At 38.6% G+C, this 72,089-nt stretch overlaps 5 protein-coding genes across 10 annotated transcripts in view; 3 read left to right on the top strand and 2 right to left on the bottom strand.

The window, feature by feature from the left end:
- RB195_008071 (uncharacterized protein) overlaps positions 1 to 1,757 on the top strand; it is a gene marked incomplete at both ends in the record, with an annotated part of 5,749 nt that extends 3,992 nt beyond the window's left edge. The window contains 2 exons of one of the 2 annotated variants that reach the window (XM_064182066.1): positions 945 to 1,035; positions 1,684 to 1,757. In XM_064182066.1, the coding sequence (XP_064038803.1) occupies positions 945 to 1,035; positions 1,684 to 1,757 (165 nt within the window). Of the gene's footprint in view, positions 1 to 944; positions 1,137 to 1,683 lie in introns of those variants that run through there. The other variant, XM_064182065.1, reaches the window with a different exon arrangement.
- Positions 1,758 to 11,729: 9,972 nt separating this feature from the next.
- On the bottom strand, positions 11,730 to 12,089 carry RB195_008070 (uncharacterized protein; the record flags this gene model as incomplete). The annotated part of the gene is made up of 1 exon (XM_064182061.1): positions 11,730 to 12,089. The coding sequence occupies one exon, from the start codon at positions 12,087 to 12,089 to the stop codon at positions 11,730 to 11,732; it is 360 nt and encodes a 119-aa protein (XP_064038802.1).
- Positions 12,090 to 31,705: 19,616 nt separating this feature from the next.
- RB195_008069 (uncharacterized protein) lies at positions 31,706 to 39,089 on the top strand (the record flags this gene model as incomplete). Of its 2 annotated transcripts, none has more annotated exons than XM_013443252.2 (14): positions 31,706 to 31,833; positions 31,904 to 32,060; positions 34,090 to 34,199; positions 34,269 to 34,372; positions 34,505 to 34,656; positions 34,721 to 34,871; positions 35,644 to 35,711; positions 35,772 to 35,891; positions 36,010 to 36,121; positions 36,747 to 36,841; positions 37,401 to 37,451; positions 37,835 to 37,963; positions 38,028 to 38,099; positions 38,973 to 39,089. In XM_013443252.2, the coding sequence occupies 14 exons, from the start codon at positions 31,706 to 31,708 to the stop codon at positions 39,087 to 39,089; spliced, it is 1,566 nt and encodes a 521-aa protein (XP_013298706.2). The 2 variants fall into 2 exon arrangements, with proteins under 2 accessions (XP_013298706.2, XP_064038801.1); XM_064182060.1 differs by having other exon boundaries at positions 37,829 to 37,963.
- A 668-nt stretch (positions 39,090 to 39,757) lies between these two features.
- RB195_008068 (uncharacterized protein) lies at positions 39,758 to 49,570 on the bottom strand (the record flags this gene model as incomplete). 2 transcript variants are annotated; one of them, XM_064182058.1, is made up of 22 exons in its annotated part: positions 39,758 to 39,847; positions 40,032 to 40,118; positions 40,197 to 40,359; positions 40,477 to 40,575; positions 40,631 to 40,687; positions 41,521 to 41,710; positions 41,767 to 41,870; positions 41,959 to 42,100; positions 42,629 to 42,829; positions 42,911 to 43,034; positions 43,106 to 43,207; positions 43,372 to 43,489; positions 43,543 to 43,729; positions 43,919 to 44,054; positions 44,142 to 44,333; positions 44,390 to 44,523; positions 44,579 to 44,702; positions 48,118 to 48,332; positions 48,436 to 48,568; positions 48,872 to 48,923; positions 49,271 to 49,425; positions 49,490 to 49,570. In XM_064182058.1, 22 exons carry the CDS (start codon positions 49,568 to 49,570, stop codon positions 39,758 to 39,760), a joined length of 2,886 nt encoding a protein of 961 aa, XP_064038799.1. The 2 variants fall into 2 exon arrangements, with proteins under 2 accessions (XP_064038799.1, XP_064038800.1); XM_064182059.1 differs by having other exon boundaries at positions 41,521 to 41,701.
- Positions 49,571 to 50,395: 825 nt separating this feature from the next.
- RB195_008067 (uncharacterized protein) lies at positions 50,396 to 60,966 on the top strand (the record flags this gene model as incomplete). Of its 3 annotated transcripts, XM_064182057.1 has the most annotated exons (12): positions 50,396 to 50,893; positions 51,894 to 52,766; positions 57,704 to 57,758; positions 57,918 to 58,105; positions 58,162 to 58,332; positions 58,417 to 58,513; positions 58,595 to 58,724; positions 58,783 to 58,887; positions 59,452 to 59,567; positions 59,648 to 59,822; positions 59,898 to 60,057; positions 60,784 to 60,966. In XM_064182057.1, 12 exons carry the CDS (start codon positions 50,396 to 50,398, stop codon positions 60,964 to 60,966), a joined length of 2,751 nt encoding a protein of 916 aa, XP_064038797.1. The 3 variants fall into 3 exon arrangements, with proteins under 3 accessions (XP_064038797.1, XP_013298710.2, XP_064038798.1); XM_064182056.1 differs by lacking the exons at positions 50,396 to 50,893; positions 51,894 to 52,766; positions 57,704 to 57,758 and having other exon boundaries at positions 57,920 to 58,105; XM_013443256.2 differs by lacking the exons at positions 57,704 to 57,758; positions 57,918 to 58,105; positions 58,162 to 58,332; ... (5 more) ...; positions 59,898 to 60,057; positions 60,784 to 60,966 and having other exon boundaries at positions 51,894 to 52,796.
- Between the last annotated feature and the right edge of the window lie 11,123 nt (positions 60,967 to 72,089).

The raw sequence follows: 72,089 nt of genomic DNA, 5'->3' as shown, positions 1-72,089 counted from the left end.
TTTACTTACATATCATTGTCAAATTGTCAACTCAGATCGTTATCGCTACCAGTTATTTCTAGCCCCACTATGCCTCGATCGTCGTATACGGTGTCACCCTGCTTTCTCTGCGACCAGACTTCATCTTTCATAGAAAAGTGGTCATTGAATTGTTATCTGAATCTCCACTCAGTTGGAGCTCTTTGTTACTCCAATCTGCGAGTGGTAAATTAGTAATTGTGTTCACAGAGGCCTTTAGTAGATGGTTGAAATGAATCGAACGAGTGCTTCATTTCGTAAACATCTCACATTGCTTGCAGATGCACCTGTAGACAAAGTAACACTGGAGAAGCAAATAAAACACAACATATAATTATAAACCGAGAGGAACTGCTTACCTTTCCCATAACTTCCATCTTCCAATTCAGGGTTGAAAATGGCGATGGACCATTTTAGGAAAGATGAGCTTTGACTTCTAATCGTAAAATTTCAGATTCAATAATTCATATTAATCAGATTAATTGATTAAAACAGTAACAACAAACCGGATTTTGTTTGAAGTTTCCGCTCTGCTGGTTTTGCTTGAATTGACTTAGGCTAGAATCCGCAATCGCAAATCCGTTCATGGTTAGTTTCTAGGGTTCTCACACCGAAAATTCTCTGTGAGAGACGATCCCGTTTTGCAAATAGCATCGCTATGAACGTTATGGCTTGATTAGCATTACTAATTACGTGATTTATTTGTTTTCAATGAACTATCTTACTGAACGATCCTTCGTAATGCTGAGATTTAGTGTTCTCAGTGAATGTGCTAAGATGAGCCAACATCATTAATCATTTTTCGTAGTACTTTCTTTGTTACCAGCGAATATTGTGCAATATTTGACCTAAACTGAGGACGATTTTTGCATGGATAACAACTACATATTTAATCCCTTCTGTTATTAGAGCTATAAATTTTGTAGCGACTTACGACAATGAACTCACAAGTGGATGCGAACACGGCAAAGCTTGGAACTGAGGGGACTCGTCTTGCACACCACGCCTACAAATGTGGTTTCGATTGTGCTTTAATTTTTATTGCCCTCTTTATTTTTTGGTCTTTTATTTGTATGGTTGTCGTTATGAAGATATTCCCTAAAAGAGTAATATCCTGATACTTTCTACTTTGAGAAATTCTCATCAGATATGTATGTGGTATTATCTCATTCTTTAATCAGATCGGTATCCCTTTCTGTGATAAAAAATATCTTCCAAGTGCTTAATTTTTCTACTGTTCTGAACTATTTCGTTAGTGTTTTATTGCTAGCGTCTTCACCGCATAGCAGTGCACTTTGTGACACTTATCGGATCCTTGCAGCATCGACACATCCGTTCTTAAACGTGTATTAACTTCGTGAACATCGAGTGCTTTCCTGCTTATCCTTCAGACTATGACATTCCTGTTCGTCTCCTTTTCGTTGTGATAATTTACCGTTTTCTCCCTGATGTGAACTTCTCGCTTTTTTAAAAATTCTAAATCGTGTTTTGTTTGCTGAGCACTACAATGCGATATGTGGCGTAACGCTAGGATTCTTGAAATATAAGGACGAATTTATTTATCACTGGTTCTACTTGACTTGAATAAAGCATAATAGTGTATAAATTTGAAGAAATTTCTTATGGTTACTTCGCTAGCATAGGTGCGCGCCGGACCCTTCTCAGGTGAAGAGGGTCTAGCTCATGGTGCAGGTGCAGCTCAAGTGACGAAGATCCATTCGTCAACTGTCCAAAAGTAAAGTGGGCCGAAGCACCGGCTTCGATTATCGCGACTGTGAAAGCATAGTGGATCTCGAAGACGACGTATTTCTATCTTTGATAGATGTCGACCTTCTTTTGTTCTATCCTTCTCATTGTTTTATTCGCTTATTTTTTTGAAATCTCCACGACGAATTTCGAATTCGGTATTTGGTCATATATAGTTTTATCTCTACTATTTATTTTCCACGCATGAGTTTTTCTTATGCATACAATGTATGGATGTCACCGCGAAACCGGAGATTACATCCACAAAATGGGTCTTGTCGCTCGACAAGATGCAATATCTGAAGGCTTATGAGACAAAATTTCCAGGTAGTAATTTGTTAGTGGAACATTTCGAAAGTTCGTATTTCTGTCCTCCCGAAGTGCCATCGTGTAGCTGACATTCTCATTTGAGAAAAAAAAACACTTCATATTTCATATTCATATTACCAGAAACATAAAAACGAAAAGATACGTACGCGTAAGGTAGCATACTCTTATGAGGTTTTCGCCTGTACGTTGATTCGGGAAGTTGCAAGTATCACGCGGAAAGTGCGGATCGAACACATAAATCCAGGAATCTGAGGTCCCACCTAGGGACGCTACAACTCCTTACACGTTTAGGAGCGACCAAATGAAACTGCGTGAACTTCTGACAAAATTATGCAAAAAAATGAACTTTTACACTCATGTGAATATAGAATTCATCTTAAAGCCTGAAAAGGATAAGGCGTCTGTCGTATCAATCCTAGCATTCTTAAGTGGTCAATTCGGACGGGATAGCTTATTTTCAACGTGGTGTGTCTTTAAGCGTTCGATTCCCCACAAAGTCCCGCAGATAAATATTTAGAGCTTCAAATTAACTTTGTTAATGATTTCTTCATATGATCCACACACAAAAAAGCCTATGTCGCCTCGGATACCGTAAAATGTCAAACTATATGAGTATAGTTGAAGCAGCATCTACAGAACCATTATACCGTCAGATTTGATGAAAGTAAGATTTGAATGCGGTTTCTATCAACGGAGCGCGCTTTTCATGATCTAATTTCGTATTTTCTATCCTAGCTAAGTTGAGCATCGGACCATGCTATGGGATGACTATGGGATGCGCCATCGGGTTTTACTGCAATTCGTAATAGTTGAGGTTTGGGAAAGCTTATTGCCCTGCACAATGACTTGCGGTGACCACCCGACGATTAAGTTAGTGTTTTATCCTCTCAGACAAGTCTGGTACTCATAAAAGATGAAGGGCAGGGTTGGTATTGCTGCTGTTTCGAACCATCGACCGTGCGGCTTCCACGGACCTCTTTCCGACTGCGCTCCACCCGCTCCAGAATGCATCTTATGTGATTTAAACTTCGTCAATTGCCTAAGGTGCTTTTGAACCTTCAGATTTTTTGAACTCATAGGGATTATTCCGTTTTTAAGCTGTGATGCTTAAAAATTACGTCTTGAACTTTTCTGCAGGAGAGAAACAATACCAATAGAATATGGAAATTTCTACAAACACATTTTAATCATTTATGCAAGAATACCAGTAGCGGCACATGACGCAAAATGGCATATGGCGGAATATACCGGTTGCATCGATTATATTCTTAGTACACGAATATGTAGTGCTTGAAGCCTCAAAGTTAATTCAGTAAGAGTCTGACACATGAATGTTACCTCAAAGTGTGGTGCCACTAAGCTTGCCGAACGAACTACTATCCAGCAACATAGAAATCACGTTTGCATACAACTTTATGGACAGTGATTTGAAAAACAAATAAATTTTGCAGAAACGTGAACAGAAGAAAGGAGACTGAAAACGCTCTTCATGAATTCTTATTTTATTACAAAAGCTTTTGAGGAAATTTTAGACAAATGGCTATATGCTAAATCCATGCGAAAATGTGCACTTTCAATGCTTTCTTTCCAGCGTTTTATTGTGATGTCCCGGATGTGCGCAGTACCATGTGTGCTCAATACGCAATCAACTCCAGCTCCGCCTTTCGTTCTTTGCAGCTCTTCCGCTGCATCCAACAACGAAATAGCTCAATGTCTTTAGTCTCTTCTTTTTTTCTTAGAACAAAACATATCTGGATTACTGTACTTCTCGTGGTCCCTCAGCAGTTCAGTTAAAGTGTAACATTTAGAACAGCGTTAACAGCGTAGTGGATTCTATCTGTTCATCTACAAATGGATTGAGAGAAGAAGTTATAGAATTCCATTTCTCGAGATGCAAATTTTTAAGTACATCTACTCACAAGAGATTAAAGAAAAGCTTCATGTTAGCTGAATTACAAACGGGACTTTTCTTAACTTTCCTTAACGGTTCCTTAACGATTCCCTCCTGCCTTATTTGTCTTTAGATGAAAATGCTAACTCTACGATAAACTTATAGCTGAGATTGGGTAGAAAAAGTGAATGTTTCGACAGACTATGCAGAGAATTCCTTGACTCTATTGTCTTCATTTTGAATTTTGAAAACGCATGAAATGGATATACTTTTACTTGGATGCATGTCGTCTTTTTTTGGCGAACTTAATTTAGTGAAACTTCTCTTATCCTTTTTCCATTCTTTTCAATTCACTGGCGCGCAAATATTGTGTGCTGAAATAGACAGGAGGACTAGACCTTACCCGATGCCTCGTTTGAACAGTTCTTTGTTATCCATACTAGAATTTCATGAGCAAATTTTTAGTTTTACTTTATTTTTCGCTTGGTGGTTTTCACTTCTCTGACAAAGCTAATAATGAAGCGAAACTTATTGCTGTCAATTATCCGGAGACATCATACTTTCGGGGATCTAACTTTCAGTTTCAGGCGTTTTTCATTTCCAGCCAATCGCGTCAGTTCTCAGTTCTTCTGTTTACATCTGAATGTCACACATGGGATTTTTATCCTCTAGATATTGAGACCATGCGGATATTCTGCCTCATTTTTGAACAATTCTGACAGATTCTCATGGACAGAAATCCTTGTGAACCTAGAGACATTAGAGCCAGATCAATCTGATAAAATTGACGGAAAATTTTTGTTGCAATACATATGCAACATTTGTAAAAAAAAAAGACTTGTCAACATTTGTTTTTCTCGAGAAAAACACTCCTCTTTTCCCTTTTGTCGGATTTTGTAGTAGTTATCCAGTGGTCGATATTTATCTTTCTTATTTTTCTGCAATTCCTATTATCTAGTTATCATTTATCTCATTTGGCGTATGTAACGTAGTCGGTAAGAGTTCTCGCTGCAGCTGCACAATTGCACGATTGATTGTTCGTGACCGCCGTAGTGCCAACTAACCCTATCGTCCTTCCAGGGTTGGTGAATCAGTATTAGATTTGTCTGAGGAAAAAACACTTACTTGATACATCGGTCTATTTTCTACTACCTACATCTACTAGGGATCTTGCCGTTAATTGACAAAGTGAAAAAGTATGACAAATTTACTGTAAGTTTGGAATTCTGACTCGCGACACTTTGGCTTCTTGTGTATCTAAAGCGAGAGTATTCGTTCTTTCTTAGTAGGATAGAGAGCGAAAAGGTGAGGATAACACATAACTGTGGTTGAATAAAAAAATTGTTCTGTGGAGAAACCATCTGCTGAATTATCCCTGAGGAGCGGTATTTTTCAATCGACAACAAATCATATCAATATGAACGACCGAAGGCGTCACCCTGATTGTGCAACTTCACCAAACATCCCAAATTTTTCACATGACCGTGTTTATTTACTTTAAAATAGCTAATTTTTTCGACTTACAATTAGAATGGTGCCGATTTTTCCAAAAACATTCTGATTCAGAATAAGTGTGTTTCTTCTTCTTTTTCTGATGTACCATTGGTGTATACAAGTGGATAAATAAAGAAATAAATAAATGGACAAATAATTATTCTCTTGTTCACTAACGTATTAGTTTTTTCCCTAAATTTGCTTCTATTTTTTGAATTTCGTCGTTCACTGAGTGGAGCTTTGTAGATACTGTTTGGATCGCTGGATTGAATTAGAGATTATGAGCTTCTGACATGGATCCTGATGTTTTGCGAAACGATTCCACTTCTATATTTTTCTTTGATGACGCTGTGGCTAGCATTCCAAATTACCTGAGCTTCTGAGACATTGACTGGGCAGACAAAGACTCTAGAATGTTCCTAGTCCTTCAGTGCATTTTTCACTTGCTTCATAAAGAGCGAAACATATGTACATTTAAAATGATCTTCAATATCTGTTGGCTGGCTTATCCACGCCGAACAGTGAAATACATATAGGACACGGTTCAACTACAATTTCACTAAGCTTCTCTAACTTCTGTAGAAATTAATTTCTGCTTTTTCACAGTGGAGACGAATCGGACATCGCTATACGTCCAACATTTATCATTTCATTCATTTATCATTAATCATTTACCATTTTTCTTATTCAAAGAGCCATTAGTGATGATCTATACTCCGCCTTTTTTTCTGCAAAACTACTATAAACGAGGCCTTCTAAAGCCTGGAATATACTCTCCTCATTACTCTCTTCATCTCTTTTCTCATTTTCCATAATTCTTTTCCTTCTTGCTTAACTTTTCAATGTCCATCCTGTCAAAAATGCACTTGTCAGTGATCGTCGGTGGCAAAACACTTCTGTAAAGAGTGCGTAAACCGTATTATTTGTGAGACCACTCAGTAGTACCTATACTATTTCTCATCTTCATCTGACTGTAATACTTCTTCCACTCAGGCGTGAATCGTTAATTAGGTAGCTGGAAGTTTTTCATAACAAGTTTTAAAACGCAACATTTGCTAATAAGCAAAAAATACAGCGATATTAATAACAATCCTTACCTAGACTTGGCACATTAAAGCAGCGTATTACGAACTTGAGATAGTGTGGAAATCTGATGAAACATATAGAGTTTAGGACGTAAGTTAAGAGTAGGAGCATGGACCCATTCAATTTCCTCAACTCGTCCTAAAAAAACGACGTGAGAATGACATTTGTTCTTACAAGGTACGTTAGAACGCTCCACTGCACACGCTCCGATCCCCTCAGCCTACTCATTGATTTTACTTGAACAGGTTGCTGAGGAGACCTCATCGATCTCCGATCGCTCGCATCTGGGTGCGGCGTGTGCCCAATGGTGACGCATTCCAACTTAGCTCGTAAGAACGAAAGCTATTTCCCACGCCGTTTTTTAAGGACGAATGGGTGGAATTAAGCGTGGCACGGTCGTATTCGTAATCTTTAATCCTTAACTCTATATTTTCCACCAGGTTTCCAGTCTACGTTATTTCCGTGATAAGCTGTCTTTAAACCCAGAAAAACCCAGAAAAACACCCAGAAAAATGTTTGAATTTCTTACTAATTATTCCTACAGTACTGCGTTTATTGAGAACTTCCAATAATCTCTTTCGGATTCCTATTGTCTATATTCAAGGACGCTACTATGCTAGAACTTGCCTTTCTGGCTTTTATTGGTGCTATCTCAATGGAATCAATGGTCATTAAGTGCAAAGTCTAAGTCTCACCTTACGTTCGTTCCTTCTTTGTTTCGTTAATAACTCCTCTGACTGCATCGCGACCTTGTTCACTGATGAGGATTTATTCTACTGGAATGTCTTCAGTGTTCAGAAATTCTATGAAAATCAGGCATTTAAAGTTCTATGAAGGAAAAGTTAGATGAGAGGTGTTTTCCTTTTTTAGTGGGAGAATTTGTGCAGATTTGTACCTAATAACATCTTAGATAACGCTGAACTTTTTTTTTACCTGCGCGAGTTTAAATTTAAAAAAAAACGCCATTACTTATGCATTAACCTAGCGATGCTCATTAAATGGTTCAAGTATGTACACAGAAACCAACCGGCTGCAACAATTATGAGACAGGGATTATCACATTTTAGATGAAACTCTTCCATATATTCTACTTCTTCCAAGCGAGCCAACAATCGCCATTACTGGAGTAATTCGCCTCCAGAGTCTTGTGTTTTTTCTACCGTCCTTTTTCATTTGCGCGCATCTGCGATCCTATTTTGGAATCCATAGCAAAATCAAAGACACTACTTTGTAGAGAAAGAAATGCTCTTTCGAATGTTACAATTTACCAATTACAACGCTAAACGTTTTTCTTTGAGCGAGTTTAAATTTAGAAAAAAACGGCAGAATTGGTGTGAACTGTATAGGATACACATTATCCGCAAAGCTAATCCATCTTCTGTTCATTTTTTGATGAGAATAGTTTTTCAGAATTTTCTATATGAGAAACACTAGAAGCTTTGCAGAGAATGTTCGATTTATTCTGAAAAATGTGTGTGAAACATGAATTCTTATGCACGCGAATTTCTGTTGGCAACTAAACGTTGACTATTTTTGGCATCGAAGTTTCACATTAGAATGGGGGGGAACTAGACAGAAGAAAGGATTGTTTGTCAATTTTTAATGTGTTTATGTATTTGAAGTATGAACGACGGAAAATGAGATATTTTCAAAAACACTCCATTATGTATACATTTCTCGAATTGAAAGCATTCACAGACGTTTTCGAGATGGAACCTTTTTTCTCTCTTAGAGCGGCTCCAGGACGTAGTTTGCAAATGTCATGATTAAGGACCACGTTGAAAGTTCCGGAATTTGAGAGAGTACACTCTAAGCTTTCAGTATGCGCGACGTCGACTAGAACCCATCCGACAAAAGTGGCTCGCGTGCTAGTTTGCGGGAAATTTTAGATTTTGTGAGAGGCGCAAAGATTCGGTAGGACGTGTTTTCGCGGACATTAAGCACACTGATGGGTTTGAATGCTCCTAACGTCTCAAATTCCTGGATTCATGGAGTCACTTTGCGTCTTTATCCTATAGTCTATGTTTACAGTGATACTTCTGAACTGCAGACTGCAGAGCAGCAGAGAGCACGAAATTGTAGGTGTTGTGATCTCTCTACGAATAGATAGGTTAGGAGTGCTAGTTTACCTCACCTTGTCGCACCACATCTCTGTACGATACCCCAGACAAGATACGTCTGAGCGAACACGCCGCGATATACGGTATACGTGCCGCGTCTTGGAGTGCGCGGACAATCAGGTGAGCTGGTGACGGCGTCCCTCTTGAAGAGGTGCGTATATCACGTTATTAGGTGCATCATAGGGGTACCGGTGCGACAGGCCACTTTTTCGGATAATTAAGGAGAATTGGGCATCGTTGCGCTCATGATTGTGAATAGCCCTATCCCTAGGATAACCATAACAACCTCAAATTCGTGGTATGCAGGGAGTGTTACGGAGTCTTTATAGTTGGCTACATCCGAGAAGTTACCGAGAATTAGATAAAATAAATTCTCCCAACGGCACTGACCAACGCTTTATGTGTTGCTTTTTTTTAGACAAAGGATAAGGGATGAAATGTCTGGCATTAGTTAATCCGCTGGGGATGCGCCACCGCATTCACTTCAATTCATGATCATTCGAGGTTTACGAACGCGTGTCTAGCCTATACAATGACTTGTGGGGGCGAGCCGATGTGTCAAGTCAGTGTTTTTATCCTCCCAGACAAGTCTAGTTCCAATTGATCCCGAAGTGATGAAAGGCTTGCTTGCGAGTAGGACGGCTTCGAACCATCGATCAATCGTGCAGACACAGCGAAACATCTTACCGACTGCGTTTTTATCAACACGCTCTCCCTACTTGTTCTTCCAGTACATCTCATCGTTAATAACTCATTACTCATGTAGACTATTTTACAACTGAAGTTCTTTTGTTTGTTTCTGATGTCATACATTTCCGTTCCTGTTGGATTTCGAGAAGATAACACAAAAGTCGTTTTTCTTTGCTTAACAAGCGCAGAAATTTATTACTTTAGAAAGGAGGAGGTTCGTTAGCGATTCATGTGGTGAAGAGAAGATACGCCCAGTAGGCGAAAGCTCTTTGAACAAAGCGTTAGCGACTAGAGTCTTTGTGGAATGGAGATTTGTAGAATGAGAGAAAGGGAGAAAAAAAAGAAAGAAGCAAAAGCGTAGCCGTATAGTGCACTGCACTTACCTAACGCGCATATCCACACCTATCTCAATTCAAGCTTCCCGTAGTTTTGCGCGATTATCGCGTTCTCTGACAGCGCCAGTCGTTTCAATTAGCCAAAAAAGCCGTCGAATTGCCCGTAAATAGTTAACGATATGGAAACGACGATGGGACGCGTAGCTGAGTTCCGCCTGTTCACCACACTTCCTCTAAAGCTTTGGATGGCATCGCTTTGTGGTCCCTTTTCGGCGAGAATCCTTCAAGTGCCCTATTTTTAGCTTTCACATAATGATTTTTGTGTATTTCACTTTCTTTGCCTCATTGATGTATATTAGCGTTTGTCACCACCTTCCTATAACTCTTAGTTGAAATGCGCAATTTTTTCCATTACGCCAATTTTAGTATCTTTGTGTCATCGATTAAGAATCGTCATCTCCAAACAAGAGCGTCTAGTATCAATTTCCTTTGGGGCTTTGAAGACGGCGAAAAAGCCGAGACATTGGACTAGAAAAGGTTCTGTCTGTAAATTTTGTAGGCACACTAATAAAACCATAAATGGAAGTATATCGAAGCTTGAAAAGTTTGAATTACAAATAATACAATGATGGTTTTCTGTGATTACTTTGGAAGGTCGGGCAAGATGTTGATGTTCTCCGCTTGTTGTCCGCCGGTACACCATATCTACTTCCAAATAAAGTTCTTCGTTATGGCACACCATCGGGCGGAAATAATAACAGAACTCATCCGCTAGTTCAAAAGGTTGTTTGTCCACCCTAATTCCAGCTCCGTTGAAGGTCTCGAGGAGACCAACATCTGCTTGCATTTATCAAGGCGAAGTCGCAGTCCGTATGCTGCAGTTAATTCCCATATGAGGTTAACAACATGCTGTAACTTCGCACTGCGTGACGCGATTATCACTACATCGCCGGCATACTCGACGTCCATTAAGGGACGTGCAGAGGGGCTAAAACGACATTGCTCTAACACTGTTTAACTGTTCTTTGCATTATTATCGATGACAAAGTTGAACAGAAAGGGTCTCACCATGGCCCCTTGTTTCATTGCTTTTTTCACTTCAAACGGTTCATTGATTCATGTCATCAAGTAGACGAAAGAACTTTGGTGGTACTCCTCTGGTGCGCAGCGCGTTAAGAAGGCGGTTTCGCAGAGGAGTATCGCAGAAAGCGGCTCCGAAGTAAAGAAAAGCGAACTATAGAGGCTTTGAATACCGCTACTACACTTCAATCACCCTCTTCACAATAAACACCTGATCAATCGTCGATCGACCGGACGAAATCCTGCTTGTTCGTCCTGGGTGTTAGATGCAATGTTAGATTACCCGATCAGAGATGATCGGCTCCAAAACATTGTGCATTAGACGTAGCAGTAATATTCCTCAGTAATTCCAATTCAATTTGGATTTCGTGACGGATAACTTTTGGGGAGAGGAATTATAATAGCGTGTCTCACCGAGTCAGGAATCCTCTCGTCAATCCATATTGGACGGAATCTTCGTCACCTCACGAATCTCACAAGGAGAAAGAGAGCTCAGAATTTGTGCGCTAATTCCATCGACTCCGCCAGATTTCTCATTCTTCATTTTTTGAATACAGGTCAGAATCAATATTGGACGGACAATCTTGGTCATCTCATGAGTTTCAGGAGGAGGAAAAGACTTCAGCACTTCTGCGCTAATTCCACCCTCCGACACCGTCGGTGTTTTTTCGCTGACCGTATATGTCTGTCTTTGGGCGTGCACGAGTTCAGGAACTTACGGTCACCAACGGTGATTAGCAGACGGTGTCGGAGGGTGGTCGGCGCAGCGAAGTGTTGAAATGTTCCCTTCAGATGGACAGGGTTGCCTCACCTACAGCGACTCAGTTGGCTGTGTTGAGAACAACTCTTCATCTTGCCACTATACTGTCTTAGTATTGTATAGGCTTTTCTCGGGTTCTTACCATATCTCGTCTTTCCAAAGTTCTTTTCTCTTGACGTCTATTCGTCCTCACGAACACGTTCCAGCTGGCGACGCAACCGCCTTCTCAGACGCCTATACTGGATAAATCCACCAAGTGCAGTGTTAGTGCAGGCTACAGATACAGAATTGTACATGGATCTTGCCTCCGCAGATGCATGGGCGAACTTCTTTCTCGCTGCTAAAACTGGGAGCGTTTTCTTTGCAGCGTCCTGAGTGCATTTAGTGAAAGAGTCAGCGTCATCCGCTCTCTTCTTGGTACATAATCCAATATTTATCAATACTCGTTGGCGGAACTTCTTTCTGCATTCGTTGTCTTTCAGAATGCCAAGTCGAGCATAGGTTAATGTCGAACTCCTTCTTTTCTGGAACTGCTTCATCGAGCTGAGAAGAACTGGGCGGTGGTCGGAATCGAATGCGACGTTCCAGACAGCTCTACGTTTTCGGATGTCTGACAAAAGGATGTCCTTCGTAAGAACGTAGCTGAGTTCAAGCTTAAAAGTCCGTTATCTGTCCCGAAGGTTTATCAGATGATTCTTGTTATCTGATGTTTGTTTCGTGTTTTAGAACCATTTTCCAAGCACATCGAATTGTTATTCAGAACCCGTCTTCGCATTTGCATCGATTCCGACAAGAACCACGTGCTGGCTGGGTATTTTGGAAGTCCACGTACTGATCATCATAAAACGCGTCCTTGCTGTAGTCAGCGGTTTCGGTAGGTGCATGAACACTTAAGATCCAGAGTTTGAGTTCTGTGATCCCGCAATCATACAAATGCACATCGACGATGTTGATCCGAACTCCTCCACCAAGTTGTAGTAATCGTTCCTCATATCTATTGCGCAGCCTCCTACTTTGCTCTCATCAGTATCCCCGCAATAGATGGTGCAATTGTCTACACTGATGATAGGGCGATCCTTGATGCGTATTTCCTGCAATGCAGATATCGCGGAAGTCTTAATAGAACACAAATGCTTGATTGATTTTAATGAAAGCGGGGCCACCTCGAGCAAGTAATAATCAGACTTGTATACGCGGCCCCGAACTCCTTCATATATTGGTTCAACCAACTCTTGCTAGTTCCCCTCAACTCAATGAATTCGCCATACTTCTACTTTTTCCCTGCAATCCGATTTCACAAACGAGAACGGCGCAATTTAACTTTGTGCATGCTATTCAGTATTTTCTTCGTAGATCCACTCAATAGTAATAGGAAGCAAACTCGTGACCTGTGCGAGGGACATTATGCACTTGGCGCCATCGTTGAATTTAAATGAGCCAACTCCGAGTTCCTCATTCAAATTGGACTTCTATCACATGCTCATGATTGGGTATGAAGTAGATGGTTTCCGTTCAAAAAGTGTGTGACCACGCATAAAATTCTCAAATCGATATCGAATAACTTCATATTCACTCATGAGTAATTTATTTTGATTTACAGATGTTGTTCATGGAAACTGCAACGTTTTCTACAATTATAACATTTTAACTATTTCGAGGATATTTACTGTTAGTAAAAAAAATTCGGTGTAGTGTAGCGGTTAGAGGTTCCACTTCCTGCACTATCGATCGGAGGTTCGAATCGCCCTAGTGCTCATTTAGCCTTTCATCCCTCCGGGGTCGATAAATTGGTACCAGACTTGTCTGGGAGCATAAAAACACTGACTTGACACATCGGCTAGTCATTGTATAGGCCAGTTACACGTTCGTAAACCTCAAACGATTCTGAATTGAAGTGAATCGTGGGGGGAGCATCCCAAGCGGATTGATTAACGCCAGAAACTTTATCCTTTATTCTTTATTCTGGACGACTACGAACTCTAAGTATATCTTCATGCTAATCTTTGTTGAATTAATTATTAAGAGGAAAGTCCTATTGTGAGCTATTCTACCATAATTATTAACCAAAAAAAACTATAGTGATCCCTCAATCTTTTATTCATGGTTCACACTCAGGAGGTCAGAGGCATTTGGGCCGAACTAGATAAAAAAGCATCACTAGCAGTAGCTAAACGAAATAGGCCGAACTAGATTTAAAAAAAAGCATCACTAGCAGTAGCTAAACGTCTCCGTTGTCAGAATCGAATTGCACTGCATACGGCACACGCCTACATGCTCTATTTTGTTTGTTGTTTGGTTGTTGTTTGTTCTTCTTACCCCTCGACAAAAGCGCGATTTTCTGCGCATCTGGCGTTATCCATGTTTTCATTTTCCTGGTCCGTGTTGTATGTATGTACTATTATTCGGAGATAACAAATCCATTAAATATCAAATACAAAAAACACTTCAAAAGATTTGAAAACCACTAAAAATAACCGCTAGAAAAATGCCGAGCTCACCGATTCAACCTCGCTCTCCCACGTCACCAAAAAAAACGCGGTGAACTCCGCTGTCGTCGTCGAAGGGGTAATGAATGTTTGAATATCTTTTTTTTCTGTGAAATATGATTAAAATAGAAACATTCCACTTCCGTGTACAAAAATGAAGACTTGTTTCATGTCTGAATAGAATTTTAAATTAAAATTCAAAGTTCCCCATTGAACTTGGCAGCAACCTAATTACTGACTGCACTTCAAATACTGAACCGTGTACTACATACATAATTTCTTTCCAATCTATTTACACTTCCTGACGGCTAACAAATACGTTTTCAAAAGGAAAAGAGAGCTAAAACGAAGCTGGGGGCATCTAAATCATTTATTTATGATTAATTTTATTAATGAATGATTATTTGGTTAATGAACACAGTTAATTTCTAAAAAAATATGTATTCTTGTAATAATTTTCAAAGAACTCTCGGCGGAGGAGGTCATTCGTTCTTGATTACGGGAACAAGGAATCTTGAAAATTGGTGCACATGAGTAAGGTTTTTTAATTTTTAAGAAAACAAAAGAAAGGAATTTAGGTGAAGTTTTCTATTTCCCTTCAAATCCTTTCCTTTCTGATTTGTCTTATCTACGCGATACTGTCATGCCTTCCCAAATTGACGGCTATTCTTTAAGTTTTTGCAATTTTTTTTATAGCTCAGCCGTGTTGTAATTACCTTGAATCTTGGATAATGCCCATTACAAAGAGCTGTCGAGGTACATCCTGAAAAAATATTTTTTGAATTATAATTAAAACTTTTTCATTCATCGATATATACATAACTAACATCTCTTAAGTTCAAGTTCATGGAATGACAGAGAAAAGGAAAGTCTAGGTTTTGATAGCTATTGGTGTCAACAACGTTCAGTTACACTTATTTTATTTTGAAAGGATTTTGAAAAGACGCTTGTTTTATTCTGAAAGGATTTTGAAAATACACTTGTTTTATTTCCAAAGGATTTTAAAAGGACACTTAATTTATTTTGAAAGGATTACCCCTTTGTTTTACATTTTTTTCTTAATTTGATTTTTTAAAATAAACTCTCTACAAGTCATGCAATTTGTGGCAATGAAATTCGGATTTTTTCCTCAAGCCTTTCGTTGAAGAATAAAGAATATTAAACTTGATGGCGTTTTTTTTTTGTTGATTTCTACTGAACTAGTACAGTGTTTTCCCACTTTTTAATATTTTATTACGGAGAATATGCAAATTGTGTGTATAAATCGAGCATTTCTGCTTATTTTTCCAGTAATCCATTCGAAATCAGTGCATTTCGACGTTCATTCATTGACTAAACACTGAAACATTACTTATGATGCACGTTCACGTACGCATACCATCTATCTTTAATATTTATTTATTTTATTTGTAGTATTTATTTATTATTTCAATATTTGATGTTTTATTAATATTTTTTACTATTATTTACTGAAGTTTTGCTGATATTTTGAATTATTTGTATTTCATATCGTTCTTATATTATTGTTATTGTTGTTATTGTTTGTTGTTTTATATTATTGCATCGCATATTTATTGTTATACGGTACATTTTCACTAATTATGCTACCAGTAATTTTTGTTTGCTTTTTTTTTCTTAGTTTCATCCCAACAAGCCTTTACATTTGAGCAAGTCTTTTAACTCCTCACTAATTCCTCACAGCTGTCGTTCCCTTTCACGAAACTAAACTGAACGTAATAGGAATCTTCTAAAAATATGATCCTTCTTCGTTTCAGACATTTAGTGAACTTGAAAATGCTTTTGAACCAAAGCAATTTCGATCTCATAGCTTGTGTTTATGACATTTTCCGGTGAAATATTTCCCTTTCTACACGTGAACGTTTAGTTAACTCGTTACTGAACTCGAAAGTTGAAGAAAAAACATGTAAAGTTCGACTAACGGGAGTTTTACTTCTTCGTCAAAAGCGGAGAAATTAGGGACTGATGACCATAGAAGACACGGCGGGATAATTTTCCGGTCATCAAGGATAGAAGGGTAAAAATGTTCGGCGTTGATTAATCCGTTTGGGACGAAACATTTGGGTTCCGCTTCGGTTCGAGATCGTGAGTGCTCTTTGGCACAGAAATTCTCCAAGAAAATTGTTTTGTTACTAATCCTCAACATTCTCTTCCTTGTTGTTCTACTTAGCGTCTTACCATATTATACCTCATCTAATTCAATTTACGCAGAACAATGGGTAGTGTCGCGGCTAACAGAGAGGAGGAAGTCACTAAGGAACGTCGAACGTGGAACTTATTGCGGGGATCTATTGATGCATCTGTTATTTATTTATTTATTGTCTTTGTCGTCTCAGACGAGTTTGCTGACACCTTATCAACAATTAAGAACGAATCTTAAACTCACTGGTGGCTATGAAAAAACTAGCCGGTACTTGTGTACAAATTTGGTTTTTGAACTTCTGAAGCTAATGTTGAAGGCAGTATTATGGTTAACATGATTCCCACGATACAGGGGTTGTACAAAATGGACTCAGTCTTCCTGAAACATTTCTAGACTTCGAAACTAGTGAAAACTTTATAGGTCAGGACATTTTTGAACTTTTAAAGCTGACCTGTCACGAAACTAGAGTCGTTTGGAAATCTGTAGGAAAATATAGAGTTCGGAGTGTAGATTACGAGTGTAGTCCTACTCAATTCCGCTTAATCTTCCTAAAAACTGGAGTGGGAAACTGTATTGTTTCTACGAGGTATATGAAAATGCTCCACACAACGCGTCGCATCCATGAGCGAGCGGTGGAAGATCAACGAGGCTTCCTCACCAGCCTATTCAAGTAAAACAAATGAATAGGCTGCTTGGAGATTCGGGCGTGTGCAAGAAGGCACATTCTCACTTAACTCATAGGGAAAAACACCGCTTCCACGCTGTTTTTAAGGACGATTGGGGGGAATTGAGTGGGGCCACGCTCGTATTCGTAATCTACACCCCGAACTCTATATTTTACCACAGGTCTCCCAATTACGTCATTTTCGTGCTACGCTCCTGCTTCTAAGGCACAAACAATGACTTGCGCCTTATCAACATGAATCTTGAAGCTGTTAACGTCTTGTTCATAGATCTGTTGAGTAATTTTTGCCAGACATAGGATATTACATCATTTATGTGCGCAAAACACATTTCAGCTGTGATGCGGGAAGAATGCTGTTGACTCGATACGAAGTAGCTGAATTGTTCAATCAGATGTGAGCAGTCACACGATTTATTCGCTGTTCAAGCTAATATTTCTAAATTATACACACGAAAAAATATACGAAGATTTATCTTTTTGTTAAGCAGTATAAATGGCTCTATAGTGTGTTTATAAGCAAAAAATACCGTTTTTTTGTTAATTTTTCAGCTTGTGGAATTTAAAGCATTTTCTTAAGGATAGATGTATATGTCACAGTGTGTTTCATGTCGCTTTAATCCGCACTTTTTGCTTTATATTTTTCAAAATATTACCAGAATTAAATTCTATTGCACTTTCATTTTGGATTATAAAGTTGATGCTAGAGGAAGAATTGAGCTGTTTTTATATTAGAGTATTATTACTACTATTGTTACTATTGTCATTATTATTAGTTTTATATTTATTGTTATCATTGTTATTATTATATTTCTACCTTTTCTATTTCTTTCTCTTTATCTAATTATGTGTCATTTTCATATAATTTTTTCTTATTATTATTACTATTGAGTGGAGCTTCTAACACATTTGATCCGGGCACCGTCTAATATACACATTCTAATATTAACGATGGTACGGAAAAATTCAAGGAAAACAAAGAAAATCACATGATGAAATAAAACATACATAATAAACAAACTTATTCATAAATAAACAAATAATAATAGGAAATATTGAAAAATAAAGGAAACAAAAATTAGCAAATTAGAGTCTTGTACTTGATGTGCATGGCTTCCGGTCATCCAACCGGGTTCCCAGTGAGTACAATTGAAAATAGTAATTAGGTTTATTCGCTTCACACCGTATCAACAGATGCGTAAGGAACCAGTGTGGATTATTCAACAGCTGTTCGATCCTTGAAGGAAATTAAAAAAAGGGAAAAAATCAGAAAAATTAATGTGAAGCCTTAGGAGGAGACTGAAATTTTTGGGAAGTCGTTAACATTTCCAAACCGACTTGTATGAGTATTCAAAAAATTTTTCGACCTAGCCTCAAATGTTTATTCGATCGTTTGAGAAGTTTATTTTAAAATCTGTTTTAAAATCTTAATACATTCGATACTTCCATTTTTCTTACAGTATTCTCTTCATCTCTACTAAAACTTCCTCTTGATCTCATTAAAGTAGAACAAGAGCCTGGCATGGCAGAAACTGGCATTCGTTAGTAAAACAAAAAGAACATAGAAGTAGAGAATACAAGTTAATTTCTGTTTAAATGAAGTTAAGTTCCTCGGAAATTCTCGAAGGAATTCTTAAATACCTTTGCACCACGTCACAGCAGTGCAAAACAAAACATTTTCTGGCATCGCATTCCTTCGATACCCATAAGGTTTCATCAGAACGCGCTTGTCTGGCGCAGTTCTTGTGTCCTTATTCGGTCTTCGACTCCACTTGAGAATTTTAGGATTTTGTGGAGGGCGTTGTTCAAATTTTAACACTATTTTTTTCCAACTAAAACTAAGAGGTTTACTTAGGTGCGCAATAGGTTGTTTAAAAATTTCCTAGCAATGCGTTTGTCTTCGCATATTTTTTTAAAGGATAAGATTTTCCCCATGGTTGTGTAATCACTTAAAAGAGTTCACATATATATTATTAATAAACGGTTGTTTTTTTTCTAGATATTGAAGGTTATATTTGGAATTATCGACCAAAAATAAAGTAGTAATAGTAAATAATAAGAGAAAAATAATAAACACTACTTTAATACTCACACTTATTTTAATAAGTTGCTTAGTACGTGGTTACTTAGTTACTTGGTCAGTTATTTTTTTAACCTTAGTTTGAAGTAAGGTCATGTTGTAATTCAGAGCGGTAAATGTTAATGAAACCATAAATTTAAATCTAAACTTTCAATTTAAATTTTAAATTTTTCAATTATACAATTTTTTAAATTTTAACCAACTTAAAAAGTATCAAAATAGAATTATTATTCAATTGAATTTTAAATTCATTAGTTTCTTCAGCTGTGCTGATGTGCCTCAAAAAATATTCCAAAACACCAAAATACCTATACCATCAACCATATTCATCTTTATCCACACGCTTTTCTGCCTCAACACATAGCCTTATTTTTTCCCCCACTTTCGTCACTCCTCTCTTTTGTTTTCTCATCCATTGTCCCTTCACAACCGAATGTCACTGGGGGATATAAGCAGTGGGAACGAGGTTGCCCCTCAGGTGCTGAATTTTCAAAATTCTTTGAAGGGCTTCGCGAGATTATTCTTATGATAATATACTCTATTGAATATTCATGTGGTAAGTAGCAAATGTTCAAACGTTTCAGCTCATTTATAAGTGCGACTTTTTCTGGTATAAACTTGCGAGCAGCTTTTCACTTAAAACTACCGCATTTGGATGCAAACTTGAAGAGCAAAGTGAAGAAAAAAAAAAGAATGAAGGAAAATGATCAGTGTAAGAAAAGTTGAAGTTCTTGTGGATCACTTGCTTCTACCATTCGTAATGTATTTGAAGGTGGTGTGTAAATATTTCAAATTAGCAATCAACGACACAATTTAGAGGTTTTTATTAGATTCGGGCAGGAAATAGTCAAATTCGACAGGCTGAAACTGATAGAGAGACCACTGATTATTTGGAAGGAGTAGCTCTTGAAAGCTGAAGCTCTCGCTTTTCTCTCTCTTTCTCTCTCTCTCTGACGTACACACTTAGACTTCCTTGATACTTAGGAATTGCTCGAATCCCTCCTCAAGTTGTCGAAGCAGTTCTCGACAAACTAAAGAATCCAGCGGGTGAAGTAAACGTTCCTTCCGCTCATTATCATTGTGCTGCGTTCTATGGACTTCCGCCTTCGATAAGCTCTATAATTCTTCATGTACACGTTTCCAAAATTTGAAAGAGCGAAAATAGTGAGAAAGTGTACGGAATTTCCACGTTGACACGTTCTTTTACAGTGAGAAAATGCGATTTTGAACTTGACAAATGTGCTGCACTAGCAAATTAACAAATGATGCTAATAAATGATAGATTTTGCTTCAATGTCAGTTCCCGGTTTCATCCTGTTGATCATGGTGCCTTTCTGAACGTCTGTGAGTGTTTCCGTTCACCTGTCCCAATTAATACCTCTTCGGAATATTTTATTAAGTATCTCTTCACTCTTACAGTACTGCTATAACTGGGACAAAATACATGAAGCTCGTTGCAGTTACGTAAGCGGCTGCGCTCGAAACGGTGTGGTGAAGCGTAGCGGTTGGGATCGAAAGGGAACCCCTGCCGGCACTACTCATCGCTGCAGTTCGTGATGATCCCACCAAGATAGCTCGGCGAAGTATTCATAATCCGTGATATGTTGATTGTGTTTGGTGGGAAAAGAACCCCAGGAATTTCTTTGAGGAGTCACGTGTAAAATATTTGAGGAGAGGTTCCGTATTTTCTGCTAGAAAAGAATTTTCTTTATATGTCCGTGGTACTACAGCGATAAACGAGCAATGTCGGTCATTGAACAAGAACTTTAAAAGGCTTGTTGTCGATGAGGAATATTAGGGAGTTGAACGTGAGTCAGTTGCCTAATCGTATATCTACTAGTTTAGTGAAGAAAAAGGTGACACGACAGACTTTTACGTTGATGCGTTTTTTTGTCTTAGTTAAAGCCACAACGTAAATTCGAATACTTACTTTACTTAATAGGGGGTTGGTGCTATCGCCTGACGCGGTTGCCCGCAATTTCACCGAACAAAGCAGTTTTTAAACATTATTTTTTGAATGCATATTTTTCGTTCTTTCTTTTTGAGAATATCTTCATTCTTTGTAAGATTCCTAAGATTAAGGATGTTTTGCATATTTTAATAGATACGAACTATTTGTAAAAGCTTGAATTCGTTCCCATTCAGATTCTGAATCTCAGCAACTTTTTCCACTTTTAGTTGGTATATCTACAACAATTCACTATAAATGCTCCCTTTTTCATAGCATTTATCATTGAATTCCTTGTGGCCCGTCGTCATTGAACACAACTCTCCTCAATCCTTCTCGATGTACCCGAAGAGCTCGCGCAGAATCCTTCCATTCGTGGCTGTTTCATATTGTCGCTGCGAGACTTGACGTACCGTGAGTTACCTGTCGACACCGAGTGATCCGAGTATCTCAGGTCGACGATGTCTGGCAGTTCAGCGTAACGGAATGGAGAGTTGTTACCAAAGCACCCTCTGAGTAGTTGACCTATTTGAATTCGACATCTTTTTTCAATGGGCAAATTTCGCCATGTAACTGTGCAAATTAGACAACGCGTACATGCCCAAATTCGAAAAGTAACACTTATTTTCATTGATATTGAAATTTCTTTGTCTCACAGGGCCCCTCTGCTATTTGCCTGGATTTGCATTCCGTGGGCTTTTAATTATTCTAAGCTCTTACGTCAATACCTTAACAAATTCTGTGATTTTTCTGACGAACACGTTCATTCACCTCATTGCCTCATTGTATAAATATTCATTCATCTCATAAATAATAATAATTGCAGTCGAGATAGTCGATATTATGGATAAATAAACTTTAGAAGAGGTCTATGGGAAGTTCTTCAGAAAGATAGAGAAGATGACAAGAGATGGCAGGGAACTAAAGAGAGTATATTTTGTAAAATATTTTCTTATCTTAATTATTAATAATTAGAGGAAATCCAGTGCTTTGACGTTGAAATGCAAGTAAACAATGTTGCAATGTAATTGTATCATGCGTATTCGATTTCGATTATGCCTGTAGAATTGCCATGGGCATAAGTCTGCGGGCATAGCGCACAGCTTATTGGACCACATTGTACTAATAAAAGATGTTCTTGCATTTAGAGTGTTTTTGTTTCTGGCTTCGAGCAGAATTCTTTTGTTTCACTGCAGCAAGCAGAATAGAACAGCAATTCTTTCAAGCAGCAGCAGAAGTGATTTCTTTTTGAAAAGACAATTGCATGAAAGAATAGAAGAATATGCAGAACACTTAGCACTGTGTTAAACGGGTGGTTTTTCTATTTTTCTCCTTATTTTGTGTTCATTTTTTATAACTTCGCTCTCTTAATGCTGTTCATGTTAAAAATTTAAACCTGAAAAGAACGAAATTACAAATTTCCGACTAACCTTTTTTTCTCTCGGTTGCAAATTAATGATTAAATTAATTACAGCTGATTTAATTACAGCATAGACCTAAGCTGGTAGCATAGGAAGTGAAAATACTGGGAAATCTTCGCTTCTTAAAGTCAATCGTAACCCCGTGCTAAAGGTGAAGGCAACTATAATGCTTCGAAACCGTTCAAGCCCAACTCAACCTCAACTCTAGGGAATCGATCAGTTTTTCCCGTTTATTTCCACCACTGTTTATTTGTCCTCCGAATTTCCCTGGAATGAATCCATATCTCATTAGTTATTATTAATGTCGAGCAAGATTTGGATTAGTCTGGAACGGAAAGAGAAGTGAAAATGAATTCGGGTCACTATCGAAATCCGAATAGGTGCTGAACACCGATCCTTCTGGACTAATAAAATTAAGGAACTCATAAGAAGCAGAAGTTGTGATTCTTGAATTCCTCAATTGAAGAATGATTGAATTTTTTGCTTTGCACATGCGCATTTCATACTTTTATGAACTTGTCTTTTAACTAAAAAAAGAGATAATCCATGCCCAGGTGATGTTTGACTTCTTCAACGAATGTGAATTAGGGCTAGAAGTTGTGAAGCATTTTTTTAATGCTAGCAGCTCCTCATGAAAAATTTTGATTTTTATATTGCTTGGTTCTTTACTCTTATTTTTCTGCCTATATGCTAAGAAACTCCAGCTAATATTAATGGGGATGCATTTTGAAAGCATTTGTTTTTTTAAGAAAAAACATTTTTTTTGAAAGCATCTTTTTAAGGTTCATGATATTCCGCATATCTTAATGGAGGCGTGCTATTTGTGAAACTTTGGATTCGTGCTCGTTTGAGTTCTAATTCTCAGCAACTTTTTCTCCTTTTCAATCTGGATATTCACAAGGATTAGGATTAGGATTACAACCTCCTCTTTATTTTATGAAGAGCCTTGCAACCTCATTTGGTTTATCTCATTGCGAACAGTACTTCATTGCAGTACTCGCTTTCAACTCTCTCTCTTTCTCTTTCCTCTTCTTTTGCTCTCGTTCTACCTGTGTAAGCCTCTACTCCGACCATTAGAATACGGTAGCACTAATCCATAGCCACCACTTCTTACCACTTGAGTAATTCTTTCGCATCGCTGGCTGGAGAGATCAGCTTGAACACGAAATAGATTTTTTTCGATTTTTTGAATTTTTCTGGATGGTTGCGAGCTCAGTTGTTAGGAATAAGCTTTCATCTGTAGTCTATAATCTTTTTTCGAGGATAATGTTCAAAATGTATTCTTAGAAGAGTTAACGGATTGTTTTTTTTTTGAGACTTTAGAAGAGAATCAAGCATCTGGGAATAAGCGCACGTGAAAACTGCTGATACAGTAAGATATATCCTATTTCTGTGCTGAAAAATGGTTGCTCAATCAATTTACTCAAAGCTGACAATAAAAAAAGGTAGCCTGAACTTTAAGGTCACAGTTTCATTGTTTTCTTTTGAACTGGGGCGTATTTTCGAGAAAAAAAAGAAGAAAAGATTCGCTAACACAAGCGCTATTCAAAGGATAAAGGACAAAGAATAAGCGACAAAGTATAAAGTGCTTGGCGCCGATCAATCCCTTTTGGTATTCAAAAACACATTCGGGTTCAATTCAGAATCCATAGAGGTTTGTACCGGTCGTTGAATAACCTGTGGATTACAACACGATGTAAGAGATATCCTTATCCTTCCACAGAACCAATTAGAGGACCAGAAGCTTTGTTAGCTATGAATGTTTTCTTATAGAATCATCAACACTACAAACGTTTAAATATTTATTTAATTATTACCCTTTGTGGTGGTGTGCCAAAAAAGATGTGACAAGAACAATTACAGAACATATACAATGAACAGTTATGAGATGACAAGATAAAATGAAAAAAAAATAGTGAAATGACAAAAAAGGGTGTAACCAGCTAGGGATCAGTTACCGAATATCGAATTCGCCCAATAATTATGTAATTAATTAATAGTACTTGTTACGTTGCAAAAAGTATCACCTTTACCTGTTTTTACCTCATCGCGACACCCTCTCCATATACTAGTTAAGATGCACATTTTTACCTGGTTTATTACCGTTAGAGTTCTGCATCTAATTTTAGTCAGTATGCTTCGGGATTTTCTCTTCAGGAATCACACAATCTGCATAATATTTCGTCTGAGTCAGAATTTTCAGTCTCTTTTTCTAAATAATCGCTGCATTCGAGTCATTCATGTTTTCATTTATTCAAAATATGCGTTGATTCGTATGAGTTGACTCAATCGCAAGCGTTGTGTGGTTTCTTCTAGGGTTGCTGCTGTCCTACGCTTTCAGGCGATTGCGCTCTCGATCTTCCTAGGTATTGATCGAAGGCGGGGCAATAGATATGATCGACGCACTCACGATCAATAGCTATTGAAAGCGTAATTGCCACTGCTAAAACATGGAAAAGTATAATGTAAAAATAATGCTGCTGCACTACACGCACCCCTCAAAAATAATATTATAAATAGTAGTAAATAAACAATATAGTAATGATAAGTAAATAGTTATATATAATATATAGTGAATAAATGTAATATAACAATAATAAATAGATAATAATATAATAACAATAAGCAATATAAGAGTGTAGTATAAGAAATATAACGGAAACCTTAAGAATACATTTCTCTCCTCCCTTTTCCTTTGTGTTTTCCTCTGCAAAACTTGTTTATTTGCTTCGTCGTCGTGTCACCTCGTCCCGAAATGTTCGCTTTGTTTTGATTTCTCTTCTTTTGCTTTTTTTGCTTTTCTTTCTCCTGTAAATTTTGCTGGAGTGAAGACATCGCATGTTTACGAGTACTGCCGTAAACAAGGTTTTACAGAACGCATATTTACTCATTCTTCATAGATAGTGGTTTAGGTGAAGTTAAAACCCAAAAAAGCAGCAGCAATTATCCGCGCACCGACCAACCGTCGCACAACGATTATCTTTCGCACACATTAACTCTTGCATTTAAACAAATCCCCTTCCCCCGTGTCCGAGCAGCTTCATCAAATGAGGGTTTTTTTTGTTAGGGGGAGGAGGATCGTGGAGGACCAATGTGACGAATGTCATCATCATGGTCGAAGCGCTCCACTTCCTGTTGCTTGTTTTTAATTGTTTATTCCAGTTCCAGTTAGCTCCAATTCTCTGACAATCACTTCTGTTCCCAACTGAACTGTCCTCTGTAAAAGATTTTTTCGTGTTAATGGAACTAGGATTTGGATACAGTTTTTACTATTTATTTCTTCCATTCTTCTTCTTCTATTTATTATTCTTTTATTTATTTATATTTGTTGATAGCTCATTAAACTTTTCAGAAAATTGTACATCGCTTCTTCTTCTTGTTCTTGTATAGTGTAGCCCCTGCAACTATGGCAACCATTTTTGTAAATTTGCTAAAAGCTTGTTTTAAACATTAGCTTGCTTGAGGTTTCCATTCTCAACAATGCTTAATTCAACAATTAATTAACAATTTTACAATAATATTTTTTTAAACTAACGATAGATATTTAATAATTTATTATTAATTACTTTTGGTTTTTGAACGTTTTTTTTTCTTCCACCTAAATTACTCTTTTATTCTAATTTTCCAACTCTAAAAGTAATAACTCTAAAGTTGTACTCCGTTTATAATCGGTTCGTCACTCATGTCACAATTGATGTGATCTTCACAAAATCCGAGTCATCGTACTACCCGGCCTAGATTTTGACATCTGTATTTCTTGTATCATATACTTCGCATGGATGCTTTTCTTCCTTGCGCAAAAGTTGGCGCTTAAAAGTGTAAGATTAGGATGTGGTAGCTTCTGTCTCTCTTAAGACTCAAAAAACCTATTAAACTGATGGTTTTGCTGAAATTCTTGTGAACAAAACTGATGATTTTAGCCGCTGTGAAAGATTTCCCGTTGGAAAATGATGGTTAATTTTTGTGTTCTCCATCAGCCAAAATTAACAGCTACAATATATACAAGCAATGCACATTAACATTTCAGTCCATGGAGACTGAAATGCTGCATTTTCGTTTTTTTTTTCTGCATCTATCGTCTTAACAACGAGAAAAAAGTGGCCTGCAGTCTTTTGGAGGAAGCATGGCACAATTCTCAGCGTCGAGTTTTTTAACCCGTCTGGAATTGAAAGCATTTAAAGAAGTTGCTACGTTAATCACGGATGGATAGTTTGAATTTATTCGCACTTTATGGATACCTCTGATATTGTTAACAAGGATCCATAGAAATATCAATTTGAGTTCATTTTTGTATTGCACGCTAGTCAACTTAAGATCTAGATTTTTCCGCTAGTCACTTTCAAATTTAGATTTTTCCTAAGTTCTAACTGAAATGCGACCGGCCATAATGGTATAGCAGAAGATCGTGTCGTATTGAGAGGTGCATTGTGAGAGGGAGGGTCATCAGCATGTGCTACGGTTGCACTAGTAGATGTGGCACGTTATAAGGAGTCTCGTATGAAAATTTGACCGACAAGGTTGTACCTCATGTCGTTTATTCAAGGCATTTGGAGGAATTGAATTAATCGCATGTTTTTTGTGGAGAGACCACAACTCGTTTCCTATTTCTCGAATACAAGTGACTCCTTACGGCACACGTTGTCCTTTGTCTAGTAAACTACTCTCTAGGTAAAATTCTTTCAAAATCTAAAAGATTTCCTAAATGCGATTCCTTTGCGTCGATTCTAAAATTCTAACCTTTGCGACGTTAAGTTGTATTTTTTTGAATTACGCTTGGAAAATAATACACTTCTGTTTACTTTTTCACTAATAGTATCGTAAGTTTTTTTCTGAACTAGAAAAACACTAGAAAACTTTTTTGGATCTCTACAACATGAGAACAAAAAGGAGTACTGTATGGGAGAAAAATTGCAGATTATTTGTGTTGTACTCCAAGGAGTAATGCTATGGGCAGCGATGAGTTGAATTTTTGTAATTATTGAAACAAGAAAGACTAAGTGAATAAGAACATTTACGGATCCTATCTATTTATCCTCTATTCCCCTGTTCGACTGTCAAATTGATAGATTGAGATCAAAATAGATCAATTATCAAAGTAGATCAAAGGATTTGTAGGATTTCCTGGATGTGGTCACCGTAGCGCTCTTCAATTCAAGTGAAATTTTAACGTTGAATTATTCTGGACGGAAACAAGTTAACAAATAAATTGGCCGCTCAGTGCGAATATTAATAATCTACCACTCGTTAAGCGATGGTCGTTCAAAACCTGAAACTATATTCTGGCCTTTAATTAATTAATTATAATCTTTACTAACTTAAATTGTACTCTATTCTTCTTATTATATTCCATGCATGAGTAGTATTATTTCGAAGTGGAAGGGTGAACATAGCGTAGTCGGTGAGAGATTCCGCCCTGACCGGACGATCGACCTATGGCTGGAAACTATCCGTAAACCAACCGAGTATTTTAACTGTCCGGAGCCGATAGATTGGTATTGGTTTTGTTTGGGAGGTTAAAAACACTGACTTGATACACTGTCTGGGCCCATCGGATCATTGTATAGGCTGTATTCGCGTTCATAACCTGCAAACGATTTTGGATACAAATCGAAAGCATGTCGGTGGATCTCAAGTCGACTGATTCACACCAGTACTTCACACTTTATCCTTAAAACAAAATCACATGGAGTCTGTTCACATTTCATCAGGATCTACTCAAGACTCAAGAATCATAAATAAATAAATTTCCTTTGCACAACCTTTGTATGTGCTTCCTCTATCTACGTCAGCAAATACAAGATTTCGAAGGAAACTTTCTCCCACACTTTTTCTTCCTCTATTCATTATTTCCTTTTTTCAATCTAATCACTGCTCAGAAAGACTGTAACTTTCCCAAGATTATGTTCATTTCATTCAGATTCATTAACATATAGGATTATTATGTCGACGGGAATTCTAAGCCTAAGTTCAATCATTTTATCCTTTTCCTGATTAGTTCCGCGCCAGTGTTTTCGCCGCTGTCGGCTTGATTTTGTAACTGGAAAGAAACCAAAACTACGGAAGAAATTGAAAATTCCGACTACTCGCAGCTTGGATTACTTAAAACTTGCTTTAAACTCTAATTAATGACTAATTCGTTGAAATCTCTCGCTTGACTGATCGAACAAAACAATAATACCCTCATAACTCAAAACTCGAAAGTGAGTTTTCAGATGAGAAATTATCATTTTTTACAGTTCAACTTTACAAATTACAATCTTTCACCTCGTAGATAATTTTTGATTGTGCTTATTCAACTCAAAAACATCGGGAACAAAATCTTGCTTTGTTTCAACAATCGTTTTTTTCTCTCTAGAAATCTTTGCTTATCGCATCCGCTATTTGATCTATCCAGTGTAAAATTGTAATGTGTTCTGGGTACTTGAATTATTTCATTTCTCCTTGCTCTTCCAATTCCGTCCTCGTGGATAATCCCACGTGTAGTCGCCATCGAATGTGTTCGACCGAATGAAAGCGACGCACTTTTAGCACAGCGGAAGCTCTTTCTCCGTTTGACGCACATTCCTTTTCATCTATTCCATTTTTGCCATTCCATCTTGTACGGTACGGCACCCACTCTCCGGCCTTTAACCGCGCACGGTAAATGTTTAGAGAAGACCGAGCAGAATTTTTCTTTCTTTCATTTTCAGAATTTTCAGGATTTTTTTTCAATTTCAGAATGTTATCTATACAGAAAAGTCAGAATTGGATCCATGTATCTTCACACGACTGCATCAAACTGAAGCTTCGATCTTGAGGAAGTCTAGAAGAAAAATTATATTTTTTTGTCATGTTATATGATATTATATATTATTAGTTTTATTTTTCCAAAAAAAAGAACCTTTAAAGGATCTTAATGGGAATTTCTGCAACGATCTATGTATGTTTTTTTTTAAAAATAGCAGCCCATATTTTTGCAATTCAAACTAATTTTTTCGATGAAATTTAAAATTCATTCAAAATTCCTTTAACTTCAAGTTTTCTAAAATTTTCTTCTAAACTGGACCCATGTGATAATTTTATTTTCCTCCTGCACCCATCAGTAAATCAGATGTATCTTTTTAAATATTATCAAGATTGGAATATTTTTAATTAGTCTGATAGGAATTTTACAACTAACGTCTTACGTAGATTTTCTGATTAGATATAATTTAATTTTGAGCTTAATTCTTCACTAGAGTACGCCATACGCACGCCGCACGCAAAACATATTTTACTTCTATATACGTAGCTATCGACGAAATTAGTTTTGCTGTCTTCTGGGACATAGAGAAGCTCCTCTGGAACTACTCTAAAAATGCCGTATATAAATTAAATATGGTATCAGTTACGAAAATTATATATGGTGTCAACTTCAAAAACTACGCAAAGGATGCCTTTAATTTTAGTTTTATCTATTTTTTTATTCTTTAATTATATTTTAAATTATTTAGTAAAACTACTTCTATACAGAATTTTACATCGTCAACATATTATCACCTTATCTAACTTTTTAAAAATTATATTCTGGGTGTAGTAAACTGAGTAAGCTGTGTCCAATCGAATAAAGTAACCATATACATCCTGCCATTGTGGATCTACTCTGTTTGTCTGTGTTATGGACAGCTGTTCTGTTGTTGTTCTTTATTTCTTTTCGTCGAGAGTTCTATATTAAATTGTGAAATCTCAGTGAAATTTCTGAAGCAGATGCAATTCTCTTTGTGACGTGAAGACGATATGAAGCTAATCAAATCGGATTCTGCTGCAATGCTATCGGAAGTGCTAATTCTTTCCTCCTCAAGCTGATGAGGCGATACGGAACTCGTGGATTCTCATTTATCATCAAAAAAGTAGTGGATATAATGTTCTCACTCGAAACTGTCAATAAATTGACCAAATACTTAAAACGAAGGACTTCTTTAGTCTTTTCTGAAAAAAACCTCGCTGTCATGGATTGTAGGTAATTATTGATTAATTAATTAATCAATAATTGCTTACAATCCTTTAATTCAAACGGTTTTTTAAAGGATTACACAAATCCGAACAGATCAAAGCTTTTAATTTACACTAATGCTAAGCCGAATAATAATTACCTGCCATTTTCTGTTTCCCTCGTTATTCTACCATAGACATCCCAATAAATTGGCTCTAGGTACCAATCTTATGTTTGTTGTTATCTGCTACAGTGAATTTCTTCTATAAATTATACGTTAAAGATGTCAGAAGGCATTCCATTAAATGTAATCGCTGGCAATGAATCGGCGGCATAAATGCGCATGTCCATTATGTTTCGTTTGGATTTCTGTTCTGGACATTAATGAGAGATGTAGCGAAGCCATTAAATCCCAAAAAAAAACTGCGTGGGGTACTTAGAGGACCCACAAGAATCGTTCGTCGTTAAAGAAATCTTTGTTGGGGCGAGTTTAGTGCAGTGATAGGAGGTTCAGGTGCAATGTCGTCACGCCCAATACTTCTCGAAACCGTTCATGGTCAATCTACCCCTCGAACCCCAAGGTTTCGAAGGCACATTTGAATAAATCGGAACACATTTGTCCGCGGGACTACAAAAACAGTGACTTGGTCTTTATAAACGAAAGGTACCGATTACTAGTAAATTTTAAGATAAGTAAGCCATTGTACACACATATATTGCTCGTATTTCCCCACATTCATCCTTTCCTCCCATCACCGCAAACCTCAAACGATTTTGAATGCGAGCCAAACGCGACGTCGAACCACCCGAAAGTGACTAATTAACGTCTATCACCTTCTCGTACACCTTTTATCCGTGATTTTTGCCAGTGAAAAAATCTGTCTCTGATTTTCATTGAAAAGCATAAAATTCACATAGTGCCGAGAGAATAACGGATAATTTTGCTTTTTAATTTAATTAATAATCTTCTATTATAATCAGTATAAACTTTTGAAGTTAGTTTATGAATTAATTTTTAACAATTATAACACCATATTATTAAATTGTTACACCATTATATTATATTCATAATTATTTTACAACTAAATTATTTTGTAATTTCTGCTTGCTAATTTAGTTGATAACATAAAGTTTGAGAGGCTTCATTCCATTTTCTATTCGTGGTCTTTCCACTTCAAATAAATTGACTATTCGCCAAATCCGCAGTTATAGTCGGCGCCGAATATGTTTGGTCGGATGAGGGAGCGTCTGCAGCAGCGAGAACTCCTCTATTTTTGACACACACATAGACAGACACTCATTCTTTCCTTCACCCGCGCCTCAGTCGTATGCTCATATCGCGATCGCTCGGTTGAACATATTCAGGAACGACTCATTCATACGCTTTCGTGAAAATCTGTTTCTGATTCAAAAATTCCTTTATCAGATGTTGCTACTCTCTTCATTACTCTCACTCGCTCGTTCAATTCCACTAAACATTTCATCCGAATTGCATGCGCTTCCCTTCCCAACAGAAAATGTTACTGGAGAACGTCGATATACTGATGAACAAAGGTATTCTTAATCATTCTTAATCCTATTTTCATGTTGTTCGTCATTCAAAGGGAACATGCTACTGGTTAAGGTTGCTGTATCACTTGTTGAAAGATTACGAAAAGGCTGTAAGACCTGTTCGAAACGCTTCACATACTGTTACCGTACGTCTTGGGATGACCATGACAAATATATTCGACATGGATGAGAGAAATCAAGTGCTCACCATTAATGTTTGGTTGGACCAGGTTAGATTTATTCCTATTTATTCTGTTTTCAGCATTATCTTCCTCTGATAGTCCTAGAAATAATAGAAATCGGTTTTATAGGTCCGCTCTCGTTTAATCTTTCAATTTTCCGTTCCTACTCGACAATACTTCCGATCACTGAATCGTTCCTGACATTTTCAGGGAAATGGGATTTAGAGACTCTTGAAGTGCTGCTAAGTTTCAGAGACAGTAAAGCATTAGGACCCTCTGTTAGTTGAAGAGTAGAGCAGTGTGCGGGGTCTCCTGACTTTTGTTGTATTTGAAGTTTCAAATCATGGTTTCTACTGAAGTCACATGCGTTGTTTGCGTTGCAGGAATTCGTAGTACACGTTAGTTACACGCTAGACATAGTAGGTTGAAGTCATGGTTCAATACCAGTGAAATGCGCACCTTTATGTACCCCTCTGGTGTAAGCTTCTAGGACATTCTACCATATTCAATTGCCTAAAAATTTCAATTTAAGATCTCTAAAATTTTGTATCAAAAAATGAATTTTGATGCAGAACATTCGGACCAACCTGATTCGGACCTATTTGAGACTGAATCACCTCATATTTTTTATGCTCGCCTCCCTCACTGCAGTTTTTGCACATTTTCCTTGCAGCTAATTACATACTTGAATTATTCAAAGCTTTTAGATTACAGAACAACACGTCATATTCCCACACGTGTTGCTTGCACTTTCTAGAATAAGGTCGAGAAAAAACATACTTCTGTTTTGTGATGCTGAGGCCATTACGACAATTCAAATGATTTGTTGACTTTGGCAAGATCATCAGACCATAATTTATGAGGCAAGATGTTGATGTTTTCACATGTCGTTCCTCGGTGCCCTTGTATCCGCTTCTGTTCATGTTCATGCCATCATCACGCACGCGCCACATCCGCGAGCGAGCGGTCGGAAATCAGTGGGGTCTTCACAGCAGTTTATCCTGGTAAAGCCGACAAATGTGCTACCTGAAGAACCGAAGCGTATACAAGGATAGCGCGTCAAACGTACATCCTGGGAACTAGTGTGGTTCCTATGCAGTTTTTCAGGCCAATTAGAGGGAATTGATCGCGCTACGCTCATATTCGTAATCTACAACCGTACCTCTAGACTTGCCAACAGAGACCCAACATCGTCACTTTCGTGATACGTTGCCTTCAATATAACAACCTTTTCTCTCCCTTCTCTTTCACGCTCGCAATCTTAGTAAATTTGTTGTTTCACGTGTTCAACGGTGCTGACGCAACGCGTTTATAGCCAGCTAGCGGCTGTGTAATCGAACAAGCAAATCTTCTCATCTACGTAAATTGGTAACTTCTTTTCCTAATTAAACTTGTGGAAAACTTGAGATGCTAAGCACTACTCTGAATTCGTACGAGTGATGAGGAAACCAGACGAACACAAATATAGTTGTTCCTAAATGTCGCATGCGGGCCTGAAGCATTACGTCCTCGGACGATGCGGGTACCCGTCACTAATCGATCAGATTTACATCAATAAGCCAGTAATGCTAACGAAAAAGGATTTCGCTAGGTCAACGTGACTAGAACGATGATTTATCTCAATCATTCGTAGTCACACACACAAAAAATACAAAAAACACAAAAAAAAAAAACAAAACAAGAACAACAACAATGAGGACATTTTTTTCGAGAACTTTCTTGGTACTGTAACCTTATTTTTCCGATGCCTAATCGATCAGTGTGTGCAACGAAGGGGCTCCACACCCTATTATAGTAATATTTGCAGCAAATTTCTTTTCTGGCTTCTTCACTAATTCTATTTGCGCTTGGTGGGGTCTGCATGTGCCAATAAAAATAAGGGTAATGTTGGTAAGCTGGAGGTAACAATAGTGCCATATTTATATTATGTATCATCTAGTATCATATTTCTAAGAAGAATTTTCTCCGAAAGAACTCGCTCCATTCTGCGAAATGTCACTGACTGGCTTTTGACTTCTACGTTCCTTTTCTCTTTTACCTTTTTTTCTTTTTTCGGGCAATCCTTTCGCTTCTTCAGGAATGGAACGATGAATTGCTACGCTGGAATCCAGACGACTTCGGTGGCATTCAATCGCTTCGAATTCCTTGTGATTTAATCTGGTTACCTGACATAGTGCTCTACAATAAGTAAGTACCCTTACACGATATATTTCGGGTATTTTTTCGTCAATTTATGGTCATCAAAAAAATTTTTAGCGCTGATGACTATACCGCTGGTTACATGCGCTCAAGAGCGATGGTTCTTTACACGGGGACAGTTTTCTGGCCGCCACCAACACAATTGCGAAGCACTTGCAAAGGTTAGTAATGATTCAGCATAGTCGGAGGAAGAAAATCGAAGGAATTTCAAACGCACGCATCGATCACTTTGCTCAGCAACTGGAAAATTCATGTTCTTATCTCATGCGCTTCTCGCATCTGAACAATTTTAGTTGACGTGTCGTTGTTTCCCTTCGATGAACAAAAATGTTCGCTTAAATTCGGCTCATGGACCTATCATGGATTTCAAGTGGATATCATCAACAGAAGCGAAAATATTGACTTAACCAATTATGTGCCTTCCGGGGAGTTCGATTTGGTCAAGGTTCGTGACTTCCCAACGAGTGAAATTCTAGTGAATAAGGGATGAACTCAGGAACTATTTGCAGGTTTATCAAAAACGACGTGTCGTAAAGTACACCTGTTGCCCGGAACCCTATCCGGACATCACATTTTTTATTTACATCCGAAGAAAGACGCTATACTACCTCTATAATATTGTTTTCCCTTGTCTAATGATGTCTGTTTTGACCTTATTGGGTGAGTCTCAGTTTTCATTGCTCAAAAAACTTAATCTATCAGCCGAGTCATAGTCGGCGCCTAATGTATTCAACCGAGAGAACGCGATGCACCTTTGTTATAATCGGGTAGAAACGGTAACTGGCTGCGCTCGAACCGGTGCGGTGGAGTATAGCGGTTAGGATCGAGGGGGATCTTGCAGATACCACTCACTTATCGCTGCAGTTTGCGTTAGTCCCTCCGCGACTGCAGCCGCTAGCTCCACCACGCCGCCTCGAGCACTACCGTTTACGCAATTGCAAGTTTTGACACGACTATAGCACGGAAAGGAGGAAGAGATTTGTGTCAAGCAGAGATAGAGTGTGTGTTGCGGCAAACATGTCGCACTCTTTTGGTTGAACAACTTCGAGGCCCACTACATATACAATTCTCACTCAGCATTTTGTAAAGTCTCAAGCGACATCTGTCATATTGGTTTCTACTTATTTCTTATATTGTCAATGAATTGTACCATTTTCTTCTCGTTACTGCTGAAACACTTCTTTCGCACTCTTATGAGATCGCACTGAGATTCTCATTCCATTTAATCCTAGTCCATTTAATCCTGCCTCAAACAAAATCATTGAAATCACCTTGAAGAACGGGACCGACAAAACAGAGGAAGAGAGGCATTCCGAATTAATCCAGATGACCAAGAGAATTGAAACAAATCTCTTTGTTTAGATTTTCTTTTCTTCGTATCTTTTTCTCATAGTTTCACTGCATTGACTCAAAAAAATAGGTAATATTTCAGTATTCGTGCTTCCGCCTGATTCCGGTGAGAAGATTGCTCTTGGCATCACAGTTTTGCTTGCCTTTTCCGTAGGTGTTTTCTTTCGTGCGAATTTCATCAGGCACTACTTGATGTAACAATTTGTTAAGGTGTTTGTGCTTGCCATAGCTGAAAAGATGCCAGAAACGTCTGACTCCATGCCTTTAATTGGTATCTACCTTATGGTTGTCATGGGTATGACGTCTGTCTCCGTCGTTATGACTGTGTTGGTATGTTATGTTGTTGTTTTCCGAGCAGTAGTCTGGTATGATATAATCTATTCACTGGGTACTTCGAAATAATGTTATTTTAGTCCTAGATGATGATATCGAAGGAGTATAATTCCAGGTTTTGAACTTCCATCATCGTGGTCCGTTTAACGATCCCGTCCCAGAATGGGCACGCGTACTCATCCTAGAACGGCTCCGAAAATTGTTGCATATGAAATTATCTCATACAGGTACACATACTATTATTTTCTCATTTATTACTCAAGAGACTGAATGTCCTGTTGACGCCGACCTCTCAAACTTTCTACGGTGCTCGTTGTTCTTGTTTTGCATGCAGTTGAAGCAAGCGTATCACGAAATTGGCGGTGTTAAGATCTCTACACGTATACATTGATAGGGGTAAAGATGTCTTCAATTGAGTATGAGCGATTCTCCTTTCTCCAGAAAACCAGGAAAAAGACGTGACAACCAGCCCGGACTGCATCAGTCCCCTCTGCGATTCAACCTGTTACACGATAGAACACGGGCAATTCCGTCGTCGTCCAACGTCTGCAGTCTAATTAGTATAGCTCAAGTAAACAACAGCCTGAGCTGCACAGTCGCAGACAAGTTGCAAATTGCCATAGTTCTACTACACGTAGTAAGCAGCATCCTTGGGAACACAATGCAATTAAGGCTGTTTCATACTCCTTTTTTCTGGCAAGGTATTTGCTTAGAGCCATCGACTTCGTGATACGCTGCTTTCAAATGTCATGCTAAAAATTTGAAGAAGCGTAGAGTACTTTCCTAGATATCTTTCACTGCGTTTAAGGCATTAAAGACGAAACCGGTAAGGTTAACATTGAGATTTTACAGATACTGACTCCAAGAAGCAGAAGATGTCAGTGTGTTCGAACAACATGATGCGACGACTATCAGTCAGAGTGGCCATGGACGACATGAGGAACGAGGTAAATCGTAACTACGTGTCAACACACACAGTTCTAATCGAGCAGCATGTAAATTCAATCACAACTACATACACAATTGGGTCAAAACGACATGCAGCTTGGTGCAGCTGCGTTCAAAGCGGTGAGGTGAAACGTAGCAGTTTGGATCGGGGGAGGAGCTTTCCTAGCGCTTCCTCCAGCTCGTAATGGTCCCACTTCAATCCCAACCGTTAGCTCCATCGCACCGCTTTGAGCATAGCTGCCTACGCAAACCGCAAGGATCATGTCTTTCGACTACCACAACTGCCGCCGAACGCGTTCAATTGAGTTGACGTACGCGTACGCGGCAATGATGAACATTAGTGTCTCGGAAACATCTGTATCATTGATCAGTTATCACAGAAACAAGACGCCAATAAAAAATTTCGCCGCGAGCGCGTCTCTTCAGCGAGCTTCCCTATCTATTCCTGAAAAGAATCCAGCATAGTCAATTTCGGCTGACTCTGCCTTTAAACCAATCCGGTGGCGACTGTACTTGTATGCAAATTTTGCACTCTATACCGTATTGTTGCTAATTCAGATAGTCAACGAAGTTGGCCCAGATTTGCTTAATGGTGGTAACATAGTCGAGGTGAGCAAGTTCAGATCGGTTTGTTTGGTTTCATGTTCTCAACAATACCTTAGATTACCTCGACCCTTAACTATAGGATTTGGAAATCAGCCTCTTTGGAATTTGTAAAATTGCACCAAGACACTTGAACTCTACAAGACTCATTGAAGGAAAATCCTCCTAAGTCGAGAACTTGCGAGTCCATAATTCACAAATAACACAAGTAATCTTTCCTGTTCAAATAATTTTCTCTCAAAAATACTCTGACATTAGACTTCAACACTTTGTTGGGATGATTTGGTCAATGTTCGTTCTGATAACGTCGGAGTAGATACGAAAACGTCATGTAAAATGTGTATTTGACGAACTAAGATATGCACGCTATCACAGTTATGCAGTTCCAGTCAGCAAGCGGTGAACCGGTGCACTTGGACGTTCCACAAACAAATATCGCTGTTGCTTGCAATGGTGTTATCAGAAAGCGGCCAAAAACTGACGATAATTTACAGATCAAATTGCTTAGAACCCTTCAGGTACTCATTCGACTACAGAAGTTCCGCTCTAGTGAATTAACCTGCTAGACAGCAAAAATTTCAGGTTCTAATCAGGCGACAAGAGAGTGAAGACGAAAGCGAACGTATGGCTATTGAATGGCGACAAATAGCTCAAGTGAGTGCTTTAATTTTGGGCACCAAATTTCTGAAATTTAATTATGCTCTTGCATTATAAATCGAACATTTATATTCTCTAAGCTGTTCTTGCGTCATTTACGGAGTTACGCTGAAAAAAACCTCATATAGCACTTCTACTCAAATCTTAAAAGTCAATTAAACCTCGTGATCAGAACAGCTCCTCGTTTTATTGGTTGATGCCACTAAACACATCAGCATGAATACTACCAAGTGAAAAAACCCCGTGTATGCTAATTGTAATAATTCAGTGGTAATATTGGATTCTGAAACTTTATCTGGTCAAACTTTCCATTTTGCTCCTATGGTATTTTGGGCGGCATGTTATCCGATCGAACTTTGCTAATTGTGCTTTCGTGCTTCAGAAACTCCAAAAACTGCCATCTTCAGAAACTGTACACATTTTTTTAAAATAATATTTGCGCTTATTAAATCCAGTACGACTAGGGACCATTGCAAAAGTCTCGTCGGATACTATGCCGGGGGCGTAGAAGCCATGCAAGATATCTGTATTCTTAGAAATGGTGAAAAAAAAAACTTCTCATATCTCCAGAAAGTCTTATATTCGAGAAGGCACACTCATCCTAATGTATTTGATTTCGAATGTTTGCCATGGAGTAGTATCCGAAAAAGAGAAAACAACAATTCGGGGAAAAAAACACCCCACAATATTAAATAAAAAAGAAAAAAATAAAAATATTTTTTTACCTACTCTTGTTGGTCGCTGATGATAATGTGGCTCAGGAAAAGCAGAATTTCATTATTATCCTACTCTCTTGCGATCTAAGGATTCAAGTTTATCAAACCTTAAAAGACCCCACTTTCCAACCACTCACCTATCGCACTAATTCAGGTTATAGATCGACTGCTATTCTGGATATTCTTAGTCGCCACTGTGATAATCACGTTCATACTTCTACTGTTTATTCCTGCAATGCATCGATCGTCGCACGAGGAACATCCGGAGTAAAGTGACCATCATTGTCACTGTCATAATAGTATAATAACTCTACGAACAGTAATTAAGAAACAGCTTTGATATTTCAATTTGTAAGCTGTTAACCGTCTAGCAGCTAGAATTTATCCTATTCACCATTTATTTGATCTCATGCGTTATAGTTGACTCAGAATTTGTTGTGTGCCTTACATATGGGTAAGAAGTCGGACATGAGATCTCAAGCTCGTCTTCGCAATTTGGATATTTGTTGGCAACATATTTGTTTGAAAGCAAAGAAATGATTTTTTTTTTCAAATAACTGTAAATGCAGGAAAAAAACTCGTATTTGTAATAACATGAGCTGGTATGGGCACAAGAGCAAGAAGACTGGCGAACTGATGAAAAGAGCAACAAGCGCCGTGAAAGAGAAAAACGAATCGTGTGACAATTAAATTATCACCTAGAAGCATACGAACCTAATAAACATGCGAAGAAAATATACATCTGTTCATATCATCAATAAATAATTCATATCACTAATTAGTCAAGGATTTCATAAGTTAAGCAGCTAGCAGATTTCAAGATTAAAAACAGTAAAAACAAATGTGGAAATAATGACTGAATACAATTATGTGATATATAAGAAAGGTATACGATATTGAGATGGAAAAGCATCTCCAAATATACTGCAATGACACTTCTTATACGGTAGTAACCAGCATTTGACTTGAATTATTCGCGTTACCCGGCTGTTTCTCTATTTCGGACTTTTCCACAACAGGTGAATCTGGCTAAAAAAAAACAATACAGAGTAGCTAACAATCTCTATACAGCAAAATTTGAACGATGCAAAATGCGAACGGAACAATCCCAACCTCAGTAAACTGATATTTGTGAAAGAGTTACAAACTCACTATGCATTAAAGAAACTAGCCACAACTCGTACGAATGAAGGAAATCCGAAACACAACTCACCTCCGGCTTTCTGTAATTGTAAGGAGGTACCACAGCAGCTTTTGCTTCTTTTTTAGGAGTCACGCTTGTGCTTACACGGCTGGATCTCTGAATATTATGGACTTTTTTGACTAAGCAGAGTGAAAACAAATTCAATTTACGAGTTTATACAAGAGTAGGACTAACTTGCAAAGAATGAGCCCTGTTGGTTGTTGGTTTTGGCAATCGCGTTTTGTGAGTAACAGCCGATTTAGGGCTTTTTTGAACTGTCTTTACAGGAATCGGTTGCTGAGGTTTCATATGTCCCATGGTTGTCGACGACAACTGATAAACGCCACGAGTTGGAAAGCTGAGTAGAGATTTTTCATCGAATTAAATATTTAATGAGCAGATATAAACATTAGAAACACCTTTACATATGCGATATATATATATATCGAAATTAGAAAAAAAAAAACTTATGCACCTAATAGCTGAACAGTCAATTGTGATGTCCTCTTCTATGAAGCAATCAACAGGTAAGGTAGTGTCCAGCTGCTCGGAGCCTTCATCGATATCGGACCAACTTAACGAAAGTTTTCAGCCTTAGAATGATTACGTGAATATTTGACATTTCTTACCTCTCCGAAGATTCTCTGGAGAGCGAGAACTGTGCTCTGGCCTCTTCGAATACAAGTCTGAAACAATAATTATTAGGATTTTATTGCTGAAAGCACTTTTTTACACTGCACTCAAGACTATCATACCCCGACATGGGTACGGATTGTAGCTCCAGTTTCCAGAAATCATTTAAAAAGGAAGCGAAAACGGAATAATAGCGAATATTTATGACTACAGTAGGAACAAATAACTTATGCTGGCACCGAAAATGTGCTGAGAAATGGGCTATTATTTGAAACTTAGTTTCATTCATATTACAGCTAGATCTTCAGAAGAATTCGCTTCTACTTATGTTCCAGACATTTTCTCAGTTCCAAATATGTGTGGAACATCAAGCTTCAAGCCGCTCGATACTGTAAATCATTAGAACGAAAAAAAAAGCCAGCAGAACGACGTTCTATAGCTTGTTAAGCCAGTATTCGGAAAACTAATGAAGACAATTAACATTTGGTGTTTGTGTTCCTTCCGCATCACTAAACGATCGATGGTTCGGAACCGCCCTAGTACCAACCGAACCCTTCGACAAATTTTTAGACCTGTCAGGGAGGATAAAAGTAAAAAAAAGTACGCTTCCGCAAGTACTGTAAAGCTGCACACGCGTTCTTAAACTATTCTGAATGGAACTCGATCTACTTCTTTACTGTTTCACTTTATCTCACAATCCCATAATAACTTTCGCCATCGTAGAATCCTTTTATTTTCTCTGACTACTAATGTTTTCTTATTGTACACAATATTCCTGGCATTTTTGAATCTGATTGTTATCTTTTCTCAATTAGATATTCACATTACGGGCAAGCAATGAATTATCGTTATTTTCGTAAAAGAAAAGAAAACCATCCTTCCTAACCTCTCCAAATCCTCGTCAAAATCCTCCACACTGACGGGGCGACCTGCGGTTCGTGACGATGGGCGGACGCGGTGGGTCACCGGAGAACAACCGTGTCCGCCCTTCTCGTTTTTTGAACTGTTTTTAAATGATGGAGATGGTTGTGGCATAGCAGCATCAATACATGCGCTTAGAAGACGATCTGGATCAACTGTAAATCATTCTGCGTCCTCAAGAAAAAAACATCATGTAAAGACGTAAGCCCACCATTGGGAGAATGGTGCATGTCAGAATAACCGTGTCGCAATTTTCTTGGAGATGGCTGAGCGGACTCAATCATATCGGCAAGTAACCTATCATCAACTATTCTCCTGAAATAAGACAAATTGAATGATACAAGACAGTGAAGTAGATCAAATGAAAATATGTGTCTGATCCGAATCGGAATTCTTTGTTCACCTCTGTTGTTTAGGAGTTGCAGATCTTGGAGATGGTTGAGGGAGTTCAGCTTCGATGGACCTCGTTAAAAGGTCAGTACCGTCGATACAGTTAATATCAATGGCAGCATAAACATCGTCCACAGGATCCTGGGAGGTGGTCACTGAAAAGGATCGTTTTAACAACAAACAATTTTATTTCGAGAAAAAGGTGCAGAGTGGAAAATAATATCCATTTTGAAAAAAAAAACTCGGATAGCAGGTTGAATGTATTGATTACGCCAAAACTGTTTGAAGCACCCTGATATCTTGATTTTTAGAGACCTTTACTGCGATAAAGTGACACTTGTTAAAATTGAAACTGCTTGTGAAACTGTGTCAAAATACAGTAAAACTATAAACGTTGCAGTACAAACAGCACATGAGTTAGCGAATTGAAATATCCAGAATTCTATAAAGTCTTGAAGAGTACATACTTCACGTATTACCTGAGTGCCGTAACATGTTGACAAAGAAGTAGAAAAACTAGAAAAGTAAAAAGTAAAAAAAGAAATTCCCTTAACTGGAGATGTAAAAATGGGTAGTCATACCGCCTTTATTAGCATCTAATTGGTATTCATTCTTTCCTTATTCATCAAAGAAATCTTGGCAAGAACGATACCATTCTAGCAGCGATATAGCACTGAACTTACCAGGACGAGCTACTTCTGAAGATGAGACCTTCATGTCCGAAACTTGGGCGCAAAGAACAAACGCGGGAAAAGTTGGAGTTGGCTGATCGTCTACTATCGCTGTAGTTGTATCACTTGCTGTCAACCCTGACTGTGGTTCACTTGATGATGCATCTCCAGAACTCATACGAACTTTTACGCTCAGAGGAGTTGAATTGTCGCCTGCAAGCATTTGAGTTTTAAGTCCTAAACTAGTACTAAATCTAAGTTTGATAAAACAATTATTTCGTATTATGTACATACCTTTCAATCCAATCATCTTCGCACACTGTGTCGGTGAATCCGGAAGATCAGACGGAGAAACCGGAGACATTCTGTTACTGTTTGCTGCTGTGTCCAAATTACTTTGCCATCCCACAGAAGTATTCTGGAAACAAAACAACAAATCATGTCGAAAACGGTCCGACAAACATTGAATCATGTCAAATCATCAATTACAGGCAATTCGCTCCCAAGTGATGCTGCACTAACGCTTCGAGTACATCGGACACTGTCCTCTAGGTTTGGATCGCCAGTGATTTCGTCAGGAATTACGGAAGGCTAAAAAAAACTTATGTAAAGAAACTGAAGGGAATTGTAAAGCAATAAACTCTAACTACAGCTACTGCTTACGCAGAACAATTGAATATTAGATTTTACTGTCGATGGAATTACTAGATTTTGTGATTGAGCATTGATTACCACAAGATAATTAGAAATCTTACTTGAACAGGAGCATCTTCATCCACAGGAGGGCCAGTGTACTGTCCAGGTGGAGGTGCAAATCCAAGAGGTGGTCCTGATGAAATCGGTCCTCGAACAGGAAACATGTGGTGGGGTGAGCTAAAGTGATTTGTAACTATTATTTTAGCCGTATGGTGAAAAAAAAAACGTACGCATGACTAGAAGCAGTGAATCCTCCACGAGTAAAATGTCGAGGAAGGCTACTAGAGCGATGATCGAAGGATGGCGCGATTGGAAATCCTGGTATTGCACCAGGTGACATCCGAACACCACGAAGAGCAAGCAAACGCGAATCACGTGGTGAACATAAAGTTTCACATCCCAGCGAGGAAGACATATCTGGAAACTGGATTTCAGCAGAATAATGACTGAAATAATTTTAGAAGAAATACGCAAATGACTAGCGAGTAGATCCACAAAAGTGGAAAATCGGTGAGGTAATTTTCAAGAGAATTTCCAAGGCAATTGCATTTAGCAACAGAAATTTTTGCGAATTCATACACTGCGTTCCAGATCCCTTCAACTAACCAGCATATCGTGTATATCCTACTGGTTGACTGAGGTGGTTTAACACGGCCTTGACAGCAGCTCTGATATCCTCTCGCGAAGAATTTCGCAAGACATTCAACTGGTTCATTGCCATAGCGTCATGTCGTACCAAGGACTAAAAACACAATACATATTATTCACAGTATACATTTGGAAAGGAAATTAATATGAAAAGAATACATGATCACACAATTCAGTTCACCTGTAGATGAGGATCCTTTGCTATGAGATTAGCAAGAGCCCCCAAAGTATTCGCAACGATAGTAAAGGAAGCACTACTAAGCAACTGCACAAGATGAGCCGCCAATTCTGGCCTGGCAGTTAGATGGCTAGAATTTGACGACAAATACTGCGATACATACTTTAAAATACCGGATGCACTTTCAACAACTGCCTGAAAAGGAAATTAATCCTATCTGAACAATACACAGCAAGAAGGAATTCACACACCGTCATTCTTGCATCATTCGACAATAAACCAGTAAGCAGAGCAAGAAAACCAGGCTCATCACATATTGCTCTCTTATTTCGTTCTGAGTGAGAGGCCAGGTTCCATAACGCACTCAGGATAGCACGTACGCAACCTGCACATGAACTGTTGTTTTTTCACAACTGGAATATCAAGCAGCACAAACTCACTTTCGTCTCGTTCATTGTGAGCAATTACAGCCGCTCGTGACAATGCTTTTGCTGTTGGTGATAGTATATCGCTCATTTTACCGTCAGCCATCCAACTCAAATTTCTAACCAAACCCGCATAAACCTGAAGATAAAATACAGAGATTGTAGACAACATAAATTTCGAATACAAACTACTGCAGAATCTCAGAGGATTTTCAAATAGATTATACATTTGTCATTGCAACAATATTTTCTTCCAGAAATTAAACGTCTTTTTAGCTGGTGTACATTTGAGTTTGCAAATACTATGACACCTCCAAATTTCAGCTAAACGCAGCCCTAGGGGCACCATCTACAGCTCCAATCGAATTCTGTACAGCTCAAACAGGGCTGACGTAAGATGTCAGGTGAAGTCGGACAACTTTTTTCCCATCGAATCGTTTTTCATGTATTCTTCCGTTATAGGCTACTTAGTTTGAATTAAAGCGTTAATTCCTTAATATTGTGGTTAAAGTTACTGTTGGGAATGCACATATATATTCTTACTTTGAAACTGCCAGTGAAAAAAGAACTGCATGACTGACATAACTCAGTAGGAAGAGCATTTGCCCTGACATAATTCAGTAAGAATTTGCATTTGCATAACTTGCCCACTTTTTTCTTTGCGATGATCTGTTGAACACCTAGTCAAGAAGCTTCTCTTCGTTGGACTTTACATATACAATTGCAATCAACGTCTTCTAATGACTCACTTACATAAACCTCAATAAAGTCGATTATTGAACAAAGAGCGCCTTTAGAGAGTAGTTGTGGAGAGGAACTTTCGTTTCTGGACAGCTCTGGCATCTTCAAAGTTGGTTAAATGGCTGATGATGGCAAAAACATGATCGCAAAACGTTACTCGCACCTAATTCTGATTCAATAAGGCTCCAATGTACACTTTCTCAACACATCAATATGCTGGAACTACCTACTGCTCTTTTTTCACAGAAAGAGGTTATGTACTTCTTTGCGTGGCACAATCGCCACGACTCTTTCCACGTAGTCATAATCCCAGCCATTTTTTCAGACAACGGTGAATAGCAAGAGAAAATTTTCACAGGCATTCTGTCTACGTCGTACTGGGCAACTAAGACTATGTTGGCTCTGACTACACTGTTTTAATATAAGCACGTTTCCTCAGTTTTACTCAGGATCTGTCTGTATGGTTCCATTGCTTCACGCCACAAGTAGTCTTAAATTGAGTTTACTAAGAAAACTACTACAAAAGGGTTTAGAAAAGACGTTTCTCTGTCAAGCCTCAAGCACATATGTTATTCCAAAGGACCCAAGTATACTCTTTCGGAAGAGTATACTAGAGTCAAAACCAGACGAAGCAAGGGGCAGTTGCGTAAGCGGTTGCGATTTAAGCGGTGTGGTGGGGCGCAGCGGTTAGGAACGAGAAAGGACCCCCGCTACCACCGTTTATTGCTGCAGTTCGCAATGCTTCCATCTCGATTCCAAGCGATAACTCCACCGCCCCGTATCGGGCGCAACCGCTTACGCAACTACGCTGTGCTTCATGTTGTTTTGACGCAGCTATATATTTGCTCTCTTTTGGAATAACAGAGCAATGAGAACGTCCAGCTGCTTTTGCAGAAGATTCAAAAACATAACGCGTAGTTTCTTTGAAACCGGGCCAAAAAAGATACTCTATATGGAGGACTCAGGTAAAGCAATCCAATGTTGCCGCTACCCCACTTCTTTAGACTTTCTATGTCTAATTATTATTTATACTTAGATAACTCTGGATTTCACGACCCGCTAAGAACTTAGCAGCCGTAGATGTTTGAGCGGTGTCCAATTTCGTACGTCTCAGCTTCATGACCATACTAACAAAATTTTCTTTTCGAAAAACACTAGAATGTACAGAATAGCCGGTAGATTAAGTATGACCCCATGCGCTCGCACTAAATAGCCGATAGATTGGAGAGGACACCAAGGACACACGAACACCACCCCCCACACTAAAAAGGAGGAAAAAAAGAAACGGCGCCCTTAAAACGTTTCAGGTCAACCTTTTTCAACGAAGGGTGCCGTTTTTCTACGCTAACCACTTGATTCCTCCAGATGGTAGCACTGACATTCGTTTAGTAAGTAAGTAAGTAAGTAAACTTGACCATAAAGACCAGTTAAGAGAAAATATAAGCATTAAGTGTCTATTACATCAGCTCAGTAACCGAAAGTTGCATCTCCGCCAGTAACTGCTCCTCTTGAAAAGCAAGATAAAGTGAGTTGTGGTCAGTGGCCAATGCTCGTAATCATCTCGGCGGCGCGCTTCAGAGACAAATGGACTGCGCTAAGGGGACAGCGAACAGCAGCCGTTCGCCGCTACTTTGTTCGCATTCCACTCGAAGAAAATCGTTAGAGATTTGTAGTGATTTACTTAAACAAGAACAAGTATTACTACGCTACAATCTGATTTGGATTTAATGGGTGGATAATCCCAATCACGTGGTGTTTCCGTGATTATCAAGACAAAAGAATCTAATTTTTTCCCCACATTTCTCACTTACAAGGAGTTATTAGTTCCATTTTGGTAGTGAAAAAGTCACTACCACTACCGATGCTAATAACTTGCGTTTCCCTACTGTCTTACAAGCCTTCACAATCATTGGTACTATTATCTCCGATAGATCTCTTTCCGTAAAGGTACTATCCTGCCCACCGCTGACACCATAAATTCAACGGACCTATTTTCCTACAATTGACGCTTAACAGTTAGTCATGAATCTCATCTTTTCAAACTAACTGCTAAATCAAGAAAATTTCAGTGGATTTCTTAGCAAACAAAACTAAGCTGCGATATGTGAACTAATTTGGCTCAAACTTTTGTTTGTAATGTTTATTTTTATTTACCCTCTCCGCATGAATTTGCATTCGATCCTAAAACGATCACCTAGCGATTCAGGAGAATATTTCAAGTAGCTGTTATACTTGAAATATTCTCCTGATCACGTGAAATCCCCTTCCCATGCTGGTCAGATGACAAACGAAGACTATTCACTTGCAGAGTGTAACAACGCTGCTAACTCTCACTAACTATGCCGCCATAACAGCTGGAAAGCGCGCCCATGTCATTCACGAACAACAACATAACTCCGCTATTCCTCGTGTCCAGCACGACCCATAACAGTGACTAGTGGCACTTAAGAATCGAATTTCCAAGTCTTCATCGCTTAAACCTAATAATTTTCTCTTCTCAATATGCAGATTTAATCCATTTGCTATGTACGAATTTAGGTCCTACGTGCATTTTTTTTTCTGAAATGAGTAACAGATGTGAACAACTGCGAAGAATATTCTGCGGCAATGACATCGAAACGAACACCCTTCCCGCAATAACCTTGAATAGCATACGATAGCTAAATTATAGAATAGGAAATGCGAAAGATTGTCGGTGGCCGACCATGACCCATTTTCACTGCTGACGCAAACAAGAAAGGTTCAAATCGAAAGATCTAAAAGCGTGGTTAGCATAGAATAAAATAAAAGAAGAAAACATGATGTCAACGAACCTGTGCCAGATTTCTCGCTTCGTTCAGAATTCTTACTACAGTAGGAATGAAACCCGAATAAAAACAGAGACGCCGTTTACTGGCCGCATGGCCATAAGTTAGATTAGTAAGGGCATTAGCAATCAGTTTCCGAAGCGATCTGTGTTCATTTCTAGATGAAACCTCGAATACAGCCAGTTCAAGTACCAAAAGTTCCGCGAGGGAGTCCACAAGACCTGAAGATAAACGAATTGATACAAACACTATTCTGAGACTTCCTCATTACAAAATTCTGAGAAATTTGTATGCTCTCTGCAGAAACGACTGCATGATACTCACCCAAAATGATGGCCACTTTACGATATTCTTCGTCGAATGACTCTTTAACAATACAATCTAGAGCACTGAAGAGACGAGGATAGTACGAAGGAGCAGGTACTGAACCATGAGGGAGCCTTCGTAAATAGAAAATCTGCAAAAACGTGAAGTAGTAAAAATTTTTCGAAAGCAAAATTATCCAAACACTCTCAATCCAAAATGCAATTTATAAAAGGAGAAAAAAAGTTGAAAAGCTGAAAGCAGAACTATGTGCACGAGTTTTTGAGAAGCTGCCGAAGACCGGAGAATAAAGTAGGAGCCACGGCACAATTATAAAAACCACCAAGCGTTTGGTGGTGAGGAACAGCAAAAACCTGATCAGGTACATTTTCTTAAAGTATTTAATTCTTAAGGTAAACAAAGCAAATCCTCAGAAATAACATAGAAAGTCAATAACCTGTTCTCTGACACAATTTGACGGTGGTAGTGCTCTACGAAGACGACGTCTTCTGGAAAAAATAAAGAGTGAGAGAACCTATCTGACATACACATACCTCATAGAACTGAATACAACAATAGTACTGATTTTCAAAAAAGCGACCAATAGGTCTTTATCGTTTTTACCACGTTATAAAATGACCTTCAAACGAATCGTTTAAGTCCATTCACCTTCAGCGCGAAGGACGCTCGTAATTAGAGAATGGACTTATCCATTCAACACTGTTAAAAAAAGAAAAAAAGGTGCAGGAGCGCAAATTAGCAGACTTTAATCTTCAACAACTCCCGCGAAGATCCAGGTAACTCGAAAAAAAGTAAAGAAGTCATGTTAAAGTCATATGTTACAGAACATGGATACCTGGAATCGTCTTTTTCTCTAGCGATCACAGCATGAATCCTTTGATGAGTTATTCTCAGCAGCTCGTCATCTTCGTCAGTAGTACGACGCTGCCGTATCTGTTCAAAATTTAACGATGCCAATAATCCAACAATGGACTGGTCAACGTCTAAGAACTGAAACCATCCAATTATGCTGTGGCTTCATTAGACAATAAGAGATACTTTGAAAAAGAACCACCTCTGTTTCATAGCAACCAACTCCTGCGGAAGAAGATGGAATTTGTCCTGGAATGCCGTCGTCCAGTTCATCGTCACTCATCGTGACGACTACTATGGGACTTCTAAAGACAGTAACTACACTGAGTGGACCTTATTATGAAGAACATTGTTATGTTTCACAAGCGTGATACAAGCAATTCTAGTGCGAAAAAGCGTATGAAATGTCAAATGAATTCAATACAGTGATCGCTACAGCTTAAGTCTAATGCTGTTACATATCATTTCCACATAAGCCGTAATTCACTAAACATGTTGTTTTGTAGAACACAGCACTAGAAAAGTTGAACTTCGTGTGAACTGAGAAGCAACGCAGTTGATCTGAAAGTTAAGGAAGTTAGACTGTAGAAATGGACTCGCCATATGAGTATTTCTCTGATCCTATGGGATGAAGGACTTCACAACTTCCGCCGAATTAGTTTAAAAAAAAACATCCCAAACGATTGCTACTCGTTATTTGTGAGAAACATACTCACTTTCACTTTTTACTTCTTGAATACATAACATTACATTTTCTATTTGCTTAGCATTATGTCCATCCTTATGGTGTTTTAAAAGATTGAATCCCTTCCAATACAAGTCAGACGAAGTACCAAATCGAATAACTCCTTTACATTTCATTTCTACAAGATTTTACGACACCTCAGTTGGAGCGCTTGCTTATCTTGACTCAAAAACCACAAGTAAGAGAGGTGGGTTATGCAAACCCTTTTCGAGCAGCAATTTCAGGAAAAGCCGATCCATAAACGAGAAGGCGACCTTGACGTGTGAAATCGTGTAACCGCGCGACCTTTCGATGCGGCTGTGGGCTCGTGAAAGAGCGAGAGCCGCCTGCATTCTCACTTTCCCCGCGCTACCGACGACGCGCATGTACCCCCTCGACTTTCGCTCCCTGGAACATGCTACAGCACAGCTAATCACCGTTTATGAAGCTCTTTACCAGGCTAGCACCAGCCAATCTGCTGAGCAACTCCTTCTACCGACATCGGCACCACCATCGGACTGCCCCACCACTTCTGCTAATGTGATTCGACCAACGCCACTTCGCCCTCCCCTGCTCCCGTTGGAGGATGATCCGCTCGACTTATCTTCTCAAAATCGCCAGAGCGTTATTCATAGTGGAAGTCAATCTCAAACGGCAGTGTGCAACGCGGAACCTGTACTGCCCACATGTACAGACGGGAACATGAATGCGGAATGGATTGCGTTGAAACTCGCTGCTTCAGCAGGTAGCAACAGAATGTCTTATCCTAGAGAATTCAAGCTTATGGTTATTGACTACTACAACAGCAATGGACAGAACAAGTACCGTACCTGCAAAGAGTTTCAGATCACAAAATCTATGCTGAACGGATGGCTATCAAAGGTACGGACAAGTATAGTTCTTTTCAAAAACCCTCCAAGAGAATTTTTATGCACCTGATATTCACGTTGAACTCATGCGAACTAAAAAAAATCCGCGCAAAAATGCAGGGCGCAAATAAAGTGACCTTGAACAAAAACTTGAACTGTGGGCTAACGAACAGTTTCTTCACCAATTCCACAATCCCCACGAAAAATTGTCGAAATGATAGAGTACCTCTGTAACAGCTCCCTAGATCTCATTTCAAGTTGAACGATCGGTGATCTAGTAGTAGTCATTAGTAGTCATGACAGCAAACTATGGTTTTCTTTCCGAAGAAAGCGCTACCTACTAGGCTTCTTTTGCAAAGAAAATAACTTTGCTGTCACGAGTACTAACTTGTCATGACTTCTTGTGTGAGCTGATGTACATAAGTGATACTGGTTTGAAATCCAAGAAAATATTGATAAAATGTGTATGTTATGTTTTTTGTAATACATTCCTACATTAAAAAAGGTGTTTGCTCAACTAGTGTCCTTGATTAATGTTCCTTGCTTAGAAAGTGAACTTCATAAGGAATTTGTTTGGAGTTTGTCTTGTTTCACTTAGGCGTTGGTTAGCAACCTTTTTTATTAGTGTTTTGAACAGAAAAAAATCAGGAAGAACACCACGTTAGAACTTGGTTAGCAGTTACACTTAGCTTTGTAGTCGACGCCTTAGAATGTACTGAAAATAATGGTAAATCAGGTAAAATTGAACTTCTGAAACAAAAAAATCATAACGGAAAATGTGCGACTCTTCAATTTTTTGAATGCCCGGCAAACTTTTCTGATACAGAGGCGAATTATCCGAATACATTGTAATCAAATCAAGCGCCCAATGCCGTAGAAACGTGAATGACATCCAGTGGAAATTGTTTTGCTTTCTCAAACGTTGTATTCTAGGAAAGCACACCCTCACTGAGGTCCTCTTGATGTGAATTTTGAGGAACATTGGACTGTGCAATAACTCACCACTGTTTTAGATAGAGAAAATCCGTGAATCGCGGCCAGGATCACTGAAATCCGGCAGGAGCGGGCGAAGACCTCAATTCCCTGACATTGAAAGGCAACTATTCTCTTTGTATTGTCAACGAATCGAAAATGGCAGTAAAGTAGGGAATCGCTGGTTGCGAGAACGAGCTCGAGAACTCGCTGGGGACACTAACGCCCCCTGTCAATTTTCGGAGCGATGGTTGAGCAACTTTAAAAAGCGGTTTCGCATAAATGTACAGCGTGAAAATGACTCCGTCAACGATTCACAGTCAAACCATTCTTTATCCAGTGAAAAGCAGACTTTCTCAGACGTTGAAATGGAGTCTTTCGTCGACCGCATTGACGCCGAAAATGGGATTCGCAAAGATGTTGTAGCCGAGATTGTTAACCAACCTGGACAACTACCTATTCAGGCTTTTTACGAGAAATTCCCTTGGTTGTGCAAGAAAGGAACGCAAGTGGAGCCTGGAAGAAGGGGACGAAAAGTGCAATTCCCAGACGTAGAACGAGTGCTTTACGAACGTCTAGTGGAGAAACAAAAAAGTGGCGAACGCGTTTCAAATCGTTGGCTGCAGGATCAGGCTCGCGATCTAGCCACCGAATTGTGCCCAGGAATTCTAGAAGAGGCCATCAAGTCCTCAAGATGCTTATTCTCCGAACACTGGCTTCATAATTTTAAGAAACGCTACGGAATCTGCCTCAAATACAAATCCACTTCACTTGAACGTGGTCAGGAAAGTACACCCACTTCGACACAGGTGTCACCAGTTCCCTCAGCTGAGGCTATAGACGCGAACCTCACTGTGCTTCATTTACACAATTGGTTCATGAACCAATGTTATGCGCCACCACTTTGGTCACCGGTGAATCCACAGGCCTACACATTTTCATGATACTCACATTGTTAGAATATTTCGGGTTATACATTCGACAGTAGTTAGCTGCAAACGCAATGATACTGGTGAATATCATCCTGTGATTTGTGCAACATAGTCTGTGATGATATTGCAATAAATATAAAATCTATAATAAATATTTCGGGTGCTCACAGAGTTCGCATTGAGGAATCCATGACTGTGGCCTTATTGTAATGAAAATAACCGATGTATGTAGCTAGGGAATGTTAACAACCAATGTTCTAAGAAAGAAACCTCAGATAAAAAAAAATGAAGCGGCGAAAAAGGTACCTACATGAAGAACAATTGCAAGAGAGTCATATATTAAATTAATCGGGAAGGACTTGATTTAAAATGAATTTGAAGGGAATTGAGCTGGTCATGTAAGGATAGTGAACTAAAAAACAGGTGTCAATCTCATCTCCAATGCAAGATAAGAATTCGAGAATATATTTCAGGATTCGGAGAACAATATTCCCAAATGTCTTTCAAATTTAATTGGCCGTCATAGATGCGATAGTCGGAGCCGGTGCTCTGACCCCCCTCACTTTTGGACGGCTGGCGAAAGGACCCCCTCCTTCACTTCAGCTGCACCCCCTGAGCTAAACTCCCTTCACCTGAGGAGGGTCCGGCTCGACCCTATAGCACCTATGTTGGCCATTGTAGGGAAAAGACAAAGGAATAAAGGATTGAATAGAAAGAGAGAAAAATTTCGAATTTAGAGGGAACAAGGTAGCCCTAGGTTATTAGCTGAGTATTAGTACACTTCCAGGGAAAAGCGAGATTCTCAAGAAGCTTTCTGAAACAGCCTTGGTTTCTTTGTTATTCATATTTATGTGGAAGCGTAGATGATTGTAAATAGTATTTCCAAATAAAGAAGAACAACAAACAATTGTTTGGTAGGGGTTCTCAAGAACCGACCAACAGCAGTGGCTCCTGGCCCCAACTCCTTTTTCTCCACTTCTATATTCAAGCACTAGGCGAGACAATGACTTACTTATTATTGATCTGATTTCTCAAAATAGCTTTTTCCACTTAATTACGTGGTGGACTTCTTCCTATTAGACTGATGAATAAACGATTTCGAAAGAAAGTTGCCTATTTCTCATTGGGACAACCAAGTAAGAGATGTCATGCTAGTATTTCTAGGAGTAAGAGAAGAAATACAGAGAAATTAACGTCATTCCTATAATGATATTAAAAGCTCATTTCCTCAAACTAGGAAAAATTGGAATTTTAAGGAATGTAGACGAGCATAGCAAAGAAGAGGAGCTATGCTCTGAAAAAGACAATGATTTAGAATAAGTTTTGCAACTATTATATCGCTTGAACGGAACACAAGCCGCAATGGCGTTAGCGGCTTTCGGTGGCGGGTCGGCGGTCGGCGTCAGTCGACATATTCCTTTCATGTTACCGCTAAATAGGCATCGACGCACTGTACAGATTCAAATTCGAACAACACACCATGTTACAAAAAAGCACCGACTTGGGCGCACTCTTTTTGAAATGTGCAAGAAGTCAAACGTACTAAGAAAACGTCGCCAATAAATGCAATAGACCATAGAGAACCGAAAAGAACCCATTAAGAGCAACAGAAGGTTGCAAAAGAAAGAAACTCTAGAATATATCAAGAACAAAGCACAAATAACACCACAACACCAACGAAGTCCAGAAGTCCGATCCATTCGCGGATGTTCGATGATTCTCGCAAAAGCGTGCGGTTGCAACGCGGCTCCCCCTGGAGCTTAAAATTTTCTTCGTTCTCTACGGAATTTTTTTTTTCAAGTTAAAATAAAGATCAGGCAATTGAGAAGCTATCTGATCTCATTTCTTTCTTGACTTTCTGTCTCATAGTCGTCTCTCTTTCATCCGAATGTGAATACTCAGTTTTTTTCGCCCATTCACCCTTTCTTCTACTCATCATAACATTCAAACCCTTGTAATTTAACTCCTTTGACTTCATTTGACTTATACATCCAAAATATTTACCTTCCGGATTTTTCAGGGGAATACCTAGTCGTTCTCATTTATCGCAATACGAAATATGTAAAGACATAACTTGAGGTGTGCGGTCAATACTCCCGTGTTGTTTGTATCTCAAGAGAAAAAAGGATTAAATTCACCCCGTTTTGTAATTCCTCTCAGCATTTGATGCAGTAATAATGAGAGGAAGAAAGGCGCAGTGATTTCGTGTGGGAGTAGAGGAATATCCCCAACGCTGATATCTACTTATTTGTTAGCTTTGAACTCAACTCTAATTAGCAGTGGCGATGATTAGGATGACTCTGCACCGCAGGCTTGTACAGAATAGATAGTACTGGATAAGTACTGCAAATAGATACAGTCGTGCCAAGATGACTTATAGTTGGGTCAAAGCGAAGTGAAGCTCGGTACAGGGGCGCCCCCGCTTGCACTACTCATCGCTGCTGTTCGCGGTGGTCCCACCTCGATCCCAACTGCTAACTTCACCGCATCATTTCGAGCATGACCGCTTACGCTACTGCACTTAGCTTCATGTCGTGTTGAGCCAACTATAATTTCTGATGCAATTGCATATACTGTTGGTCTCGAAAAAGCACGATACTCGGTCTCGGCGCACAATGGAAACTTGTTAGGGTCCCAACGCGACCTCAATCACTCACGCAAGTACACTAAAAGCGAGCTCGCTCGCGCCCGAGTGTAATTTGTTATAGGTGCAATGGAGTACACATCAATTATATTTGTTCCTATAAGGACGACACGTTAAAAATAGAACTATTTATACATCTTTTTTAACTGTGCAATCCAGCGTGGTCTGATCTATTTCCTAGCGCAAATTCAGTGCAATATTACTTATGTATTTTGTTTCATCTTTCGAGGGCTTTTGTTGGATATAGTCGGCTCAAAACGATGCTCGGTGCCGCTTGTGTAGGCGGTTGCGCTCGAAGCGGTACGGTGGGGCGTAGCGATTAAGAACGAGGGGAACCCTTGGTTGCACAAGTCACCGCTACAGTTCACGATGGTCCCACCTCGATCACAACCACTTCTGCTTCAGTGCGCCGCTCTGAGAGTAACTGTTTAAGCAACTGCGCTGAGCTCCATGTCGTTTCGACCCAACTATAGCAGTATATCCAAACCATTCCACATGTCCACCAAACCTCCTTTTTTCAGTCGTAGTCGTTCATATTGGATGCGGGGCCAAACGACCGCATAAAAAAACAAATGTGTCGGGGTCGCTTCTGGGCTACAGTGGACATCTGACTTCATACACTTTGGGCGGAAACCTCGGAGTGTCCGCTGCGAATTCAGCTTAAAATCCTACAAGTGGAATCAATAACCGATAAGGTAAAAACGCCACGTGTAGATAAGAAGTTTAACCGATAACGGATGGTCGGCTGCGAGCGTTGATTTTTGATTTTAGTGGGTGGATTGGGAAGCCTGTCATTTTGCGGAAAAAATTTTATGTTACGAGAAGCCAAAATTGTGATGTTGTGCTATAAGTTGATGTTAGCGAGATGGCGAGAGTATGTATAAACTACATGAAGCGCGTACGCAATTGCGCATGCGACTTCTCTCGAGGCGGTGCGGTGGAGCGTAGCGGAACCCTTGCTGGCACCACACATCGCTGCAGTTTGCGACGTTCCCACCTCGGATCTGACTGATGCCTCATCCGCGCTGTTTTCAGCGCGTATGCAAATGCACCCTAAGTACACTCGTGATTCATGTCGTTTTGACCCGACTACAGATGCGGAGAAAGTACTGCAGTTCGCTGCAAGATCCGCATTTTTTTCCTTTACTTTTTTTATTTATGGAAAGCATTCAAACGGTTAGATGATAAGAAATCTTTTTGTCAGCAAAGAAAAAAATCATGGCTGGAACTCATGAGGGAAATCTGTCCAAGTGATTTATGGTTGGAGGGCATTTGTTTTTTTTTTATTTCTTCCAACCACAAATCATTTGTACGGATCTCCCGCTCATTGTATGGTAAGAGGGTGGTTGAAAGAATCAGTATTTGGAAAAGAAATAAGCTTTATCTTTTTAATAAAACCTACAATCTTCAGTCTGCCTCGGATTGTTTGAATATATCTCTCGAGATTTCCTAGGATTTTTCTTTTCATTAGGTGAGTTGACATAGACACTTCGACAACTGAGAACTACGAGCGGAGGTCTCGCAGTTGACTATAGTTAAAATCTGACAGCTAATCCGTCCCTCTTGGATGCCAGTAGCGGTACTCAAGTAACAATATATAGGTGTCAGTGCGGAATGTTTTTAATCACGGACGATCTTCCTCTGCTTAAGGCCAGCGTACCACAAAATCGATGATGTTTGGATCTTATCACGACTAAATAGAGTGGGTGCATTTCACCAATATGAAAGCGATCATGCTCGATTCCCAAAAGTCGCGTGAAACAACGTGGTTGCCCACGGTTTCCAAACGATGCAACTCGTTACAGGTGCAACTTTGAGAGCTGCTTGCTTTGCTGTTTGCCTGTTTGCTTATTGGAGCTGCATTTCCTGAATTGCGAGCGCCGGACGGAATTGCTCGCGTTCTATCACACAACAAATTGTATCGTAGAAGAAAGTAGTGGAACCAAGCACTCCTTTTCTCTACATTACTAGACGGAATTGAGCTTGATTACGCTCGTTATTAAGCATTACAAACTTGACCGCATCTGTTGGTGAAGAGACTCCAATACTGTCAATTTCATGATATATTTACACGGCCTCTTCTTCCCTCCGCATTGTCGCGATCGAAGCCTCATTGTGCTCACCCAAATGAACACTTTGTGTTATCTATGCATGGATTTTTCCTTCCGGAATTCTACAGCAATAAGTTGAGGGGCATCGTTCCGAGCAAATCAACTTTTTGGCTGCTGGTCAGAACATTTCCCGACGGTTCTTTATTTATTTTTTTTCTTTTTAGACGCTGTGTCAAGCAGTTCTTCTATGTTTAAAGCTGACTATAAGATGTAACATCAGTATGTTCTTAACAGCTCTTTTTTGTGGGATTTCTTAGGACCCCGTTGAAATAATGTCCATTTCTGTGGAACATAATGGAAATTATGTTTTAATCATTGAAAATCGTTGCTGCGACCGCACCCATTCAATTTTGGTATTCTTAACAAATGCTTTTTCAGAAATGCATGCTGCTAGGATCGTTCTACGCCAGATTTCGCGACATTGTCGTGGTTTTTCATCGACGAGTTCCACTTCAGTTGAATCAGTTGCTTTGCATAGAATGATGCCATCGGAAGATTTTCTGAATAAGTTCGTAAAACGACCATCTCAACGCGACAAACTCTCCACACTGATTTCAGAGTTAGATGTGAGTCTGTCTTAGAAATTACCTTGTTCCTACCTCTAAATCGCATCGCTTGATAGATATTCATGGATATGTTTGGAAAGGATTCTTTACCCGAATTTAACGATTCCATCTGGACCACATACTTTCAAATTTGGTCTGCTGAAGAACGTAGTGAATTCCTCTATGATTTGCGGCGAGACGAGAAGAAGACAAATTCGCAACCATCGGTCAATGTAGAAAGGGAGAAGGCAAGTAAATAGTGTAAGTGCATGGTCACTGATTCTGAATATGATGGATGACTTTTTTTCTGGTGAAGTCGAATGCACTTTCAGATATCAGTTATAAACAAGCAAAGGGAGGGGAATGGCGAGATTGTGTATGCTCCCGGATTCAATAGCCTTATAGAACTTAGAGGACAGGAGTTTCGAGGTATATAACATTCTTGGGATTTTCTTCCGGTGTATTTCTACGACTGGTAAATTTTTAGAATTTGTATATCAAATGTTCCAGAAAATATTGACCACATGTATGGCAGTCGATTACTTTCCATGGAAAGATGTGACGAAAAGCTCCCTAACCTCGTTATAGATTGTCGCTTTCTTTCAGAGTTCAGTGCTGCAGTTCAATCTAGTTTTGCAAAGTGAGAGATCACCGCTTTTTGTGACGTTTCGTTCCCTAAGATACCACTGTCATTCCAGACAAATCCAGGCTTTGCACGATTCTAATTGGACCTCACGTCTGCCATTCAATATTACGCTGGCAAATTTTCGACCAGATAGTCAGCTTGCAGTTATTGCAAAGAGGTATAGTTGCAGCTGTCATTTTATTTCACTTTTTTCGATTTACTCATGAGAAGTGTCGTCTCTCCCCACCGTTTTTCTTCGAGAATCTTTGTAAATAGTTTGTACACTTTTTTATGTCGAAAGTGTACGTAGACAATGTTTCATTCGTTGGCATAAGTGAACGTTGGGGGAAGGGGTTAGAGTGGTTGAGGGGAGGACTATTTCGAGAAGGATTAGGTAAAAAGTTACATTAGCAAGTGCTTTTTTTAGTGGTAGCAAAAAAGTTGTTCTTTCGTTTACTTATGTATCTTTTCACTGTCAGCCTCTAGCTGATGAACTGATTGCAAAGTAAGTGCGCTTCATTCAAGCCTTCCACTCAAATTAGGTATCATGTGTAAGACAATAAGACTGAATAAACAAACAATAAGACTTTATTTAACATCGACGTGTTTATCAAGGAATAGTATTTTCAATATTCCTAGTTCGTCTTCTCCAGTAGTGTTTTTCCCGAAACCTTATTACTTCTTGTATGCTAGAATTTTCGTCCGAAAAGCCTGTCATCTCAGAACTGTGTGTACTGTTCAGGCACTGGTACTTCCATTATGGTCCTCCTTCGGCTTCCACGTCCTTTTCTCCCCATGTTTTTGCCCCCAAGTTGACAACTAAGAGCGTGATTGATGCTTCTGATGCGGAACGTTCAGGTGAAAGCTTTCATAGCTTTGAGTGCTGTGGATTTGTCTTGTTAGTTCTTCTGCGAGCAGCTCAAGTCAGCTTTTTCTAGGCATCATGTACATATCTTGGCGTTCAAGGCAGTTTCTTCCTGAAGTGCCCCCACCGAACATTCGTGCTGTAGTTCTTTGCGCCAGTAACGATTTCCAACCGTGGTCAAGTAGCGTTTCAGCAGCGCAGAAAGATGGCATCTCAGCATACCGAATACCTCTTGAAAGGCATATCAGGTGTTCAAATAATATCTCTCATCTTTATTCCTTTAGATGTAGTTTTTAAAAAGTGGTGAGGGCTAATTACTTTAGATTCGAAGGAATCAGCAAAGTGCTTCCCCTTAACGTATCTTCCTCTATATTACGAGCCTACTTCCGAGGTGACGATCTCGGTTCAGCGATTCGCACATCAATAGTATTTCCTTCAAAGAACGCTCAACTTAGTGAGAAGGAAGGAAGAGAACTGTTGGAGGTTTGTTTTGAATGCTATTGTTAGAAATGTCAACGAGTTTAATATGAGTTCTCTGTAATGGACTATGAGCCAGAGAGAGCTTCTTTTTTTCTGGGGCGGGGAGGGGGATTCGTTCTGACCACTGTGCGGATGCTTTCCACTAAAAAACCGTGTATAAAGTTCCAACTTCAAATTTGCAAACGAATATTTCAGATTCTTTCTACCAAAACCTGGAACCTAAAATTGAGTTCCTATTATTGCAAGAGATACAGATACTATAATTCGTTTACCGAAAATGTCCCCACCAAACAGGAAACTGATAACTGTTTTCGGATATTTTCTTCGGAAACTCTTTATATTCTTCTTGATTCACAGAAACATCATTTGTAAAGCATCAGATAAGTTATCTGAGCATCGTGTTTTTGCTTCTTTGTGGTATGATTTCTGTTTGGAAACTTTCCATTTCTCTGTTTACGTCTTCGAACAACCACAAGAATCACATTTTAGAAAATGTTTGGCACTGGGAGGGGAAGAGGAAATTATGAACAAACAATGAGTAAGACATTTGACAGATGTAGTTTGGCAGGTTTTATTACTAATGAAATAGCGCTATTTGGGGTGCTTAATGTTATTAGAAGCAAATATGTTTACCGCTTGAAATATACTTAGATCACGAGAACGTTTTTTTTTTTCAAGAACTATTTGTTGTTGATGATGACGATGGTGATCATTACAGTTGATTTGCAGCGATACAAAGCCGTTATACAAGAAGCCGAAGCGAAAACAGAAGTTGGAAAACGTCCTTTGTTCAAGAAAACTGGAGATTTTCAAGAAATCCCTAAGAAGACTAAAGTGCATCGTTACTCTAGAGAAGAGAGAAGAAGGATGAGGGAAGGTACTTCACAAAGCGAATCTATCCCTCACCATTAAACTCTACTGTTTGCTTGTTAACTTTTTGTTGTTGTTGTTACTTTATGTTATGAAGACATTAATATTTCCTTATATTCTGTCTGTTTAAATACTGATCTGCTGGAGATTCCTCAAAACGTTCTAATAGTTTTCTCTTTGATTTTGAGATGTGGTTGAAAAGAAGGTGCACCGTAAAGAGAAGAGAAACTGCTCACCTTATCTGACGATTCTAAAATGTGGACAGTATCATACAACAATCCTTCTATGTAGCCGAATAGAAATTTGTTGGGAGAAAGGAGGCTAATACGCCAAGAAAGTAACAAAGTCTCAAAACAAGATCAGTACAGCCTGGTCAAAAAATGCGCGGTATCCGGTCTCTGTTCCAGTGTGTTTCCGACGGACGCACAGTAAACGTTTGTGCAATGGCGATTTTGACCGCCGTTCTGACCGATTTGAACCAAATATCAAAGGACAAACTGGATAAAGTATCTGGCGTTAGTCAGTTGGCTTGGGATGCACCAAACCAATATTATTGGATATGTATATATCCAATAATATTGGTTTGGCGTCCAAACACTGAATATGTCTATTCAACGGGTGGTAATTCACACAACAAAGTGTCATTGCACCGAATTTTGCAATTAGGGAATCAATCAAAAGATAGTTAATTAGGGAAGTGAACGTTAGTACCATTTCCTATCGTATTTATCCACTCGAGGGGAAATATTTCGTGTGGTAATCAGAACAGAGCGATTACAATGCAGATCTTATGTAGCTGTCAAGCTTTTATTGTACTAAGTTACAGCAGTCATAACTGTTTTCGATTTCTTTCCTGCACAGAGATAGGGAATAGCCCAAGTTTTCTCAACATTTTTAATTTTCGAGCAGTATGGAATCACTTTTGGAGCTGTTTCACACACTGAGAACGAAAATGGCCTCCATTCAGCGTATAACGAATATCATTCGATATTAAATTCCTTCCATTCTCTAGCTATGCCTTATCATGTAAATTCCTTCAATCACTATCCGCACAGAAGCCACTGCTGTGCATCTTCTTTAGCATGGGAAAAACCGAAACAGTTCGACAGTCGCCGCCACTGCAGCTGCTTCAGCTGTATCTCAGCCTTAAATGAATACATAAATAGATGATTTGTCCATTTGTATCACACATTTGGGAACTGTACTTCGTTCGTGTTCCTGTTCTCATTTCGTTCCTATGCTCAATCTTCTTTTCTCATGATGTTCGTCTTAATATACCTATACATGTATACATATATATTATGTTAACAATAAAGATTTAACTGCATAATTTTGAGGTAGTGCTGTCATTGCCCCAAGCGGCACTCTAATTGTGGTTGTGGTCGTGCTTTGGTAATGTTTAAAGGCATCACCCCACGAATCTGAAGTGGTGCAGATTTCAAGTGGAGTATTCGTATACGGGATGGGAGACTACGGAGAGGGAGGTGATTCCGTCCATTTCTTGCTAATTGCCGTAAAAAACGGCCCGGAAGATGCGGCGCCGCACAAGACTGGCGCGCTCCAATCGAACCTCTTGTACAAAATGGTGCGCCAAAACGAATGCAGCCGTATCTTCCGGGCCGTTTCTTACGGCAATTAGGAAGAAATGGACGGAATCACCCCCCTCTCCATAGTCTCCCATCCTGTATAGAATACTCCACCTGAAATCTGCACCACCTCAGATTCGTGGGGTGATGCCTTTAACTGAAGATTCCCATGGCAACTAATCTAACGAGCACCTAGGGCCGAATTACTGTAAAGCGTATAAATTAAATTGGTGAATTCTTCTAAAAAAAATGTCGAAATCACCCAAACTGCTTTTCGCAGGTAACCTATATTCTCAAATGAAAAATGGAATTCTTTTCGTAAATTTACTTCACAAAAGCTGCGTTAAGGTCTTAGTTTCACAGTATGCTAGTGATATGTTCCGTGTTCTACATCCATAATCACCTCGAAAGAGGCGTAATCGTTCTCTATATAGGGAATCGCCTGTTGGTCCCTTCCAACTACTTTAACACCTTGTTTCAATCTAGAAACAAATAGAACATAATCCATTTATACTCCACTGCGAATGTATTGAACAGAGTGACTGTAACGCTTCTGCACCGACAAAGTTTATCCTCGCCTCTGTCCTACATTAATCGACTGTACGTATCTATAGTCGGGTCAAAACGACAAGAATCACCAATGTAGTTGCGGTGCATGCTCGAAACGGCGCTGTGGAGGAAGCAGTTGGAACCGAGGGGGGACCGTAAACTGCAACGATGGGTGGTGCCAGCAATGATTTCCCCGCGCTCCTAGGCGCTATGCTCCACCGAAGCGCCTAGAGAGAAGCCGCCTACGCAGGTGCACACATACAGTTACACATATAGTTGAACAAGTTTGGAATTGGAATCTTTTGTTTGTTACGGTTTCACATCGAAACAATACAGACATATACAGCCTCTAAAAATGCAGAATGGATTCAAAACGACCTGAATCCTGACGCAATTGTGTTAACATAGGCGATCTATGTGGGACCCACTGTGGGTCCATTCGAACTGCAGCATAAGCAGAGTCCTATCGCTCCGCTTCGAGCGCAGTCGTCAATTGCCCCAGGCTTCACTTCGACTGTGTTTATTTGCGTAGAAGCCGGGGTTCTCTAAACACTTTATTGTCTTCATATGATTAATTTAAGTTCAACTCTTCTGAAAGAAGGTTATCAAATACATAGTATTTGTGTTAATTGAATTTTTTTGTTATGTAAACTAGGCATTTTCACTAGAAGAAACAGATGTTTTTTTCTTTTTGATACAGGAAGATCTACAAAATCTCAGAAGACATTAACGTTTGGCTTAATAACACCGATGCTGTTGAGTCAAATAGAACATGTATCTATTACTGGGGGACTTGAAAAGAGAAAAGAACAGAGATTATGTGGGAATCCTAATCCACTCATTCTATGATGGGTAAGAGAGTTAGCACCTTGATTTTTTAGAAGTTCATACGTTAAACGCAATTAGTAAATTAAGACATTAGTAAATTCCTGTTTATATACAGATGTCGATGGAATCCTTGAGACAATCTCGGAGATTGTTTTCTATCCAAAAAAGACAGAGATATGTAAAATAGATTGGAGCATGTGATAACATACTTTGGAATCAGCTTTTGCGTAAAATAAATTCCTATTTGAACTACATATTTATTTGAGGGGAAATCCATTAATTTGGGGGAAAAATTAGCTTTTTTTCTCTTGAGAGGAAGCCATATTTGCAGTGTTTTCAAATCCTCATTCATTCTTCACTTGGTTGGAGTTCAAAAATTATAATCAATGCAAAATTAGCGCACCATGTGACTAACAATAGTGGTTAACGAGAACGAGTACAGAGCAAACAGCAAAACGAGGTCGCCGCTGTTGAAAAAGAGCTAGTCGTTTCTCATCCAGGCTATGGTGACGCTCCAAAAAGGTCTCAAACTCGTCCAACAATTGAATAAAATAATCTACATCAAAGCTGATAAAGCTAATTATGGGAATATCTTGACAGTCCCATTTCAAATGTTTTGTATAATGGTAACGTTAGCTTGGAGCAGTGATGTGTTGGTAAATCGGCTTGTTATTGGATGTGGGTACAAAGTGTGTTTTTTTTGGCGTGCCGTTGGTGTAAGCGAATAAATAAAAAATAAATAAATAATTTGTACACGGGAGCTAGAACTTGTGCAAAAAAAAACGGAGGGATCTCTTTTTGCGTACACACAAACTCAAAATTAGTTATGGGACGGACTAAGGAGCGGATCCGTAACCATATCTCATCACATCATCTTTACTTGTTGTCCACCATTGGATGCAACTAGATTTTGACCGAAATAAAAATTACCTTGAATATTAGAAATAGTTTGAAGTTGTTCTTCTGAAATATTTTCACTCTGAGAAGAACAAACCTGTTTAACGATGGGAGAAAATAGTTGATGAATTGGAAAAATCAGATTTTTTGTAAACCAGCGGCAGTTCAAATAATGCAGAATATTTTGCTAACAGCATTTATTTCCGTATGGATTTTTAGGTTTGAAAAAAAACGCTTCTTTCTTATTTTTGATGAGATGTCTTCATATATATAGTTGCGGAAGTGTGTTCATTCAAGCGTACACCTAGTGAGAGAGCCCGTGGCGACTGGAGAGGGAGTAATGTCCCGTCGCAGCAACTTTTATTTTACTTATGAGCGGATGATAACATGGGGAAAGTCCATCCGTCACTGTTCCATGGATTGCGAGCAGATTTTTTTTCCAATTCATCAGCTAACTTCCCCCACCATTCAGCAGGGTTTTCAATCCACTTTATCCATTTTTTCTTTATTTCTTATTACCTTTTTTATTTGCCCATCTCTTCTTCCCTCTGTTCCTTGTATTTTTTTAGAATGCTTTTCACGTTGAAAGCAGAATAATTTCTTAAAATGAGAGAACAACAGTTTTTTTTGGCAACATTTTCTGTAGTACCTGAAGCTCCTTTTGTGGTAAGTGCTATTTCACTTAGGAGGAGAGCACGAATATACGCATATCGCCACAATTATGAACGGATAGACAGTGCACGCGAAATGCGAAGTCTCGCAATGCATGGATCAGTGACGAATGGATGGATTATGCGCTGGAGCTCTTGCTTCAGATCGAGAAAGCTGGGCAGAGCTGTATGTTCGAGGACGACACGCCTCGGCGAAGAGGCGGGAAATTACGTCAGGCAATAACACCATCCCGCCAATTAAGTCAAAATAAGTCAAAACGTGGACGTTCTTACGCTATCTCATTTCCTCTATCGCGGACAAACAAAAAGGACCCGTTTTTCTCCCTTTCGTGCTCACATCGTGCTCACAATAAAGTCAGATTTAATTTTTTTCCCTGGAAGCTGTAACCTGTTTGTGTCCTCGTTAACTAATTTTTTATGTACGATTTTGTAGAATTTTTCAGCGCATAAATTCACTTTGGGTAAGATCATGTTTCTGATTCTTACGCACAGAGAACTTTTCGCATAACTTTTCCTTAGAACAGATTTGGCGCCGACTATAAATAGCGCTCTGAATGCTCCGAATGGGCAGCGAATACATATGTATCCGGTGAATATGAGCACAATCCTTTAAATTCGATATCCTGCCACTTTCTTTCAGTTCCGCTTTTCCTCGTTCCGCTTTCTTGTTTCTTCCAAGATCAACTTTCTTTTGTTTACCTATGTGTCTGATTCCTGCTCGATATTTGCACAACTATAAGATTCCAGATGTGATTGCTTAAGCTGTTAAAGTTTTAGTTTTCTCTGTGCTAAAATAAAAATATATTTTCATTGAATATTGTTATTTTATTATTTCATTACCTATTTTATTGTTATTTTACTTTTATGTGAGTTCTTCACAAGATATTGTCGGAAAGTGAGTATTTTAGATCCCAATTAGCATCCCATTTCTTATCAGAAAAAGGGTTATTTCGGATGCGCAGTCAAGCACCTACTCCTGAGACGTCTCTAAAAATATGAATATTTTTGTTTTATTTAAGTAGTATGGGAGCAATTATTGGTTCAAAATTACATGCCCAAATAAGGACTTATTTCTGCCGAACTTCGGCATTTTTTTTTACGATTTTCTTGTAATTTTGTTGAAGTAACCTTCATGTCGCTTGTCTTCTATTTCGTACTGAGAAATAAGTTCGGAAAAATAAAAAATAAGTAAACTAAAATGTGGATATAAAAGTATCCTATTGTTTAACAATAAAGCTGTCATTCATTTATGAGAGGTTGAGAGAATACTCGCTCGGTGATGCCGACTGTTAACTTTTTCCCATTCTTTTCGATCGTTTTTTCTTCTACTCGTCGCTTTCATTGTTTTCTTTCGGGTGCCTGATGAGGCAAATACGTCCGCTACATCCTTTCTTAATTGTTTATTTTGAGTGCGTTTGTTTTTACATTACCCATTACTATCTTTTTGTCGCTGTGAAGTTTTAAGTTAAAAAAAGATTGCTGGTTGCTGAGACACCACAGACTGTCCTAAAAATACATTTTTTTTTGTTCCTAGTACTGCAGCAAGCCGAAGTTTTATTCTATTTTACGGCTTTTATTCATTGGGTTTCCACGGAGGAGATCGTTTTTTCATTTTTTTTAAGGCTTGAAATATATAGGTTTACCATATGGTATGCTATAACTGCTACAGCTGCGACAACAATAAAATCCATCCCTTAGCGACAGGCTTCTTAAAGGCCACCTCCGATACACATTCAGGAATCGGTGGACGCAGCCATAACAAGAGTCAAGCAAATACCATCGCCACCAAAAGGCAAATGCGTTCGATCACTGAGGCCAAATTCTTTTCTTCTTTTTCTTAATGTTTCTTGATGTTCGGTTCTTCTCATCTTTACTGGAGTGTAAAAAGTTGCGTCGTTGGCTTAGCTAATGAGTTTGGCCCTCTTTTTCTCCGTATTTCCGAGTTAGGAGAGGTTTTTTCGTCTTCAGACACTGAGAATATTTTGCCTTTAAGGCTACAATATGAAAAACACGTTCGTGTTCTGCTATTTTTTAACGGTAATTACAAGTTCAAATATTACAGCTAATATGCATTATTCTTTTAAATTTTAAAGCTAGGTCAGCAGATCACTTTCTGAAAAATTATTTATTTGAATATAATTACGTATTTAATAGAAAAAACATGACTAAATTATAAAATATTTATTCTTTCGGCAAGTCGCATCCTCCAACGCTTCGCGATGCCGACGGCTAAGTCCAAACCGTGGTGTTCCACCACTACTAGCCTTTTCTTAAGTTTTAAGCGAGTTGTTTTATTTATTTATTTTGTCGTTTCTTGATTTTTTTTTAAAATCATTTCATCTAAATTCTAAGTGAAGTATTGACTTTTTTGCTTAGCCAAAAATTCTATTCGTTTCGAATGAAGTTCAGTTCTCTTTCTTTTTTTTGTTACGGCACATCCTTCATTCAAGCGAAAACTATTTGGAAGCCGCCTATCCACTAGCAAATCCGTCACGTACCCATTGAACTGCTCATAAAACTCGGTCACGTCTATCTTTTATGGGGCTTTCTGGTCTCGCAAAGCAGTAAGCAGCTTCAAAATAGATTAGCTCTGCTTATTAAAAGAGGTTGAAAGGTTGACGGCGCCATTTTTCACAAGAACCTCGTCGTTTGTCATTTCTTGACATAAACGTCAAGTCTTTAGAACGCAGAAGAAACGATGACATTCTTATTAATATTGGCATAGCATTTATACTTATACTACTTTATAGTACTTATTTGTTTATTATTTATTAGAATGTTATTTCATTAGAATATACCTTATCTATATTTCAGTTTCATTTATTTGGAATATTTGTTGACATTTTTTATCGAGATTCTTATCACTGCCTAAATTTCACTAGAACTCGACCTCGCTTTGATCACACTGTTCATTGTTCCTCTTCAATAGCTTTCTATATTTATAGTTTATGGTTTATGTTTTAATAGAGCATTTCATCAGGTTAATTTCAATGATTTTTGCTGTGGTTGTCATTTCAGCAGGATTTTCTGCACATTTCTTTTCTAGGTTTACACCATACGTGTTCTGTCTATTCATATTATTTATGCTACATCAAAAATCACTATTCATACACATTTTTGAATGAATGAATGATGATGAAAAAACAACACAATTGGGCTAAGGTATAGTTGGGAAGGGTGTAAGGGGCATTCAACCGCGCTCTTATTTCCGGGAGTGAATGACTAAGTCAATCCAAAACCTACGAATTACTTCTGGAGGATCTATGACATGTAGGCTGAAGCTTTTAAGAGAAATAAGGAGGATAGAGCTTCCAGAAATAAGAGCGCAGTTGAAAACCCGATTCCCTCCTCGCAATCACATTTTATCCCACGATAGTCCTCCGCAGAGGAGTACGAGGTCAAAGTCGCTTTGCTAATTCGATTATACTTAAAAATTAGCCTAAAGGTTAAAGTTAGACTAAAAGTTGTAAACGTCGATGGTTTTCTCACCGTACTTGCTGCTGTTTGACCTCCACTTCAAGCCTAAGCACACAGCACACGATCTGATGTTTGTGCTATTCAAAAGATCAAACGGGCCACTTCAATCGCATCAAGGATCATAATTTTTTTGGCTCTCAGTCTCACAACCTGTTCTTCTGAGTTATTTTTTATTCTCGTCATAATTACTGCTCTATATTTAATTGACTAAAGCGGGTGTGGCGTAGTCAGTTAGAGGTTCCACTGTGTATACGATCGATCGGAGGTTCGAATCCGCCTAGTGCTCACCAAGCCTTTCATCCCTTCGGGGTCGATAAATTGGTACCAGACTAGACTGAGAGGATAAAAACACTGACTTGACACATCGGCTAGCCCCCGAAAGTCACTGTATAGGCCAGTTACACTTTCCTAGACCTCAAACGATTCTGAATTGAAGTGAACGTGGTGGCGCATCCCAAGCGGATTGATTAACGCCACACACTTTATCCTGTATACTTTATTTAATTGACTTACCAGAATTATTAGACTTACCAGGTTTGGTAGTAACAATAAATTCCCAATACGTGAAGAATTTCCACGTCTGAATCAGTATGTGCATTTACCGTACATTTGTTCCAGAACGACTACGCAAGTTGTTAATTATTCTACACAGACGGATCGGATTTGTTCACACTGGGATCTTCGCTAACTCGATTCGTGCTGCTACAGGGCTAAAAACGGTCCCACCACGATTACAACTACCTGCAATTCCATCATAATTTAGCCCATTTTGACTCAACTGCATATAAGAAAACAACAATGAAGCAAAACTCGCAAATTCTCTCCTGTGTGACTTAATTTTTGCTTCATTACTTTTAAATTTTTTAGGTTAGTTAGATCATTTTTTTTTGGTAATTTAGTCGTTACTCATTCATATTTAATCCTGAAATCAAGATTGTACTAGAGTATTAATGTTCACTTGTGTTAAATTCTTCGGGAATCTAAAACGAAAATAAAATTCTGGATTCAATTCATTATCAGTGTATTTTTACCTTTCTTAAAATGTTAATTTAGAATCTCGAAAATTCAAGAAATTGGCAGTTTTTGATGACAAACATGAAAGCTGTAGTATAAACAAATGAATTATTATATAAAATAAAAATAAAAATAAAATAAAATAAAATGAAAACAAAATAATAACAGATAATAAAATATACAAAATATTCAAGTACTATCTATTAAATCTATAATTTGGGAAAATTTCTTAATTATTAATGCTGGAAAGCATTCCGTGACATCCCGTGGAAAAATGAGCTCGTCTCTCATTTCAATGCAGTCACGGAGAGTCTATGATGTCATTCGAAACGCCCGCACGCCCCGAGTGATGGTGGCAAGAAGTTCTCGTCTTTAAAGTGCTGACAGAGTAATGATGAATTTCTCCATCCTTTCTTTTCCTACACTTTCCTGGTGTCCTGCTGCTCGCTCAGTTCCAATTTTATAGATTAATTGAATTAGCTAGTATCAAAACTGTCTTATAACATGGCTGGTTCGGGATTCGAAGAAAACAGAAATCCTCTAAATGTTCTCTTCGAATTAGCGCCGTGTGAAGAATAATTTAACCCTACAATCTCAGCGGGAAAAGTGATAAATCTGCGCAATTTTCTCAAATTTCAGTTTCTTATTCGTATCCTTTTCTTTCATTCTTTCTTTTTCCCTTTCGTCCTTGTTTCTTATTATAACGTGAATGGTTTCTCCTTCTTGTTTATTATTATTATTATTATTATTATTATTATTATTGTTATTATTATTATTATTATTATTATTATTATTATTATTATTATTATTATTATTATTATTATTATTATTATTCTTTCACTTCTTTCGCCGCTTTCTTATCGCTTCCTCGAATGGCGTTCATTTTTTAAAGGGATCATTTTAAAAAAATCATTTAAATTAAAATTAAAGTTAAGTCATTTTTTAAATGAAGCGCATATTCGGAGCGAGCATTTTGTGGTCTGGCTTTTGCATTGGCTTCTAGATGGAGAACAAAACCTTATATTTTTTCTGCTAAACTTTGAATCTTGCCACTAGTTCCGTTGATTCTACAAACGAGTTTCTCATAATTGTGTTCTAAAGAACAGCCCCTGTACTGAACCTCGACGCTTGTCTATGTAGCATTGATATAAAAACTGCTTCATAATTTTCTTCAATCTTGTAATTTTATGGTATTCCAAATAATTCATAATTATTTTAAGTATTCCGCGTCTTATTGTATTCTGTAGTTATTATATGTTTTATAATTGTCTAATAGTGTATTTTGTAATTTTTCAGCAGTTCTGAATTCAGCTCAATGAGATACTGTGCATAGATATACTTTGTTGACTTAGTTTATCTTAATTGGTAGGTGGGTGTCACGGCCAAACGCGGCTATTCGCATCTTCATCGGAATGTGTCGTCCTTGAAAATGTCCGAGCCCATCCTGCTCGGACGTCAGCTTGAGTTCGCGTAGAATCTACCCGTCCGTCGCTATTCCATAATCGGTGAGATTTTACGTCTCGACTGAACTATCTGTCGACGCCAAGTGTCCTCGGATACTCCTTCACCACCGTCCAGAACTTTCTTTGACGACCAGACGACCTTGAACTCAGAAAGAAATAAAAACAAAAAAAAAATTGCATGGTGACATTTCGATCCAAAATTTTTGGAATATCTGATGTATTCTACATTATGATTTGAGAGTACTGTCACAGCAGGGTTACATTTGGAAGAACTAAGAATTTTTTAGAATGATCTTTAAGATTTTCCAACGAAAACTCATGAAATGCCAATAGCGTTAACCAGTCAGAGATAATAGTATGTTGAGAGATACAGACCATTACTTCTTATGTTTGTTCACTGTTTCTGTCTCTGGTTAGTTTCTGTCTCTGTTTCTGTCTCTGGTTCTCTGTTGAGTGATTTCTTAGCAAAGAAAATCAAACTAGTCTTAAAGCTAGTGTCATTGTGTAATAATAGTATAAGAATAGATGAATGAATAATGACAATATATAGATTAATAATAATAAATACAACAATGAAATAGATAAACAATAAATTCTCTGGCGTATCAATCCATTTGGGATGCACAAACGCGTTTCACTGCAATTCGTAATCGTTGAGGTTTTTGGAACGTGCGTTGGCC

Source organism: Necator americanus, chromosome I (genome assembly GCF_031761385.1).
Source record: "Necator americanus strain Aroian chromosome I, whole genome shotgun sequence".
NCBI classification, from domain to species: Eukaryota; Metazoa; Nematoda; class Chromadorea; order Rhabditida; family Ancylostomatidae; genus Necator; species Necator americanus.
The sequence above is the reverse complement of the archived record's forward strand: the minus strand, read 5'-3'. Positions and strand labels throughout refer to the sequence as shown.